Source organism: Triticum aestivum, chromosome 5A, assembly GCF_018294505.1.
Source record: "Triticum aestivum cultivar Chinese Spring chromosome 5A, IWGSC CS RefSeq v2.1, whole genome shotgun sequence".
NCBI classification, from domain to species: Eukaryota; Viridiplantae; Streptophyta; class Magnoliopsida; order Poales; family Poaceae; genus Triticum; species Triticum aestivum.
In genome coordinates this window covers 606,862,582-606,934,670 of record NC_057806.1, presented here as the reverse complement: position 1 = coordinate 606,934,670, position 72,089 = coordinate 606,862,582, and the positions used below count along the sequence as shown (strand labels likewise).

General features: G+C 45.2%; 3 protein-coding genes across 3 annotated transcripts; 2 read left to right on the top strand and 1 right to left on the bottom strand.

The window, feature by feature from the left end:
* The first annotated feature begins 33,605 nt into the window (after positions 1-33,605).
* LOC123105253 (actin-depolymerizing factor 2) lies at positions 33,606-36,898 on the top strand. The gene is made up of 3 exons (XM_044527290.1): positions 33,606-33,849; positions 35,442-35,707; positions 36,470-36,898. Exons 1-3 carry the CDS (start codon positions 33,829-33,831, stop codon positions 36,618-36,620), a joined length of 438 nt encoding a protein of 145 aa, XP_044383225.1. The 5' UTR covers positions 33,606-33,828; the 3' UTR covers positions 36,621-36,898.
* Positions 36,899-37,228: 330 nt separating this feature from the next.
* Positions 37,229-38,971, top strand: LOC123101623 (uncharacterized). The gene is made up of 2 exons (XM_044522988.1): positions 37,229-37,237; positions 38,416-38,971. The coding sequence occupies exons 1-2, from the start codon at positions 37,229-37,231 to the stop codon at positions 38,740-38,742; spliced, it is 336 nt and encodes a 111-aa protein (XP_044378923.1). The 3' UTR covers positions 38,743-38,971.
* Positions 38,972-39,982: 1,011 nt separating this feature from the next.
* LOC123105252 (uncharacterized) lies at positions 39,983-41,037 on the bottom strand. Its single transcript, XM_044527289.1, has one exon. The coding sequence runs from the start codon at positions 40,892-40,894 to the stop codon at positions 40,253-40,255; it is 642 nt and encodes a 213-aa protein (XP_044383224.1). The 5' UTR covers positions 40,895-41,037; the 3' UTR covers positions 39,983-40,252.
* Between the last annotated feature and the right edge of the window lie 31,052 nt (positions 41,038-72,089).

Genomic DNA, 72,089 nt, shown 5'->3' with positions numbered 1-72,089 from the left:
CATGTCAAACTGTAGCATACGGAGACAGCTCCGTTGAAGGAAATATGCCCTAGAGGCAATAATAAAGTTATTATTTATTTCCTTATTTCATGATAAATGTTTATTATTCATGCTAGAATTGTATTAACCGGAAACATAATACATGTGTGAATACATAGACAAACAGAGTGTCACTAGTATGCCTCTACTTGACTAGCTCGTTAATCAAAGATGGTTATGTTTCCTAACCATGAACAAAGAGTTGTTATTTGATTAACGGGATCACATCATTAGTTGAATGATCTGATTGACATGACCCATTCCATTAGCTTAGCACCCGATCGTTTAGTATGTTGCTATTGCTTTCTTCATGACTTATACATGTTCCTATGACTATGAGATTATGCAACCCCCGTTTGCCGGAGGAACACTTTGTGTGCTACCAAACGTCACAACGTAACTGGGTGATTATAAAGGAGCTCTACAGGTGTCTCCAAAGGTACATGTTGGGTTGGCGTATTTCGAGATTAGGATTTGTCACTCCGAATGTCGGAGAGGTATCTCTGGGCCCTCTCGGTAATGCACATCACTTAAGCCTTGCAAGCATTGCAACTAATGAGTTAGTTGCGGGATGATGTATTACGGAACAAGTAAAGAGACTTGCCGGTGACGAGATTGAACTAGGTATTGGATACCGACGATCGAATCTCGGGCAAGTAACATACCGATGACAAAGGGAACAACGTATGTTGTTATGCGGTCTGACCGATAAAGATCTCCGTAGAATATGTAGGAGCCAATATGGGCATCCAGGTCCCGCTATTGGTTATTGACCGGAGACGTGTCTCGGTCATGTCTACATTGTTCTCGAACCCGTAGGGTCCGCACGCTTAAGGTTTCGATGGCAGTTATATTATGAGTTTATACGTTTTGATGTACCGAAGGTTGTTCGGAGTCCCGGATGTGATCACGGACATGACGAGGAGTCTCGAAATGGTCGAGACATAAAGATTGATATATTGGAAGCCTATGTTTGGATATCGGAAGTGTTCCGGGTGAAATCGGGATTTTTCCGGAGTACCGGGAGGTTACCGGAACTGTTGGGTTTCGTAGTAATTTCAAAGAAATTTTCCTATGCACACGCAAGATCATGGTGATTCATAGCAACGATAGGGGAGAGTGTGATCTACGTACCCTTGTAGATCGACTGTGGAAGCGTTAGCACAACGCGGTTGATGTAGTCGTACGTCTTCACGATCCGACCGATCCAAGCACCGTTACTCCGGCACCTCCGAGTTCTTGGCACACGTTCAGCTCGATGACGCTCCCCGGGCTCCGATCCAGCAAAGCTTCGGGGAGGAGTTCCGTCAGCACGACGGCGTGGTGACGATCTTGATGTTCTACCGTCGCAGGGCTTCGCCTAAGCACCGCTACAATATGACCGAGGTGGAATATGGTGGAGGGGGGCACCGCACACGGCTAAGGAACGATCACGAAGATCAACTTGTGTTCATGGGGTGCCTCTTGCCTCAGTATATAAAGGATGGAGGAGGAGGAGGCCGGCCAAGGCAATTGGTGCGGCCATGATGTGGAGTCCTACTAGGACTCCAAGTCCTAGTATGAGTCCACCAAGAGGGGAGGAAAGGAGAAGGAAGTGGAGGAGAAGGAAAGATGGCCGGCCCCCTTTTCCCTAGTCCAATTCGGACCAGAGGGGAGGGGGGTGCAGCAGCACCTTGGCCCTTTCTCCTCTTCCCACTAAAGCCCATCAAGGCCCATTGCTTCTCCCGTAACTACCCGGTACTCCGAAAAATACCCGAATAACTCGGAACCTTTTCGATGTCCGGATATAGTCGTCCAATATATCGATCTTTACGTCTCGACCATTTCGAGACTCCTCGTCATGTCCCCGATCTCATCCGGGACTCCAAACTCCTTCGGTACATCAAAACTCATAAACTCATAATATAACTGTCATCGAAACCTTAAGCGTGCGGACCCTACGGTTCGAGAACAATGTAGACATGACCGAGACACGTCTCCGGTCAATAACCAATAGCGGGACCTGGATGCCCATATTGGCTCCTACATATTCTACGAAGATCTTTATCGGTCAGACCGCAAACAACATACGTTGTTACCTTTGTCATCGGTATGTTACTTGCCCGGGATTCGATCGTCGGTATCCAATACGTAGTTCAATCTCGTTACCGGCAAGTCTCTTTACTCGTTCCGTAATCCATCATCTCGCAACTAACTCATTAGTTGCAATGCTTGCAAGGCTTAAGTGATGTGCATTACCGAGAGGGCCCAGAGATACCTCTCCGACAATCGGAGTGACAAATCCTAATCTCGAAATACGCCAACCCAACATGTACCTTTGGAGACACCTGTAGAGCACCTTTATAATCACCCAGTTACGTTGTGACGTTTGGTAGCACACAAAGTGTTCCTCCGGCAAACGGGAGTTGCATAATCTCATAGTCATAGGAACATGTATAAGTCATGAAGAAAGCAATAGCAACATACTAAACGATCGGGTGCTAAGCTAATGGAATGTGTCATGTCAATCAGATCATTCACTTAATGATGTGATCCCATTAATCAAATAACAACTCTTTGTTCATGGTTAGGAAACATAACCATCTTTGATTAACGAGCTAGTCAAGTAGAGGCATACTAGTGACACTCTGTTTGTCTATGTATTCACACATGTATTATGTTTCCGGTTAATATAATTCTAGCATGAATAATAAACATTTATCATGACATAAGGAAATAAATAATAACTTTATTATTGCCTCTAGGGCATATTTCCTTCAGTCTCCCACTTGCACTAGAGTCAATAATCTAGTTCACATCGCCATGTGATTTAACAACAATAGTTCACATCAATATGTGACCAACACCCAAAGGGTTTACTAAGGTGTGATCATGTTTTGCTTGTGAGATAATATTAGTCAACGGGTCTGTCACATACAGATCCGTAAGTATTTTGCGAGTTCTATGTCTACAATGCTCTGCATGGAGCTACTCTAGCTAATTGCTCCAACTTTCAATATGTATCTAGATCGAGACTTAGAGTCATCCAGATCTGTGTCAAAACTTGCATCGACGTAACTTTTTACGACGAACCTTTTTGTCACCTCCAAAATTGAGAAATATTTCCTTATTCCACTAAGGATAATTTTGACCGCTGTCCAGTAATCTACTCTTAGATCACTATTGTACTCCCTTGCTTAACACAGTGTAGGGTATACAATAGATCTGGTACACAGCATGGCATACTTTATAGAACCTATGTCTGAGGCATAGGGAATGACTTTCATTCTCTTTCTATCTTCTGCCGTGGTCGGGCTTTGAGTCTTACTCAATTTCATACCTTGTAACACAGCCTAGAACTATTTCTTTGACTCTTCCATTTTTGAACTACTTCAAAATATTGTCAAGGTATGTACTCATTGAAAAAACTTATCAAGCGTCTTGATCTATCTCTATAGATTTTGATGCTTAATATGTAAGCAGCTTCACCGAGGTTTTCTTTGAAAAAAAATCATTTTAAACACTCCTTTATGCTTTGCAGAGTAATTCTACATTATTTCCGATCAAGAATATGTCATACACATATACTTATCAGAAATGTTGTAGTGCTCCCACTCACTTTCTTGTAAATACAGGCTTCACCGCAAGTCTGTATAAAACTATATGCTTTGATCAACTTATCAAAGCGTATATTCAAACTCTGAGATGCTTGCACCAGTCCATAGATGGATCGCTGGAGCTTGCATATTTTGTTAGCACCTTTAGGATTGACAAAAACCTTCTGGTTGCATCATATACAACTCTTCTTTAAATCCATTGAGGAATGTAGTTTTGTTTATCCATTTGCCAGATTTCATAAAAATGCGGCAATTGCTAACATGATTTGGACAGACTTAAGCATCGCTACGAGTGAGAAAATTTCATCGTAGTCAACACCTTGAACTTTGTCAAAACCTTTTTCGACAAGTCTAGCTTTGTAGATAGTAATGTTGGGGAACGCAGTAATTTCAAAAAAATTCCTACGCACACGCAAGATCATGGTGATGCATAGCAACGAGAGGGGAGAGTATGATCTACGTACCCTTGTAGATCGCAACGGAAGCGTTGACACAACGTAGAGGAAGTAGTCGTACGTCTTCTTCCCGATCCGACCGATCCAAGCACTGTTACTCCGGCACCTCCGAGTTCTTGGCACTCGTACAGCTCGATGACGATCCCCGGGCTCCGATCCAGCAAAGCTTCGGGGATAAGTTCCATCAGCACAACGGCGTGGTGACGATGATGATGTTCTACCGACGCAGGGCTTCACCTAAGCACTACAACGATATGACCGAGGTGGAATTTGGTGGCAGGGGGCACCGCACACGGCTAAGGAACGATCACGAGGATCAACTTGTGTGTTCTAGAGTGCCCCTTGCCTCAGTATATAAAGGAGCCAAGGGGAGGGGCAGCCGGCCAAGGTGGGGCGCGCCATGAGGGAGTCCTACTCCCACCGGGAGTAGGACTCCTAGTTGGACAAGGAGAGAGAGGGGGGAAAGAGGAGGAAGAGAGGAAGGAAAGGAATGGGGGGGGGCTCCCCCTTCCCTTGTCCTATTCGGACTAGGAAGGGGAGGGGCGCGCGGCCACCTCCTGCCTCCTTCTCTCTTCTCCCTCAAGGCCCATGTAGGCCCAATAAACCCCCGGGGGGGGTTCCGGTAACCCCCCGGTACTCCGGTAAAATGCCGATTTCACCCGGAACGATTCCGATGTCCAAATATAGGCTTCCAATATATCAATCTTTATGTCTCGACCATTTCGAGACTCCTCGTCATGTCCGTGATCACATCCGGTACTCCGAACAACCTTCGGTACATCAAAACGTATAAACTCATAATATAACTGCCATCGAAACCTTAAGCGTGTGGACCCTACGGGTTCGAGAACAATGTAGACATGACCGAGACACGTCTCCGGTCAATAACCAATAGCGGGACCTGGATGCCCATATTGGCTCCTACATATTCTACGGAGATCTTTATCGGTCAGACCGCATAACAACATACGTTGTTCCCTTTGTCATCGGTATGTTACTTGCCCGAGATTCGATCGTCGGTATCCAATACCTAGTTCAATCTCGTCACCGGCAAGTCTCTTTACTTGTTACGTAATACATCATCCCGCAACTAACTCATTAGTTGCAATGCTTGCAAGGCTTATGTGATGTGCATTATCGATAGGGCCCAGAGATACCTCTCCGACAATCGGAGTGACAAATCCTAATCTCGAAATACGCCAACCCAACATCTACCTTTGGAGACACCTGTAATGCTCCTTTATAATCACCCAGTTACGTTGTGACGTTTGGTAGCACCCAAAGTGTTCCTTCGGCAAACGGGAGTTGCATAATCTCATAGTCATAGGAACATGTATAAGTCATGAAGAAAGCAATAGCAACATACTAAACGACCGAGTGCTAAGCTAATGGAATGGTCATGTCAATCAGATCATTCACCTAATGATGTGACCTCGTTAATCAAATAACAACTCTTTGTTCATGGTTAGGAAACATAACCATCTTTGATTAACGAGCTAGTCACGTAGAGGCATACTAGTGACACTTTGTTTTTCTATGTATTCACACATGTATTATGTTTCCGGTTAATACAATTCTAGCATGAATAATAAACATTTATCATGATATATAAGGAAATAAATAATAACTTTATTATTGCCTCTAGGGCATATTTCCTTCAGTCTCCCACTTGCACTAGAGTCAATAATATAGATTACACAGTAATGATTCTAACACCCATGGAGTCTTGGTGCTGATCATGTTTTGCTCGTGGAAGAGGCTTAGTCAACGGGTCTGCAATATTCAGATCCGTATGTATCTTGCAAATCTCTATGTCTCCCACCTGGACTAGATCCCGGATGGAATTGAAGCGTCTCTTGATGTGCTTGGCTCTTTTGTGAAACCTGGATTCCTTTGCCAAGGCAATTGCACCAGTATTGTCACAAAAGATTTTCATTGGACCCGATGCACTAGGTATGACACCTAGATCGGATATGAACTCCTTCATCCAAACTCCTTCATTTGCTGCTTCCGAAGCAGCTATGTACTCCGCTTCACATGTAGATCCTGCTACGACGCTTTGTTTAGAACTGCACCAACTGACAGCTCCACCGTTTAATGTAAACACGTATCCGGTTTGCGATTTAGAATTGTCCGGATCAGTGTCAAAGCTTGCGTCAACGTAACCATTTACGACGAGCTCTTTGTCACCTCCATATACGAGAAGCATATCCTTAGTACTTTTCAGGTATTTCAGGATGTTCTTGACCGCTGTCCAGTGATCCACTCTTGGATTACTTTGGTACCTCCCTGCTAGACTTATAGCAAGGCACACATCAGGTCTGGTACACAGCATTGCATACATGATAGATCCTATCGTTGATGCATAGGGAACATCTTTCATATTCTCTCTATCTTCTGTAGTGGTCGGGCATTGAGTCTTACTCAATTTCACACTTTGTAACACAGGCAAGAATCCTTTCTTTGCTTGATTCATTTTGAACTTCTTCCAAATTTTGTCAAGGTATGTTGTTTGTGAAAGTCCAATTAAGCGTTTTGATCTATCTCTATAGATCTTAATGCCCAATATGTAAGCAGCTTCACCGAGGTCTTTCATTGAAAAACTCTTATTCAAGTATCCCTTTATGCTATCCAGAAATTCTATATCATTTCCAATCAGCAATATGTCATCCACATATAATATCAGAAATGCTACAGAGCTCCCACTCACTTTCTTGTAAATACAGGCTTCTCCAAAAGTCTGTATAAAACCAAATGCTTTGATCACACTATCAAAACGTTTATTCCAACTCCGAGAGGCTTGCACCAGTCCATAAATGGATCGCTGGAGCTTGCACACTTTGTTAGCTCCCTTTGGATCGACAAAACCTTTTGGTTGCATCATATACAACTCTTCTTCCAGAAATCCATTCAGGAATGCAGTTTTGACATCCATCTGCCAAATTTCCTAATCATAAAATGCGGCAATTGCTAACATGATTCGGACAGACTTAAGCATCGCTACGGGTGAGAAGGTCTCATCGTAGTCAATCCCTTGAACTTGTCGAAAACCTTTTGCGACAAGTCGAGCTTTGTAGATAGTAACATTACCATCAGCGTCAGTCTTCTTCTTGAAGATCCATTTATTCTCAATTGCTTGCCGATCATCGGGCAAGTCAACCAAAGTCCATACTTTGTTCTCATACATGGATCCCATCTCAGATTTCATGGCTTCAAGCCACTTTGCGGAATCTGGGCTCACCATTGCTTCTTCATAGTTCGTAGGTTCATCATGATCTAGCATCATGACTTCCAGAACGGGATTACCGTACCACTCTGGAGCGGATCTTACTCTGGTTGATCTACGAGGTTCAGTAGTATCTTGATCTGAAGTTTCATGATCATTATCATTGACTTCCTCACTAACTGGTGTAGGTGTCACAGAAACCGTTTTCTGTGATGTACTATTTTCCAATAAGGGAGCAGGTACAGTTACCTCGTCAAGTTCTACTTTCCTCCCACTCACTTCTTTCGAGAGAAACTCCTTCTCCAGAAAGTTTCCGAATTTAGCAACAAAAGTCTTGCCTTCGGATCTGTGATAGAAGGTGTATCCAATAGTTTCTTTTGGATATCCTATGAAGACACATTTCTCTGATTTGGGTTCGAGCTTATTAGGTTGAAGCTTTTTCACATAAGCATCACAGCCCAAAACTTTCAAAAATGACAACTTTGGTTTCTTGCCAAACCACAGTTCATAAGGCGTCGTCTCAACGGATTTTGATGGTGCCCTATTTAACGTGAATGCGGCCGTCTCTAGAGCGTATCCCCAAAACGATAGCGGTAAATCAGTAAGAGACATCATAGATCGCACCATATCTAGTAAAGTACGATTACGACGTTCGGACACACCATTACGCTGTGGTGTTCCGGGTGGCGTGAGTTGCGAAACTATTCCACAATTTTTCAAATGTACACCAAACTCGTAACTCAAATATTCTCCTCCACGATCAGATCGTAGAAACTTTATTTTCTTGTTACGATGATTTTCAACTTCACTCTGAAATTCTTTGAACTTTTCAAATGTTTCAGACTTATGTTTCATTAAGTAGATATACCCATATCTGCTTAAATCATCTGTGAAGGTGAGAAAATAACGATATCCGCCACGAGCCTCAATATTCATCGGACCACATACATCTGTATGTATGATTTCCAACAAATCTGTTGCTCTCTCCATAGTACCGGAGAACGGTGTTTTGGTCATCTTGCCCATGAGGCACGGTTCGCAAGTACCAAGTGATTCATAATCAAGTGGTTCCAAAAGTCCATCAGTATGGAGTTTCTTCATGCGCTTTACACCGATATGACCTAAACGGCAGTGCCACAAATAAGTTGCACTCTCATTATCAACTCTGCATCTTTTGGCTTCAACATTATGAATATGTGTGTTACTACTATCGAGATTGAACAAGAATAGACCACTCTTCAAGGGTGCATGACCATAAAAGATATTACTCATATAAATAGAACAACCATTATTCTCTAATTTAAATGAATAACCGTCTCGCATTAAACAAGATCCAGATATAATGTTCATGCTCAACGCTGGCACCAAATAACAATTATTTAGGTCTAATATTAATCCCGAAGGTAGATGTAGAGGTAACGTGCCGACCGCGATCACATCGACTTTGGAACCGTTTCCCACGCGCATCGTCACCTCGTCCTTAGCCAATCTTCACTTAATTCGTAGCCCCTGTTTCGAGTTGCAAATATTAGCAACAGAACCAGTATCAAATACCCAGGTGCTACTGCGAGCATTAGTAAGGTACACATCAATAACATGTATATCACATATACCTTTGTTCACCTTGCCATCCTTCTTATCCGCCAAATACTTGGGGCAGTTCCGCTTCCAGTGACCAGTCTGCTTGCAGTAGAAGCACTCAGTTTCAGGCTTAGGTCCAGACTTGGGTTTCTTCTCTTGAGCAGCAACTGGCTTGCCGTTCTTCTTGAAGTTCCCCTTCTTCTTTCCTTTGCCCTTTTTCTTGAAACTAGTGGTCTTGTTGACCATCAACACTTGATGCTCCTTCTTGATTTCTACCTCCGCAGCTTTCAGCATTGCGAAGAGCTCGGGAATAGTCTTGTTCATCCCTTGCATATTATAGTTCATCACGAAGCTCTTGTAGCTTGGTGGCAGTGATTGAAGAATTCTGTCAATGACGCAATCATCTGGAAGATTAACTCCCAATTGAATCAAGTGATTATTATACCCAGACATTTTGAGTATATGCTCACTGACAGAACTGTTCTCCTCCATTTTGCAGCTATAGAACTTATTGGAGACTTCATATCTCTCAATCCAGGCATTTGCTTGAAATATTAACTTCAACTCCTGGAACATCTCATATGCTCCACGACGTTCAAAACGTCGTTGAAGTCCCGATTCTAAGCCGTAAAGCATGGCACACTGAACTATCGAGTAGTCATCAGCTTTGCTCTGCCAGACGTTCATAACATCCGGCGTTGCTCCTGCAGCAGGCCTGGCACCCAGCGGTGCTTCTAGGACGTAATTCTTTTGTGCAGCAATGAGGATAATCCTCAAGTTACGGACCCAGTCCGTGTAATTGCTACCATCATCTTTCAACTTTGCTTTCTCAAGGAACACATTAAAATTCAACGGAACAACAACACGAGCCATCTATCTACAATCAACATAAACAAGCAAGATACTATCAGGTACTAAGTTCATGATAAATTTAAGTTCAATTAATCATATTACTTAAGAACTCCCACTTAGATAGACATCCCTCTAATCCTCTAAGTGATCACGTGATCCAAATCAACTAAACCATGTCCGATCATCACGTGAGATGGAGTAGTTTCATCGGTGAACATAATTATGTTGATCATATCTACTATATGATTCACGCTCGACCTTTCGGTCTCCGTGTTCCGAGGCCATATCTGTATATGCTTGGCTCGTCAAGTATAACCTGAGTATTCCGCGTGTGCAACTGTTTTGCACCCGTTGTATTTGAATGTAGAACCTATCACACCCGATCATCACGTGGTGTCTCTGCACGAAGAACTTTCGCAACGGTGCATACTCAGGGAGAACACTTCTTGATAATTTAGTGAGAGATCATCTTATAATGCTACCGTCAATCAAAGCAAGATAAGATGCATAAAAGGATAAACATCACATGCAATCAATATAAGTGATATGATATGGCCATCATCATCTTGTGCTTGTGATCTCCATCTCCGAAGCACCGTCGTGATCACCATCGTCACTGGCGCGACACCTTGATCTCCATCGTAGCATCGTTGTCGTCTCGCCAATCTTATGCTTCCACGACTATCACTACCATTTAGTAATAAAGTAAAGCATTACATCGCGATTGCATTGCATACAATAAAACGACAACCATAAGGCTCCTGCCAGTTGCCGATAACTCGGTTACAAAACATGATCATCTCATACAATAAAATTTATCATCATGCCTTAACCATATCACATCACAACATGCCCTGCAAAAACAAGTTAGACGTCCTCTACTTTGTTGTTGCAAGTTTTACGTGGTTGCTACGGGCTTAAGCAAGAACCAATCTCACCTACGCATCAAAACCACAACGATAGTTTGTCAAATAGACTCCGTTTTAACCTTCGCAAGGACCGGGCGTAGCCATACTCGGTTCAACTAAAGTTGGAGAGACAGTCGCCCGCAAGCCACCTATGTGCAAAGCACGTCGGGGGAACCGGTCTCGCGTAAGCGTACGCGTAATGTTGGTCCGGGTCGTCTCGTCCAACAATGCCGCCGAACCAAAGTATGACATGCTGGTAGGCAGTATGACTTATATCGCCCACAACTCACTTGTGTTCTACTTGTGCATATAACATCAACATAAATAACCTAGGCTCTGATACCACTGTTGGGTTTCATAGTAATTTCAAAAAATTTCCTACGCACATGCAAGATCATGTGATGCATAGCAACGAGAGGGGAGAGTGTTGTCTACGTACCCACGCAGACCGACTACGGAAGCGATGACGCAACGTAGAGGAAGTAGTCGTATGTCTTCATGATCCAACTGATCAAGTACCGAAACTACGGCACCTCCGAGTTCGAGCACACGTTCAGCTCGATGATGATCCCCGGACTCCGATCCAGCAAAGTGTTGGGGAAGAGTTTCGTCAGCACGACGGTGTGGTGACGATCTTGATGCACTATAGCAGCAGGGCTTCGCCTAAACTCCGCTACAGTATTATCGAGGAATATGGTGGCTGGGGGCACCGCACACGGCTAAGGAATAGATCACGTGGATCAACTTGTGTGTTCTAGGGTGCCTCTACCTCAGTATATAAAGGACCAAAGGGGGAGGCTGGCCGGCCACAAGGGGCGCGCCAGGAGAGTCCTACTCCCTCCGGGAGTAGGATTCCCCCCCCCCCCAATCCTAGTTGGAATAGGATTCCTCGGGGGGGGGGGAAGAGAGAGAGGGGGCCGGCCACCTCTCCTAGTCCTAATAGGACTAGGGGAAGGGGGAGGCGCGCAGCCCACCTTGGGCTGCCTCTTTCTCCTTTCCACTAAAGCCCACTAAGGCCCATATGGTTCCCGGGGGGTTCCGGTAACCTCCCGGTACTCCGGTAAAATCCCGATTTCACCCGGAACACTTCCGATATCCAAACATAGGCTTCCAATATATCAATCTTTATGTCTCGACCATTTCGAGACTCCTCGTCATGTCCGTGATCATATCCGGGACTCCGAACAACCTTCGGTACATCAAAATGCATAAACTCATAATATAACTGTCATTGTAACCTTAAGCGTGCGGACCCTACGGGTTCGAGAACAATGTAGACATGACCGAGACACGTCTCCGATCAATAACCAATAGCGGGACCTGGATGCCCATATTGGCTCCTACATATTCTACGAAGATCTTTATCAGTCAGACCATATAACAACATACGTTGTTCCCTTTGTCATCGGTATGTTACTTGCCCGAGATTCGATCGTCGGTATTCCAATACCTAGTTCAATCTCGTTACCGGCAAGTCTCTTTACTCGTTCTGTAATACAACATCTCGCAACTAACTCATTAGTTGCAATGCTTGCAAGGCTTATGTGATGTGCATTACCGAGAGGGCCCAGAGATACCTCTCCGACAATCGGAGTGACAAATCCTAATCTCGAAATACGCCAACCCAACATCTACCTTTGGAGACACCTGTAATGCTCCTTTATAATCACCCAGTAATGTTGTGATGTTTGGTAGCACCCAAAGTGTTCCTCCGGCAAACGGGAGTTGCATAATCTCATAGTCATAGGAACATGTACATGTCATGAAGAAAGCAATAGCAACATACTAAACAATCGGGTGCTAAGCTAATGGAATGGGTCATGTCAATCAGATCATTCAACTAATGATGTGACCTCGTTAATCAAATAACAACACTTTGTTCATGGTTAGGAAACATAACTGTCTTTGATTAACGAGCTAGTCAAGTAGAGGCATACTAGTGACACTCTGTTTGTCTATGTATTCACACACGTATTATGTTTCCGGTTAATACAATTCTAGCATGAATAATAAACATTTATCATGATATAAGGAAATAAATAATAACTATATTATTGCCTCTAGGGCATATTTCCTTTAGGAACCCCCCGAGAGCTATATGGGCCTTAATGGGCCTTAGTGGAAAAGAGAAGTGACAGCCTGAGATGGGCCGCGCGCCCCTCCCCTCCCTTGGTCCGAATAGGACAAGGAGAGGGGCCCCCCCTTCTCTTTTCCCCCCTCCGCGAATCCTATTCCAACTAGGATTGGGGGGGGGGAATCCTACTCCCGGCCGCACCCCCCCTTGAGCCTTTATATACGGAGGCAGGGGCACCCCAGAGAAACAACAAGTTGATCCACGTGATCATATTCTTTGCCGTGTGCGGCGCCCCCTGCCACCATAGTCCTCGATAATATTGTAGCGGTGCTTAGGCGAAGCCCTGCGACAGTAGTACATCAAGATCGTCACCACGCCGTCGTGCTGACGGAACTCTTCCCCAACACTTTGCTGGATCGGAGTCCGGGTGTAGGATCTAGAAGAAGGTGTGTCTAGAGGGGGTGATTAGACACTTAATACTAAAGTTGCAATTTTTAAGCTTTTTCGGTTTAAGTGGAGTTTTAGGCACAATTCAACAATACATATCAAGCAAGTATGCAAAGAGTGTATATGCAGCGGAAAGTAAAGCATGCAACTTGCAAGAATGTAAAGGGAAGGGTTTGGAGAAATCAAACACAATTGGAGACACGGATGTTTTTCCCGTGGTTCAGATAGGTGGTGCTATCCTACATCCACGTTGATGGAGACTTCAACCCACGAAGGGTAACGGTCGCGCGAGTCCACGGAGGGCTCAACCCACGAAGAGTCCACGAAGAAGCAACCTTGTCTATCCCACCATGGCCATCGCCCACGAAGGACTTGCCTCACTAGCGGTAGATCTTCACGAAGTAGGCGATCTCCTTGCCCTTACAAACTCCTTGGTTCAACTCCACAATCTTGTCGGAGGCTCCCAAGTGACACCTAGCCAATCTAGGAGACACCACTCTCCAAGAAGTAACAAATGGTGTGTAGGTAATGAACTCCTTGCTCTTGTGCTTCAAATGATAGTCTCCCCAACACTCAACTCTCTCTCATAGGATTTGGATCTGGTGGAAAGAAGGTTTGAGTGGAAAGCAACTTGGGAAAGGCTAGAGATCAAGATTCATATGGTAGGAATGGAATATCTTGGTCTCAACACATGAGTAGGTGGTTCTCTCTCAGAAATAGGATGCTGGAAGTGTAGTTAATCTGATGGCTCTCTCCTTGAATGAAGAGGAGGTGGAGGGGTATATATAGCCTCCACACAAAATCCAACCGTTACACACAGTTTTCCAATCTCGGTGGGACCGAATCAACAAACTCGGTCGGACCGAAAAGGTAAACCTAGTGACCGTTAGAGATTTTCGGTGGGACCGACTGGAACAACTCGGTGGGACCGATGTGCTAGGGTTAGGGTAAATCCAAAACTCGGTTTGACCGATTACTCAAACTCAGTGGGACCGATTTGGGTAATAAGCAAAACAGAGAGTTGGCCAAGCAAACTCGGTGGGACCGATTACATATCTTGGTGGGACCGAAGATATTGCAACAGGTAACAGAGAGTTTGCAAGCCCATCTCGGTGAGACCGAGATCCCATCGGTGAGACCAAATTGATTAGGGTTTGGCAGTGGCTTATGACAAGTGAAACTCGGTGGCGCCGGATAGAAAGAATCGGTAGGTCCGAGTTTGGCTTTGGGTTTAGGTCATATGTGGAAGTGGGAAAGTAGCTAAGGATTTTGGAGCATATCATTAAGCACTTGAGCAAGAGGCTCATTATCAACACCTCATCCCTCCTTGATAGTATTGGCTTTTCCTATGGACTCAATGTGATCTTGGATCACTAAAATGTAAAATTTAGAGTCTTGAACTTTAAGCTTTAGCCAATCCTTTGTCCTTAGCATCTTGGAGAACTTCCCACAACCCTTAGTCCATGCCACTCCCTTGTTGAACTTATCTGAAACATACTAGATAAAAACATTAGTCCAACAAGAGATATGTTGTCATCAATTATCAAAACCACCTAGGGAGCACTTGTGCTTTCAATCTCCCCATTTTTGGTAATTGATGGCAACATACATCAAAGCTTTAGATAAAGATATAAAGAGCAGCAAGTAAAGCTTTGGAAGGACATGTAACGAGCATAGGCTCCCCCTACATGTATGCACTCATGTAAATATGAAATATAGAGGTATGTGAGAGCATAATCATGACAGAGTGGGCAATGTGTTACATGTATCTTGGCCATATGCATCAGAGCAAAAGATTATCAAGGAAAATACCTCCATGCTCATGAGTCCTTCTTGCAAACAGTATGTACATACGCAAGAATTCCTCATACTCATGATCTTGATGCATACACTTACCTTGTAGTCTTTGAGTTGGCTTAGGATAGAATGAACCTGCACAAACAAAGTTAGATAACAGAGGTACATCCACTAGCCAGAGCAAACAAAAGAAACCGCAAGAATACCAAGACTGGGATGACATGTAGAGAGTAAGTACTAGGTACTACATTGAATTCAACATGTCCCCAAGAGTAAAGATATGCAATGAATTTGACTGATTTCTTTCCCTTAGGTGTCTTGCTCCCCCTGAATCTTACATGGGATATTAGGAGAAGATAGGGAATAAAAAATCAGAGCTGAAAGATACATATGAGCATGTCTTTCCCCCTAAAAAGACATGTGACATCTCTCCTCTTGAACATCAAGCATCTGAGATCCTTGAGTATTTTCTCTCCCCCTGGAAATCTCTTTCTCCCCCTTAATACTTTATCTGGGACATCTGGGATCCTTGAGACTTTCTTTCCCCCTTTAGCTTTGATGTGTTCTCTTTCTCCCCCTTTGACATCAATTTCCAAGAAGGGCTTTCTGGAATCCGTCGTATAGGTTTGGTCCTTGAGACTCAGCACAAAGCAATGGATAAAATTGTGATGCTTGTAGAGGGCAAGATTCATTGAGTAGAGCTAGAATAGAAGAAATACAGAACAAGTGGCAAACTGTTTTTCCTGTTGCAAAGTCGGTGACACCGAGTGGCATGTTTCGGTGGTACCGAAAAGATTCGGTTGGACCGAAAATTACAAGTCGGTGAAACCGAGTTCACACAAAAAAACACTTGTCACCTCAGCTCACTAGTCGTGTAGGATCTCACAAAGATTTGCAATGAATTGAATGCAGAAAATGCAGAACAAAAACAAAAAGAAAAGAGAAGAAACTGAAAGATCTAGATGAAGTTTTTTTTTTGAAAAAGAGGAGGAAACAAATAAACAAGCATGAGACAAATGCAATAACACAGAAAAGAACACAAGAGAACTTCATCTAGAGTTGGGCGGTGACATAGTCACCTATGTTAGAGTATATTGACTTAGGAGTCAAGTGAGAACACTTGATCATAGGTCATACTCATCGTTTAAGCTCAAAATGGGGTTACCATTTTTCGTTTAAGCATCTTGATGTATTCACATCTTGTTGAGTTGCTTTGACTCATGTATTGGAGTAAAGCTTCTCTAAGATGGAATAACATACCTTGGGTGGTGGTGTGGTTCTTGCTCATGTAGTTGAACTTGTGTGGGTGCTCAAGGTTGATGTAGCTCATCAAGAGTTGGGAGCACTACTTGGAGTTTGAGTTCATATACCTACATGGGTTAGTTCTTGCAAGGAAGAGCACTTGTGTATCCAAAAAAATGACAATCATGAAGCTCAACATAGAATTTGTCAAAGGATATGCTTGAGTGGTTTTGTGCTTCCTTGTCTTCAACCACCATTGTGTAGAGACTTGGTGATGTAGAGATTGCTCAGGATGTGAGTGAGTTGCAATCTCATGGAATTAGATTCAACCAAGCACCTACATGGGTTAGACAACATGCAAGGTACAAATATATCCAAGACATAAGATAGTCATCATAAGAGATATATCATGGATTAGTCATAAGCTCATGTCTTGCATGCATCCAATGGAGTTCCTACTCCAAGTTTGAAGCATCAATGATGTTCAATTCTCCTCTCAACCTGCAAAACACTTTCTCATCAAGTGGTTTAGTGAATATATCTGCTAATTGCTTATCGGTGCGAACATGCTTAACATTAATGTCACCCTTAGCAACATGATCTCGAATGAAATGATGACGAACTTCAATATGCTTAGTTCAAGAATGTTGTACAGGATTATGACCAATTTTGATAGCACTTTCATTGTCACAAAGCAGTGGAGCATGTTTCACATAGATCCCATAATCTTTAAGAGTTTGGGTCATCCAAAGTAATTGAGCACAACATGAACCAGCGGCAATGTATTCCGCTTCGGCGGTGGATAAGGATACCGAGTTTTGTTTCTTGGAAGACCAAGACACAAGAGATCTACCAAGAAATTGACAAGTACCCGAAGTGGAATTTCTATCAACCTTGTCTCCGGCATAATCCAAGTCGGAATAGCCAACAAGATCAAAAGAAGACCTCTTAGGATACCAAATGCCAAAGTTTGGTGTATGGATTAAGTATCTCACTATCCTTTTCACGGCCTTAAGATGACATTCTTTAGGAGCAGCTTGATATCGTGCACACATGCACACACTTAGCATAATATCGGGACGTGAAGCACATAGGTATAGCAATGAACCAATCATAGAGCGATAAACCTTTTGATCAACCGGTTCACCATCTTTGGTCAAATCATTATGTCCACTAGTAGGCATGGGTGTAGACATACCTTTGCACTCTTGCATATTGAACTTCTTGAATAAGTCCTTGGTGTACTTTGTTTGAGAGACAAATGTACCTTCCTTTGTTTGCTTGATTTGCAAACCGAGAAAGAATTTGAGTTCACTCATCATAGACATCTCAAACTTCTCTGACATTAGCTTTCCAAACTTTTCACTAAAGAGAGGGTTAGTTGAACCAAATATGATATCATCAACATAAATTTGGCATACAAATAGTTCTCCATTAACCCTTTTAGTAAAAAGAGTAGAATCAATTTTACCAATTTCAAAACCACTTGTAATAAGGAACTTGGTCAAACATTTATACCATGCTCTAGGAGCTTGTTTAAGACCATAAAGAGCTTTGTGAAGTTTGTAAACATGATTTGGTTTCTTAGGGTTGATAAAGCCGGGAGGTTGTTTGACATAAACTTCCTCCTCTATTTCACCATTTAGAAAAGCACTTTTAATGTCCATTTGGTACAAGGTGATGTTATGGTGATTAGCATAGGCAAGTAAGATGCGAATGGACTCAAGTCTAGCAACGGGAGCATATGTCTCACCATAGTCCATACCTTCGACTTGTGTGTACCCTTGGGCGACGAGACGTGCTTTGTTGCGAACCACTTGTCCATCTTCATCTTGCTTGTTGCGAAACACCCATTTGGTACCAATGATGTTGTGGTTGTTGTCGGGCTTCTCAACCAATGTCCAAACCTGGTTTCTCTCAAAGTTGTGTAGCTCTTCATGCATAGCGTTTATCCAATCCGGATCTTCCAATGCTTCTTCAACCTTCATAGGTTCAATGCTAGAGATGAATGAATAATTTTCACAAAAGTTAGCTAAACGAGTCTTTGAGCGAGTGATTCTCCCGGTTTGTATATCATTTAAGATTTGCTCGACGGGATGATCTTTGGCGATTCTTGCTCAAACTCGTGAGAGCTTTTGCTTGGGTCTTCGTTGAACATCTTCTTCATCTTGTTCTTCTTCTTGGCCTTCTTCATTGTTGATGTTGTCATTCTCTTGTCGTGGTGGAGAAGGAGGTTGTTGATGTTCGTCTTGATGTACTTCCTCGTCTTCTTCATCTTGGCGTGTCCCACTTGTGGATGCTTCCGTATCAATTCTTGGTTCACCTTGTCGTGAAGTAGAGGCTTCCACTTGGACGGACGAGGTACTCTCCTTCACCTCTGTTGGACGGATTTTGCCAATGGACAAGTCTTGGATTGCTTCTGAAGGGTCTTTGTCTCCTACATCAATTGGCAATTGCTCTACTTGCGAGCCATTAGATTCATCAAACTTCACATCTACCATCTCTTCAACCTTTCGGGTGAAATTGTTGTAGACACGGTAAGTGTGAGAGTTTGAGCCATAACCAAGTAGAAAACCTTCATGAGATTTAGGAGCAAATTTTGAACGACGATGCTTATCAAGAATGTAGCACTTTGAGCCGAATACTCGAAAGTATCCAACTTGGGGTTTGTTACCGGTGAGGAGCTCGTATGCCGTCTTGCCGAGCAGCTTGTGAAGATACAAGCGATTTGTTGCGTGACAGGCTGTCTCAACCGCTTCTGCCTAAAAGTGCTTCGGCGTCTTATATTCATCAAGCATCGTTCTTGCCATTTCGATGAGCGTCCGGTTCTTCCTCTCAACAACTCCATTTTGTCGAGGTGTGTACGTAGCTGAGAACTCGTGTGAAATCCCTTCTTCGTCAAGAAAGGTGTCCACATTTGCGTTCTTGAACTCCGTTCTGTTGTCACTCCGAACCTTCTTGATCTTCATATCAAACTGATTTTGCGCCTTTCTAGCGAAGTTTTTGAAGATCTTCTGGACCTGCGACTTGTCATTAAGAAAGAACACCCACGTAAATCTTGAAAAATCATCAACTATAACTAGACCAAAAGAATTTCCACCGAGACTCTTGTAGGCGTTGGGACCAAAAAGATCCATATGAAGTAGCTCGAGTGGCCTCCTTGTGGTCATGATGTTCTTCACGGGATGCCTTCCTCCAACCTGTTTACCTGCTTGACAAGCACTGCAAAGTCTATCCTTATCAAATATGACATCATTTCAGGCTCGTGCCCACGTCAAGAGGTATAAGACCTCCGACGATTTTCTTATCCTGCAAACTAAGGGAGAAAAGCTCAATTGTTGAGCTTGTGCTCAGATTGTCTGAGTACAACAATCATTTGAATCGAGTGGGAGTTGATCTTCCAGATAAGATAGTGATGTTTCTCCGAAGTCATTACCACCAAGCTTCTAGAGCTTCGTGATGAACTATAATATATCAGGGACATATATGATGATCCTTGAGATATTCGCGATGTTTGACACCAAAGTAGAAATCAAGAAGGAGCATCAATTGTTGATGGTTGGTGAAACCACTAGTTTCAAGAAGGGCAAGGGCAAGAAGGGATACTTCATGAAACGGCAATTCAGCTGCTGCTCTAGTGAAGAAACCCAAGGTTGAACCCAAACCCGAGACTAAGTGCTTCTGTAATAAGGGGAACAATCACTGGAGCAGAATTACCCTAGATACTTGGTAGATAAGAAGGCTGGCAAGGTCGATAGAAGTATATTGGATATACATTGTGTTGATGTGTACTTTACTAGTACTCCTAGTAGCACCAGGGTATTAGATACCGGTTTGGTTGCTAAGTGTTGGTAACTCGAAATAAAAGCTATGGAATAAAAAGAGACTAGCTAAAGGTGAGCTGACGATATGTGTTGGAAGTGTTTCCAATGTTGATATGATCAAGCATCGCACGCTCCCTCTACCATCGAGATTGGTGTTAAACCTAAATAATTGTTATTTGGTGTTTGCGTTGAGCATAGACGTGATTGGATTATGTCTATCGCAATACGGTTATTCATTTAAGGAGAATAATGGTTACTCTGTTTATTTGAATAATACCTTCAATGGTCTTACGCCTAAAATGAATGGTTCATTGAATCTCGATCGTAGTGATACACATGTTCATGCCAAAAGATAGTAATGATAGTACCACCTACTTGTGGCACTGCCACGTAAGTCATATCGGTATAAAACGCATGAAGAAGCTCCATGTTGATGGATCTTTGCGCTCACTCGTTTTTGAAAGGTTTGAGACATGCGAACCATGTCTATTGGTGTATATGCATGAAGAAACTCCATGCAAATGGACCATTTGGACTCACTTGATTTTGAATCACTTGAGACATGCAAATCATACCACATGGGCAAGATGACTGAAAGCCTCGTTTTCAGTAAAATGGAACTAGAAAGCAACTTGTTGGAAGTAATACATTTTGATGTGTGCAATCCAATGAGTGCTGAGGCATGTAGTGGATATCGTTATGTTCTTACTTCACAGATGATTTGAGTAGATGTTGAGTATATTTACTTGATGAATCACGAGTCTGAATTATTGAAAGGTTCAAGTAATTTCAGGGTGAAGTTGAAAGATCGTCGTGACAAGAGGATAAAATATCTATGATATGATCATAGAGATGAATATCTGAATTACGAGTTTGGCACAGAATTAAGACATTGTGGAAATTGTTTCACAACTAATACAGCCTGGAACACCATAGTGTGATGGTGTGTCCGAACATCATAACTGCACCCTATTGGATATGATGCATACCATGGTGTCTCTTATCGAATTACCACGATAGTTTATGGGTTAGGCATTAGAGACAACCACATTCACTTTAAATAGGGCACCACGTAATTCCGATGAGATGACACCGTATGAACTATGGTTTAGAGAAATCTAAGCTGTCATTTCTTAAAAGTTTGGGGCTGCGACGCTTATGTGAAAAAGTTTCAGGCTGATAAGCTCGAACCCAAAGCGGATAAATGCATCTTCATAGGACACCCAAAACAGTTGGGTATACCTCCTGTCTCAGATCCGAAAGCAATAAGGGATTGTTTCTAGAATCGGGTCCTTTCTCGAGGAAAAATTTCTCTCGAAAGAATTGAGTGGGAGGATGGTGGAGACTTGATGAGGTTATTGAACCGTCACTTCAACTAGTGTATAGCAGGGCACAAAGAGTTGTTCCTGTGGCACCTACACCAATTGAAGTGGAAGCTTATGATAGTGATCATGAAACTTCAGATCAAGTCACTACCAAACCTCGTGGGATGACAAGGATGCGTACTACTTCAGAGTGGTATGTAATGCTGTCTTGGAAGTAATGTTGCTAGACAACAATGAACCTACGAGCTATGGAGAAGCGATGGTGGGCCCGGATTCCGATAATTGGCTCAAGGCCATAAAATTCGAGAGAGGATCCATGTATGAAAACAAAGTGTAGACTTTGGCAGAACGGCTCGATGGTCGTAAGGCTGTTGAGTACAGATGGATTTTAAAAGGAAGACGGACAATGATGGTAAGTATCACCATCAAGAAAGCTCGACTTGTCGTTAAAATGTTTTCCGACAAGTTCAAGGAGTTGACTACGATGAGACTTTCTCACTCGTAGCGATGTTAAGAGTCTGTTGGAATTATATTAGCGATTACTGCATTATTTATGAAATCTTGCAGATAGGATGTCAAAACATTGTTTCCTCGACGATTTTCTTGAGGAAAGGTTGTATGTGATACAACCGGAAGGTTTTGTCAATCCTGAAAGATGCTAATAAGTATGCAAAGCTCCAGCAATCCTTCTAAGGACTGGAGTAAGCATCTCGGAGTTGGAGTGTATGCTTTGATAAGATGATCAAAGTTTTGGGTGTATACAAAGTTTATGAGAAACTTGTATTTCCAAAGAAGTGAGTGGGAGCACTATAGAATTTCTGATGAATATATGTTGTTGACATATTGTTGATCAGAAATGACGTAGAATTTCTGGAAAGCATATAGGGTTATTTGAAAAGTGTTTTTCAATGGAAAGCCTGGATTAAGCTACTTGAACATTGAGCATCAAGATCTATAAGGATAGATCAAAACGCTTAATAGTACTTTCAAATGAGCATATACCTTGACATGATCTTGAAGGTGTTCAAGATGGATCCGTCAAAGAAGGAGTTCTTGCCTGAGTTGTAAGGTATGAAGTTAAGACTTAAAGCTCGACCATGGCAGAATAGAGAGAAAGGACGAAGGTCGTCCCCTATGCTTAAGACGTAGGCTCTACAATATGCTATGCTGTGTGCCGCACCTGAAGTGTGCCTTGCCATGAGTCAGTCAAGGGGTACAAGAGTGATCCAAGAATGGATCACAGGACAGCGGTCAAAGTTATCCTTAGTAACTAGTGGACTAAGGAATTTTCTCGATTATGGAGGTGGTAAAAGAGTTCGTCGTAAAGGGTTACGCCGATGCAAACTTTGACACTATTCCAGATTATTCTGAGTAGTAAACTGGATTCGTATAGTAGAACAGTTATTTGGAATAGCTCCAAATAGAACGTGGTAGCTGCATCTAGGAGATGACATAGAGATTTGTAAAGCGCACACGGATCTGAAAGGTTCAGACCCATTGACTATAACCTCTCTCACAAGCATAACATGATCAAACCCAGAACTCATCGAGTGTTAATCACATGGTAAATGTGAACTAGATTATTGACTCTAGTAAACTCTTTGGGTGTTAGTCACATGGGGATGTGACCTTGAGTGTTAATCACATATCGATGTGAACTAGATTATTGACTCTAGTGCAAGTGGGAGACTGTTGGAAATATGCCCTAAGGGCAATAATAAATTGATTATTATTATATTTCCTTGTTCATGATAATCGTTTATTATCCATGCTAGAATTGTATTGATAGGAAACTCAGATACATGTGTGGATACATAGACAACACCATGTCCCTACTAAGCCTCTAGTTGACTAGCTCGTTGATCAATAGATGGTTACGGTTTCCTAACCATGGACATTGGATGTCATTGATAACGGGATCACATCATTAGGAGAATGATGTGATGGACAAGACCCAATCCTAAGCCTAGCACAAAGATCGTGTAGTTCGTATGCTGAAGCTTTTCTAATGTCAAGTATCATTTACTTAGACCATGAGATTGTGCAACTCCTGGATACCGTAGGAGTGCTTTGGGTGTGCCAAACGTCACAACATAACTGGGTGGCTATAAAGGTACACTACGGGTATCTCCGAAAGTGTCTGTTGGGTTGGCACGAATCGAGACTGGGATTTGTCACTCCGTGTGACGGAGAGGTGTCTCTGGGCCCACTCGGTAGGACATCATCATAATGTGCACAATGTGATCAAGGAGTTGATCACGGGATGATGTGTTATGGAACGAGTAAAGAGACTTGCCGGTAACGAGATTGAACAAGGTATCGGGATACCGACGATCGAATCTCGGGCAAGTATCGCACCGATAGACAAAGGGAATTGTATACAGGATTGATTAAGTCCTTCACATCGTGGTTCATCCGATGAGATCATCGTGGAACATGTGGGAGCCAACATGGGTATCCAGATCCCGCTGTTGGTTATTGACCGGAGAGTCGTCTCGGTCATGTCTGCATGTCTCCCGAACCCGTAGGGTCTACACACTTAAGGTTCGGTGACGCTAGGGTTATAGAGATATTAGTATGCGGTAACCCGAAAGTTGTTCGGAGTCCCGGATGAGATCCCGGACATCACGAGGAGTTCCGGAATGGTCCGGAGGTAAAGAATTATATATAGGAAGTGCTATTTCGGGCATCGGGACAAGTTTCGGGGTCATCGGTATTGTACCGGGACCACCGGAAGGGTCCCGGGGGTCCACCGGGTGGGGCCACCTGCCCCGGGGGCCACATGGGCTGTAGGGGGTGCGCCTTGGCCTACATGGGCCAAGGGCACCAGCCCCTAGAGGCCCATGCGCCAAAGGGACAAGAGGAGGGGAGAGTCCTAAAGGGGGAAGGCACCTCCGAGGTGCCTTGGGGAGGATGGACTCCTCCCCCCCTTGGCCGCACCCTTCCTTGGAGGAAGGGGCAAGGCTGCGCCCCCCCCCTCTCCCTTGGCCCTATATATAGTGGGGGGAAGGGAGGGCAACCATACCTAAGCCCTGGCGCCTCCCTCTCCCTCCCATGACACACCTTCCTCCTCCCGCAGCGCTTGGCGAAGCCCTGTTGGAATCCCGCTACTTCCACCACCACACCGTCGTGCTGCTGGATCTCCATCAACCTCTCCTCCCCCCTTGCTGGATCAAGAAGGAGGAGACATCGTTGCTCCGTACGTGTGTTGAACGCGGAGGTGCCGTCCATTCGGCGCTAGGATCATCAGTGATTTGGATCATGACGAGTACGACTCCATCAACCCCGTTCTCTTGAACGCTTTCGCGCGCGATCTACAAGGGTATGTAGATCCACTCCTCCCTCGTTGCTAGATGACTCCATAGATTGATCTTGGTGACACGTAGGAAAAATTTGAATTATTGCTGCGTTCCCCAACACTAGGATCACTAGAGTTCATTTTACTCAAGGCAATAGATTTATGGAGAATTTCATCCAAATTTTTCAAGGAATGATCGGGAAATCGTTCCTCAAGAAATTTCCATATAGTATAGGCACAATTAAGAGTAGGCAAACTAGCAATCAAATTTTTGGCCAATCCTCTAATGATGAGCTCAATAGTTCTAAGATTGCGAATCATGTCAATATCTTCATCTAGGGTAGGGTGCAAAGGATCAATATGAGGTGCACAAGGGCCAGCAATATACTTGTTCAAATGATATTGATTGAAGATTGCAAGCATCTCATTTTTCCACTCATGAAAATACTCTCCATCAAGAATAGGCACTCTATGTCTAAGACTCCCTAAGGTAGACACATCCATCTTCCTCCAATGGTGATTAAACCAAGGCAATGGAGACCAAAGCTCTGATACCACATGTAGGATCTAGAAGAAGGTGTGTCTAGAGGGGGGTGATTAGACACTTAATGCTAAAGTTGCAATTTTTAAGCTTTTTCGGTTTAAGTGGAGTTTTAGGCACAATTCAACAATACATATCAAGCAAGTATGCAAAGAGTGTATATGCAGCGGAAAGTAAAGCATGCAACTTGCAAGAATGTAAAGGGAAGGGTTTGGAGAAATCAAACGCAATTGGAGACACAGATGTTTTTCCCGTGGTTCGGATAGGTGGTGCTATCCTACATCCACGTTGATGGAGACTTCAACCCACGAAGGGTAACGGTCGCGCGAGTCCACGGAGGGCTCAACCCACGAAGAAACAACCTTGTCTATCCCACCATGGCCATCGCCCACGAAGGGCTTACCTCACTAGCGATAGATCTTCACGAAGTAGGCGATCTCCTTGCCCTTACAAACTCCTTGGTTCAACTCCACAATCTTGTCGGAGGCTCCCAAGTGACACCTAGCCAATCTAGGAGACACCACTCTCCAAGAAGTAACAAATGGTGTGTAGGTAATGAACTCCTTGCTCTTTTGCTTCAAATGATAGTCTCCCCAACACTCAACTCTCTCTCATAGGATTTGGATCTGGTGGAAAGAAGGTTTGAGTGGAAAGCAACTTGGGAAAGGCTAGAGATCAAGATTCATATGGTAGGAATGGAATATCTTGGTCTCAACACATGAGTAGGTGGTTCTCTCTCAGAAATAGGATGCTGGAAGTGTAGGCTTAATCTGATGGCTCTCTCCTTGAATGAAGAGGAGATGGAGGGGTATATATAGCCTCCACACAAAATCCAACCGTTACACACAGTTTTTCAATCTCGGTGGGACCGAATCAACAAACTCGGTCGGACCGAAAAGGTAAACCTAGTGACCGTTAGAGATTTTCGGTGGGACCGACTGGAACAACTCGGTGGGACCGATGTGCTAGGGTTAGGGTTAATCCAAAACTCGGTTTGACCGATTACTCAAACTCGGTGGGACCGATTTGGGTAATAAGCGAAACAGAGAGTTGGTCAAGCAAACTCGGTGGGACCGATTACATATCTCGGTGGGACCGAAGATATTGCAACAGGTAACAGAGAGTTTGCAAGCCCATCTCGGTGAGACCGAGATCCCATCGGTGAGACCGAATTGATTAGGGTTTGGCAGTGGCTTATGACAAGTGAAACTCGGTGGCGCCGGATAGAAAGAATCGGTAGGTCCGAGTTTGGCTTTGGGTTTAGGTCATATGTGGAAGTGGGAAAGTAGCTGAGGATTTTGGAGCATATCATTAAGCACTTGAGCAAGAGGCTCATTATCAACACCTCATCCCTCCTTGATAGTATTGGCTTTTCCTATGGACTCAATGTGATCTTGGATCACTAAAATGTAAAATGAAGAGTCTTGAACTTTAAGCTTTAGCCAATCCTTTATCCTTAGCATCTTGGAGAACTTCCCACAACCCTTAGTCCATGTCACTCCCTTGTTGAACTTATCTGAAACATACTAGATAAAAACATTAGTCCAACAAGAGATATGTTGTCATCAATTATCAAAACCACCTAGGGAGCACTTGTGCTTTCACCGGGGATAGTCATCGAGCTGAACGTGTGCTAAAACTCGGAGGTGCCGTAGTTTCGGTGCTTGATCGGTCGGGCCGTGAAGACGTACGACTACATCAACCGCGTTGTGCTAACGCTTCCGCTGTCGGTCTACAAGGGTACGTAGATCATACTCCCCCTCTCGTTGCTATGCATCACCATGATCTTGCGTGTGCGTAGGAAATTTTTTAAAATTACTACGTTTCCCAGCATCCGTGTCACATAACAGTGGGTGGACGGTCAACCGTCAGCTGTTCTGTTGGCACAGGACGAGGTAAGTCAGCGTGTAAATTGGTATGACTGTGCATGGGTAAATTCCGAGCGGGCGTTTACTGTTCCCTCGATTGAAACGTCGCACTCATAAACTTTGATATGTGACGATGACGACTCGTTCGTCGGATCTGATTACTGCGTTTGCCGCGTCTTGGCCAGGATGTGCCCGATGGAACTGCAGCTCCGGCAGCCAGGTTACGAGCTCCTGGCATAACCGGCGCATGACCATTGATGGTGTTAACGAATCATGCCCCTATGGCACCTCGTGCTCTTGCTCTTGTTTTCTACAGGGCCATGTGCCCCGCTACACCAGCCGTTGCAGGTCGGTAGGCGTCTGATGAAGTTACCCGAGTGTTGTCGTGTGTGCAGCCAGCTAAGAAATGCAATCAGGAAATACTCCTCGAATTTTTCTTGTTCATCTGAAATATCCCGGCTAAGACATGTTTCGGCAGCCTTGAGGCTTTGAGCAGCAGACGTGTTCATCCCCATTCTCGACTTGATGATGTCAATTGCTCAAGGACTGATTTTGGCGTCCCTGCCCCAAATATCTCAATTGCTGCATGGCACTCCAAAAATCTTGTGCAAGTCATCTGGGGTAAACACTATTTCCTGGTTGGCGGTTGCGGTCGATGACGATTGTAAGCATGCCGTCAGTGTATCTCGTTTGACCATACAAGGCCGACGAGCGCAAGGATGTCCACACACTCATCTTGACAACCATCCATGTAATCGGCATGCACAGGGCGCCTGAAAGTCCACTTGCTTTGACCATGGCTGCACAACCCAAAAAATTTGGTCTGCACCAGTGGCAGTAGCAGCAGAGAAAACATGATTTAGTGCAACGGAAGTTCATTTTTCATAATGATCCGTCCAAATTACATCAGCCAAACTCTTACGACTTAATCAACGGACGCGCGCACATAACACGTGATCGTCCCTCGTCAGGTGGAGAGCCGACTAGAGCAACGATTCATTTGCTAGGGTAGGTTCGATCGAGCACACCTAAAGTCCCATCCCTCAATCATTCGCTACAACGGTGTTTCATAGTTTATTTTGTTTAGTTGTTGCTTTATATATAAAGCGGGACGAAAAACTATTTCGAGGGCGCGACTCAAGCTGGCTACATTTTCCCATGGTATATACAATAAATTTGCCGTGCTACAACACATAAAAAAACATATGCAAGATAAAATTGTCGTCGTAGTTGTACGAGAAAGCATCCATAGTTAAATCTTGTCATGGTCCATGGCAAGTTATTTTTTGCGGGTGGTCCATGGCAAATTTGAAAGAAAATGTTCTAAAGATCATGGGGAACTTAGCTAAAAAAGTAGTTTGTCACCAGATCAATCATTCTTAGCAAAAAGTTCGGAAAATGCCATGCCACTAGATCAACCAATTATAAAATTGCCATGTTGCAAAACACAAATGTACCTACATTTTTCTTAGATGCAACAAAATTGCAGCGGTACATATGTTAACAAATTTGCCATGGTCCATGGCAAAAACTATATAAAAAAAGTGAACATAAGCACATAACAAAGTTGGCATGATTAAAAATAAATAAATGAACACAAACAAGTACTCCCGCTGATCCAAAATAAGTGTCACAATTTTAGTTTAAATTTTGAACTAAAACCACGACACATATTTTGGATTGGTTCGATGGCAAAAACTATATAAATGCCTCTACAAAAGTCATGTCAAACATTAGAAAAGATGTTCTCTAATTCATGGCAAAAAAAAAAGCATGTATGAGTGACATGGCAAATTAACAGATTTTAGATGTCTATATGTAGGCAAAATGTAGAACATTTTGTACTGTGAAATGCCGAAAAACATTAAAATTTCGGACTAGTAACATGGCAAATTCAGACTGGAAAATATGAATGGAACATGAAAGAAATTATGTACTAGATGGCCATTTTTTTTTCCAAAATTGCCATCTCACTAAATAATCATTTTCCTAAATTTCTTATGTCCTAAAAACAAATATAGCTATATTTTTCTTAGATGAACAAAAAAATCATGTGTTATATACAAGAAACCTAGACAAATTGCAGCCATGAGGGTTTCGTTGTCATCTGACCGTTTTTTCATGTATTGTAGGGGCTCGGGTAGCCATGGCTAGAACTGAATTATGAATTGTTTGAGTAATAATTGTGCAAACGAGCTTGTAATGTAACGACCATCTGTGGCTCTGTTACATGGTGCGGCAAGATTATTGATGTATTTTCCAATCATGACTACTTGTACCGTACGATAATCTCCAACCAGCGCTCAACCCCATCCACTAGGGGGTGCCGCCGTCCGGGAGGCGCACGTGACATAACGTGCCGTCTTTCCCTGCGTGATACGGTACAGGCTGGTTACGGCGTCTCTGTTCGGTTCTAAATGGCACGGCGCTACGCGGTTGCCTGATGGGCCCAACCCGGTTTAATTGTACCTAATATACGCGATGCATACCTGACCAATACACCTCCTGCTCTTATCCCGAAAGAAACGAGTGAACACAGATACCAGGAGCATGCGAGGACGAGCACTCCAATGAATTTTCGTACTGCTGTGCCCCTACTATCAATGTGATTAGGGTGGTTAAAGCCGCTTTGAGACGAGTGTTAAGAGTGAGGTGTCAAAATCTAGAAAGGGTCCAGGCGAGAGACTATGAGACCTTGTACCATAGAATTTTGTTTTTCGGGTGGGTGGGGTACAGGCAAATCCAGGTGTTGTAAAAAAATCCAGATAAATTTATCATACATATCCAAACAAATCAATAGAATATATCCAACATCATGAATGCATAGGAGAATATATCTGATTTGCTCAACCATACCTCGCGTGAACCTTTATAGATTTTTTTGGATGCAGGTCAGATGGAGCAATACATCTTTAATAGAATTTATAGATGCAAAAATAACTAATTTACATCTCCCAAGCATAAAAACACACCTTCAACAGAAGAATATAGAAAAAATTACATCACCTGCTCCAAGCGATGTAAGACACAACACTTGGATGCAATCCTTGGTGATGTAAAAGTGTAGTCACGCGTCAACCGCACAACCGCCACTTTTCCTCCTTTCCTCCCACCACGCGTCCACCTCCACGTCGCCCGCCGCACACCCGCCGTCACGCCGCCCGCCGACTGAAGCCCGAAGCACCCCGCCGCCCCGCCACCACCATTCGCCTGAAAATCGACCGCATCGACCACTTTTTCGCAGCCCCGCCACTGCCATTCGTCTGAAAATCGACCACATCGACCACTTTTTCACCGCCCCGCCGCCGCCCGATTCAAGTTCCCCCCACCGCCCTACCGCTGTCGGATCCCCCCCTCCCCGCGCCCGCACAACCGCTGCCACGCTGCCGCCATCCCCCGCCGCCCCCATGGTTCCTGCTTCCTCTCGACCTCCATCACCGCCGCCCCAACCAGCAACCCCGTTATCGGTTCCCCTCCTCTTGTGCTTCCAATCCCGCCAGCTCCACCACGACAAACATGAGGAGGTAGACGACACCCCAACAGTAGCAGCGGTCTACCTCCATCCCTCGCGCACGCCCCGGTCGTAGAAGGGGAAGGGAACCAAGAAGGCTCCCGGACTGTGGCGGCGGCTCTGCATCTCGTTGCCGCTCTGCGTCTCTGTGTCTCCGCCGTTCGTTGCCGCTAGTGAATTTCTCCGCCGTTCGTTGCCGCTAGTGAATTTCGACAGTAGGTTTAGTTTCGATTAGTAGATTCAGTTTCAACAATAGGTTCAGTGCACTAATTTTACATTTTCAAATACATCATCTGTTGGAGTTGGGACTTTTTTAAAGATGTGAAAAACATTTTTTGATGATGTAAATTATACTCAAACATACATCCTCTGTTGAAGATGCTATTAAGCCCAACTACGTGCATAGTAACCGGCTGAGAGACGTAGTACATGTAGAACTGTAGATGATCTCGTTTGATGATCATGGCCAGGGACCAGGGTGCAAAACGAACCATGGTTAGAGCACAATCATCGACCACCCCACAGTCACTTTCAGGACACAGCGAAGATTGGCGCCCACATCAAGCGCTTAACTACAGGAGATATAAAAGGTGACATGACACTCGGACCGAACCAGGCGCAACGAAGAGCGTCCGTCTGCCAGCAATCAACATATGTCCACGAGGCGGAATTGAAAGCTGGCGCGACCAACGCTATCCGGTTGGCGATGGCTGTCGGTCGGTCCATGAAGGCTCATCGGGGCCGCCCGGCGTCTCTCGATCGCGGTCAGCAGTGGCGGAGGCAGGAATGCGTATAATCTGATGTTGGGGAGGGCCGGCTACAGGCAATAGTAAAAAAATGTCACTGTTCATATGCATAATACAAAGGAAATTAGGATGTTGGGGAGGGCCCGGGCCCTGGCTGGCCACCCCCTGCCTCCGCCACTGGCGGTCAGTCGGTTGCACAAGCACAGTCACCAGCGAGGCACTGTTCCTCCCCTGTCTTCTTCTTCTCTTTCAGTATCATGTCTGTTGACTTTTTCTAAGAATACAATACCGACGTAGCTAGACGCGTACATCTCTATGAATACACGCGCTCTACCTCTATGAGCATTTTCAAGTGACCGAGCTAACGGATCCTGAGATCGAAGACATCACAAGCACCCCGTTATCAATGGAAATGTTGCCTCGCATTAAAAAATATATTCCGCGCACACTCTATCCCTTTGAGCATCTCTGAGGGATTGAGATGACATATCCTGAGATTAATGAAGACACATAAAGCACCTCCCTATTGATAGGAACATTGCCTCACACTAAAAAAATATTTCACTTTAATGAGACATGCATGTGTTAAGTGTGAAGTTTCATCCCAGGTGGGGTACAACTATCATCTTAACCATCTAGTCACATGTTGATTTCCCCATGTTTGTTAACTAAGCACAAGGTAGTAGTATGTAATAGGGGTCATAATAGTCCATGTAGACACATGCAACCCTGGCTAAAAGAAAACAAATACATAACAATCTATAAAGACACATGCACCCCCTCCCTACCGATCGATGATGGGCATTCCATTGTGTTGGTATTTAGCACATGTGTTGATTCAGGCTCCCGAAATGCTTCCATGTTGCCATGATAAGACCTGGCCTTCACAAGCCTACACTCTAGCTGCCGCTAGTAAGATGGCAACACCGACAAAGGTCGCGACACACACCAATTGACCCCTCTTAACGTCCACAAGCTCCATAACAATCACGATGGCACCGATAAAGCCTAGGGAAGAGAAACCACCAACGCGACAATACCATGGATGTTGAACATGTACATGCGTCTGTATTCAACACGTACCATCCATTGACAGACGATCTCCCATCTAAGGATCCAACAAAGCATACAAGCTCGGTGCACACCATTTCCTCTTGAAATCCCGAGGCGCGCTTCTAGTACTGAGGTTGAGAGGGAAGACAAAGGCAATAGAACAAGATCGAAGGCCAAGAGCGGTCTCCCACCAGCGCAAGAAATGGATTTCGTTGGCGGAAACAGAGGTCGTCACCCGAAAGTTAGAAGAGAGAGCATCGACCGATCTCGAGACGATCGGCAAAATCCTCAAGAAGATGACAGAACATATTAAAGTGGAGGTCGTTGGAGTAGAGAGTACTGCGGACCGATGTTCAATGACCAAAGCAAATACCAAAGAGAAAGCAGGCACGTGATCTCACTGAAAATGAAAAATACCACAATCCACATGCGCGATTCTATAACTGAAGGGAAGGGGAAGACAACTGGCAAGCATAATAACAAGGTGGTTATTAATTAAGGGGATATGAGCCGGATTCGAGAAACCCACCCACAAGGAAGACGACGGACCCAACTCCAATTCAAGCAACCCATCTGACTCGTCCGATCTTCCACATCAATGAGACAAAAGCCCCAAATGGCAAATACGGACACAATAGAGCCCGGGGGTGGGTTGGGGCCCCTACCGGCCCCTACCCTACTCACTGCTGGCAGATACAGGAAGGACAAGAAGGGAAGGGGCCTCCGAAGGAGGACGGTAGGGGTCTATGAAGGAAAGCGACGTCGATAACAAGCCTCACGAGAGACGAAAGGAGAGGGGAACCCCATCTTGGTGAATCGGCGTTTCTTCCTAAAAATCCATTAATTCTCCAAGTCAATCATCGATGAAGGATACCTAAATACCTTGCCTCGCCGAGAAGAAGGCGACCGTTTCATTCACCCACTCTATCTTCTACTACCAACGCCAACGCGTGCAGCAAGACTCTGCAAAAATGTCCTTTCTTCTTACATGAAATTGCCCTCGTGTTTATTCCCACGATTGCTGCCCTCGTTTTTATTCCTGCATATCGCAAAAGAGCCCGAACGCATCACGGCTCTGCGGGCGGGCCCGCCCGCAGGATCCGTGATATCCAGCCCGCCGCACGCATCGCAGCCGCTGGATCCACCGCCGCGCAGCCCCCCCCATGCCCGCACCCGCAGTCCACCCCCTTCCACCCCACTGACACCCCTCCCCCACAGACCCCAGACCCCACCCGCCAGCGACCCGCCCAAGCCCTCACGCGCCGCCCCGCATCAGCGCGTGCGCGTATATGAACACCAAAAGACGCAACCGACAGCGCTCCCTCTGAAAAAAGAGAACAGCAACGGGAATAATCTCGCCTCCTTTCCTCCTCCCCCTCCCCGTCCGCGTGCGATCGACGCGGAGGCGCCGCCCGTCCCCCTCCGCTCCGCCCCGACCCGACCCCATGGCCTTCATGCGCACCTCCGTGAGTCGCCGCCCCCTTCCTCTCCCTGCTCGCTTCGATCTGCGCCGGCAGTTCGCTTCGTCTCGGTTCGATTCGCTCGTGCGCGTGTTCGTGCGGAGGTTTAGATCTGCGGGCGGTTGTACTGTAGGGGTTCGTCGTGGCCCGCTGGGTCAGATCTGATCGAGACTGCCGAAGGCCGTGGGATCCGACGGCGTGCGAGCGGTTTGTTCCGTTTGTTGCGACGGGTTTTCTGTTTTTTTTTTCAGCAACCGCTTTGGGTTTCGAGTAGCGCGAGGTGGTGTGGATTGCGGAGGGTAGGCGGAAGGTGGCGGTAGAGCGAGGATGGGCTGGGGATGTTTCGGTGGGTACCTAGTTCGGCGTGGGTTTGACTGATTACCTGATTTTTTTTGGTTCTGGTAGTTTATCTGTTTTTCTGTAGTTATCTGTACTGCATGCCATCAGCACCAGGTGTCGATATCTATGTCGCCATGGAAATTAAGGAGAGCAATGGACCACTTGGCGTGTCAGTTGCCCCTTGGATACATGGCCATTATTCTTTCATATATCTTGCATTATCATTGAAAATCGAGTCCCCATCGGTGGTCGAGGGACAGCCATGTTTGAACCGGTCTTTTCCTTTTCGGAGTGAAATAGCCGAGTTTCCTATTTTTAGAGTGGAAGCACTCATATTCATGCTTTAGTTTGGTGTAGGTAAATATTGGAGACTGTTCTGGTTATGCTTCCTGACGGTCTTATCAAATCGGTTAATACATCTTGAACAATTCATCTTCTGTAAGATTGGGGTCGTAATTTATGACGAATCGGTGTAGTTGAGCTTGTTACGTGGTATTTGAACTTTTTGTCTATGGTCGGATTTTGTAGCCGTGCAACTGACATTACATGGTTCATGAATTTTACTATGGTAGTTTTTATCCAGGATTGGGTTGAATAGTTAAAAGAGAGACAGAGATAGTTGATTACCTGGTTGTGTTTTGGCATGCTAGTGGAATCAGCTCCATTTGTTGACCAGGATGATTGATTTAAGAGCCTCCTTTCCTGTTTACTGCATATTTCTGTGTCAAAGAATGGAATCTTAGTTAGGAGAACATGACTGGGGGCGAAAGCCTTCCAACAGAAGTTGTTAGAACCTTTTTCGAAATGACCATGAACAACAAAGCATGGCTTATCATCCCAGGGCACTACCCTGGTCTCTGATCAGGCCGATCATCCTTTACAGAAACAAATAATTTCCTTAATCTGATCCCTTGTGAATTTAAACCCAATCTTGCAAGTAGAAATGCAGACCTTCTGAACTTTACATTGAACACTACGATTGTATCAAAGGTTGTTTACACTGTTACAATTACTGAGGTGTTGCTGTTGATTCGTTTGACCTCTTGAACAATTGAAAGGCTATTTACTTGTTTTTACAGTCACACGTATCCAGTTGAAATGCAATGGCAATATTATCAGCCAAGAATGAAGTCTTTTTTTTAATATATGTTTGTTTGGAATTATGGGATAATCTGGAACAGAGACTCATTCTCAAAACATTTTGGCTTGTTGTCAACTTTTTGGTCTCCATCATTCTCTTATGTGTGTTCTTTTTGCAGTCCAATGCATCCTCTGGCATGGGAGTTGCTCCTGATATCAGGGAGACATTCCTGGAGCTTCAGATGAAGAAGGCATTTCGCTATGTCATCTTCAAAATAGAAGAAAAGCAAAAGCAGGTTGTTGTGGAGAAGACGGGGGCTACAACTGAGAGTTATGATGATTTCCTGGCTTGTCTCCCAGAAAACGACTGCAGATATGCCCTTTATGATTTTGACTTTGTTACTGGGGAGAATGTGCAGAAAAGCAAGATTTTCTTCATTGCCTGGTGAGCTTCATAGTCACATATCCATATGTTAATGCTTTTCTTCATCTGCCAGTTAGTCTTAATAGCTTCTTTGGAAAAATGGACCCTAACATAGTCATGGAAGTTCCTGGTAGGGTAAGCAGTAGAGTGCTTCTCACGAATCTACGCTAGATGTGTCCACACTAGATATATTGTTTGTTCATATTTTTCTATATGAAGTACTGAATTATTAACCTGGATGGGTATTCCTAGAGGAATCTATAGCCATGATAGCCTTTTCTTGTTTTGTATCTATGCTTGTAGCTGTCCAGAAAAGATAAGTAGTGCATGTCCACTTGTCTTCAGAATATGCTTTGCCAATAGTGTAATTTGTTCTCCATTATGAAAGTTGACTTCTCTGAAAATCACCATTTGCACTAACTTACAGTCGATGCACTCCCTCTTTCCTTTCCCATGTTTCCATTTCAGCTTATTTATAATAACCATGACGGACATTGCTAGAGGAATCTATAGCAATGATAGCCTTTTCTTATTTTGTTTGTGCCTGGTATCTATGCTTGTAGCTGTCGAGAAAGAACAACAGTGCATGTTCACATGTCTTCAGAATATGCTTTGCCAATTTGTTCTTTATTGCGAAAGTTGACTTCTCTGATAGCGGTGCTAGTATGCATAGATGAAAAATCACCATCTGCACATGCCTGATGGCTGATGCATCTTCTCTTCCCTTACCATTGATCTCACTTTCACCTTATTTCTATATAACTAATGCACATGCTGCCCCAGGTCCCCTGACACATCGCGCATCTGCGCCAAGATGCTGTACTCCACCTCCAAGGACCGCATCAAGCAAGAGCTCGACGGGTTCCACTACGAGATCCAGGCAACTGACCCGACCGAGGTGAAGCTCGATGTCCTCCGCGACCGGGCGCACTAGGGCGGATCGATGATCACCTGTGGGCTTCAGCCGGATGCAAATCCATGCTGTCCGTGGTAATGCTGTTGCCGCAGTGCTGTTAATAAGACAGATATATCCAGGTTTCCTGTAAAACGTAAGAGTATCATTCAGCTGTTATGCATGGCTCTAGCTGATGAAGTGTTGTCCGAGGTCTCTCTACTCGTATGATGTCGGAGCCTGTAAACGCAAGAAACACCCCTGAAAAACGCATGTGTTGTGGTATTAATACTGGTTTGCTAGGCTTGGATTCTCCTGAATGCTCTCCTTGTCTCTCTTGTGCACTTGTATTTCCCTGAAACTCATGGTTGTTTTTGGCAGTATTTTTTTGCTAACTTTTACCCTTTGTACTTACGGTCCAAGAACTTCCAGAATGTACAAATGGTGAAACCCAGGCGGGAAGTCTAGAACCATTGAGCGATCATCATGAAAGAATCGCCTTTGGCTTCGATGGATTAAAACAAAGAAGGACGAATCACTTCTAATGTCCTTATCTCTTATACCAAAAAAAAAGAGAGAGAGAGAGGATCCTATAAAACAAAGAAGGACGAATTTCTTTTCCCAAATACTCGTACTTCCTTCGACTAAAGATGGAGGAGGTTAGTTTTTCTTCTTGAGGGCTAGAAAGACCACCCTCAGCTTAATTTACTGAAAAACCGTCGTGTTAAGTTGGATCCTACGGCGGAGTACTCTGTTCTCACGAATTTGGAGGGAGCAGACTGTACACATGAACTTCCATTCCCAGATGCTGGTGGAGTTGCGACCGTCGGTGCTATCAGGAACGCTACCCCACCATCTTCTCTTGCCACTGTCGTCCGTGGACGACCCTCGACCCACATTGGCTGGTACGCTTCTCTACCCACTGCCACGACCTCCACCACCATTGGTTCGTCGTCACCTCGACCATCCCTCTGAATCTCGCTATCCTGCTTATTTTCCAACGCCGAGATCTTCCATCATCCTAACCCTAAGCCGGGCTAGGCTCGTTTTTAAAAAAAAAGCCAGGCCAGGGGTTCTCATCAGGTGCTGAAAATTTTTTATATGAGATCAGGTCTCACGGGCTAGCAGGTGAGGCCCATGCTGATAGATGATATGTGACATTCACAAATCATAAAGCATCTAATCTTCCCCTCCCCCTGATTTTCTAACTAGCCCGTGAGACCTAGTCTCATATAATTCTTTTCCTCAGATACTCGTTACCGCCTTGTCTTGCCTCCGCTATTTCCGGTCTTTGGCTTGGTCTCAACTCTCGACGAGCCCGTTGTCTTCGACTTCAGCTCGCCGTGCGGTTTTGCCTTGGAGGATCGACGGTGGGGTCCACGCTCAGGCCGACCGCACGGCACAGTCGACCACGAGAGAGTTATCCCTATCACCAGCAAAAAAAAAATCCAACAAAAATGATACTAAAATCACCTGTACTGCAAAGTCATGTATTTTATTCCCATCCTGATTTTGCAAGAGAAGATTCAAAACACCATAGAAGATGATGTACTTCTACAGGACGAGTAAATCGGAACGGAGGGAGTACCGGCGACGTGGCCAAACACACGCTCCACGGAACAGAAGGCCCCAAGGCATTCGACCGTTGCCCCCAAATTAAGCACCAAGCCAACGGTCACCCGTACGTACGCCGTCACGCGCTCACGGCAGCACACTCAACAAGCTTCCAGCTCCCTCCAGCCGCCTTCTTCCACACCATCCTTCGCCTCTGCAGCCCCTGTGCATATAAACCCCCCAATCCCCACGCGGCTTCCCCTCCCAACGCAGAGTACCGCAGCAATTCCCCCCCCCCCCCCCCCCCCCCCCATCCTCGTATAATCAGTCAAGCTCAAGCATCCAAGCCAGCCTTGGATTGAAGGCGTCCATCCGGGAGGGAGGGAGGGCAATGGGGTTCGTGCTGGTGATCTCGCTGCCCTTCATATTCTTCACCATCCTGCTCGGCTTCGGCTGCTACTTCCTCGGCAAGCACAAGGGCCGCGAGGAGATGCGCGCCGGCGTCGGGGCCCAGATCTACGGCACGCCCCTGCCGCCGCCCGGCGTCGCCGGGCAGTCCCCGGGGCCGTACCCGGCACCGCTGAAGAAGGAAGGCCCCGACGCCGTCTGATCGGTCGAGCTCCCTCCTCCTCCTTAGCTGGAGCGTTGGTGTTGTTTGTTTACTGGGTTTGGTTATACCGTGTACATGGAGTAATTTGTTGCTCGTTTCTTGTGTGATGCTTACTGTGAAGGGTGGTTGATCCGGTGTGATGATTTGTGATCACAGTTGCGTCTCTATGAGATGCGCAAATCGATGTAATGAATTACTATATGAATATTAGTTTGTGATAATCAATCAACCGTTGCTTGGTTTGTATGCAAATCTTGCTTTCTCAGGCTTGCGTCTGAAGGTGAGTGGAATTGGGTTTCTGATGTGATGGAGGAGTTTCGGGTGTCAAAAGTCAAGCAAAAGGAGGAGTACAGATTCAGGAACTAGATAGAGTTGAGATGGCACTGCCCCCGAAAGTTCCTTGAATAATGGTTTTCGATGCAAGGCGAATTGGGCACCAAATCTGGCACTTGCAACTCACTGATTTTGCACATTTCTTCCCCAAATGTTCCAGAAATAGCACCAGGTGATGGAAAGCTGACAGTATCTTTTTGGTTTCCAGAAACGGGGCTGAATTCTTCAGATGTTTTTGCTGCTAGCAGTAATACTCATAAGGAAGAAGATAGTAACGTGCAGAACTATATCAATGTATGAGGATCAAATGGAGGCAAACATATCTTTATGGTAATTGTATGGAGAGGGGATGGTGATTGCACATATTTTGATTTTGCCCTCTGGTTCTGGTACAAGCACAAACAAAAATCAACACATCATCATGGGCACAGTTCATCTTTTTAATTACAGCAAGTGCAAATCTATGGTGGAATGGTTTCCGATTGCAATCAGCTAACCACTCTGTCTTGGTTTGCAATTTCCTTTTGCCAGGCTTGCATCTGAAGCTGCATGGAATCGGGCTTGTCAAGAGTTTTCAGGTGTAAAGGGCAAGCAAAAGGAGGAGAATAGATTCAGGAACTAGAGAGTTGAGCTGGCACTGTCTCTTCTACTAAATACACCTGGTTCCCTGAAGACTCATTCATCTTAGCTCCTGTGTTAAACTTTACCGTACCCCTTCCTTGATGTTCCAGAATGTATCCCGACGCTCCGAGACTTGGTAATTTATTCTGAACATTTCCCATAACTCGATATCATGGCAAATTGTGGTGCCAATGTCTCGTCGATTTTCAGGAACTCGGAAACTAACTGATATTAAGAGAAGCATGACAGAACAATCACAATCCTTCACACAAGGACAATGTAAAGAGGATCAAATTTAGGGGATTAACTTATATCTTAATGTTCATAAACACTTGAGGTTTGGGAGTGTAATTTTGCCCCTCTGGTATAACAGCAAACACCAACACGGACGAAACTAAACGCATCGGCAACAGATCTTATCCTTATTACAGACATCAAAATTCGCAGAACAAACAGTTCTGCAGGAACGAACAGAAACAGTAGTACGCTTCATCAATCGATCCAGCGATCGGAGTCCTGATGAACACGGAACGGACCATGATTCGCGAGATTCGGCCTAGTTGCAGAGCAGGAACCTGGTGAGCACGAGTACGCCGCAGGCGGCGCCGAAGAGGGCGAAGACGGGGAGGTCCCTGGCGGGCCAGCGCCTGGGCCCGTCGGTGCCGGCCTTGGCCTCGACGCGGAGGGCCTTGGCCCTGCGCAGCGCGTCCACCTCCTTGAGCAGGTCGAACTCGAGCCCCTTGCGCTTGAGCTCGGCGACGCAGCGGCCGAGCAGCGCGGCGTCCTCCTGCTCCCGCGCCAGCACCCGCTCCAGCACGGCCTCCGTGTCGGCCTTGTACCGCAGCGCCCAGAGCATGGCCAGGGAGGCGAGCAGGGAGACGAGGCAGGGGATCCAGGAGCGGCGGCAGGCGGAGGACGGGGAGGTGGTCAGGGGGGCGACGGAGGCGGAGAGGAAGAGGAGGAGGACGGAGGCGGCGTGGAAGGCGAAGAAGGCGCAGTAGAGGAAGGCGATCTCCTTGCGCGCGCCGTCGAGGCGGGCCTCCCGCAGCGCGACGCGCCGCGCCAGCAGGTCCTCCTCCTTGAGCCACTGCTTGAGCAGCAGCCGGTGCGTCCCGCTCGCCGCGATCTGGCTCAGCGGGTGCCTCTGCTGTGGCTGCGCCTGCGGCGGCACGGCGACGAGCGCGGCGGCGTCGGCCATGGCCCGGATTGGTATGCAGATGGATGGGATGGGATGGATCCTTCTTCTCCGGCGAGGGTGGCGTGTGTGGCGGTGGATTTGATGGGTGGGGATGGCGAGTCTCGTGTGGGGAGGTTTTGAAGGGGAATTTTCGGCAACGGTCGGGGAGATGAGTGCGCGTGGCTTTGCCGAAAGCGAGCGAGAGAGCGCACCCGAGGCGACCCAACGGTCGGAATCAGTGTGCACGCTGCCCGGGCCACATGGGCTAAAGATTTGTTCACGGGCTCTGTCTGTTCCCGGCCCGCCACTCGGAAGTTGGAAGCCCAACCCTCCGGCTCTCATCCCCAGTCTATATACACACACACACACCCGTCACGTCGCTCAGCCTACCAACGACTACTGCTTGATACTGAAACTGCAAAGCTCGGTTTAGACCATAGGCAGTTAATCACATAACTCTGTGTAGGTATGAGACGTTGCGTGCGTGTATGGTACCGTGCATGCATGCTTCTTCAAAGTTCGGAATGAGTGGCATTGGAAAAACACCTTCGACATTTTGGGCAAAAGACCCCGAGAGGTCGTGCCCACCGGTGGTTGTGCCGCGTAGCTTCCTTTGAACCATGCCATCTAAAACTTACACCGGCAAAGGCAGACCCACGAGACCGTGAAGCAAGTCACAGTGTCTCATGGTCGGTTGAAGTCCCAACGAGGTTGGATGTGGTCAACTTATCACACCCGTCGGATCAAACAGTTGCCGCACCTACCAACCTACACAGCGGAAAAGTAGGATCGCACAGGCGATCAGGAAGGCGACGAGGGTTCCCTTGCGCGCCGCCGGTGACGCCGCCGGTTCCCTCTCTCTCCGTCGGCCGCTCCGGTGGCGGGAGGGAGGGGGAACCTCGGGTATGTTCGCTAGGTGGGTGTGTGGTAGGGTTAGGGTTGAGGGAGACGGTGCCGAGGCCGTTGCGGTGGTGTCGTGTCGGAATAAGTTTCTCCGGGCTCCGTTCGCGGTCAGGCGAGGCTTTTGCCTTCGTCTAGGAGCCAGCGGAGTTGGGGATCCCCGGGTCTCGTCGAGGTCGCGGGCTTTGGTGGCTGAAGGTCCATCGGCACTGGCCGTTTGGGTCCTCAGATGGGCGATGGATGCAGGGAGACGAAGACCCTTCTTCTTCCTTGTTGGTATGATTTTCCGTTGCTGTTCTTCTCCTTCTTCTGCGCTGATACTGGTGGGAGATCCTGCTTTGCCCGGGCGGATGGCCCGGCCGCGGTGCTGGACCGGTCGGATGACTCGAGTTCTCTTCCTTCCGGAAGGGACACTTTTCACGGTACTCAAAGCCAAAGATGGCGACGGCTGTTGCAGGTGTGTTGTATTGATGTCCATGCCCTCTCAGCGCTGGTGTCAAGAAAGGAGGAAGCAGCGTGGTGGCAATTGTACCGTGGTCGAAGATGATGACCTGCTTGCGACTGGTTGCAGATCCTTCTGCTGCAGGGGTCTTTTTTGAAGATTCAGGGATGATGACATAGGGCTCCGGAGATTTTCTTATGTTATGGTTGTACTAGGATACTCTACGTGTTCATGGTCCTTTGTGTTTGCGTTTCAGTGTACTTGTAAGGGTCAACTTCTTTGTACTGATTTGTGATATGAATGAAAAAAATTCTCAAAAAAAACTTATCACACCCGTGCACTCATGTCCTAATGTAGTTTGGAGTATGGCAGATGCATTTCATTTGTTGCATCACATTACGGGGTCGGCACACTTTGTTTCCGTGAGTTTACACACGTGTGTTCGGTGGGCTATGCCCAAAAGGGGTGAATTGGAACGGAAAATTACGGAATTGTAAATTGAAACTTGCATGACCAAACTGAAAAGGAATGATGACTTGTAGTAGAAAAACATAAGGAACCATGAATCTGTATCTACACAATACAAAATCTTACTTTTTTCTTATGCATGTAGCCCGACCACATAGATTCGTTATCTATATACCCACAATTGCGAACATCTAAAATATAGTAAACATGATAACATGGGTTGCTAGCCTCGTAAATTGGCTCAAAATACCCACAATCCATGTACCTGAGTCTCGAAGTACAAATGCCTTAGCCCACCTTTCTCCATAAGCTTGAGCGTTCGGGTGAACTGACTGGTGCGTACAATTCTACATGGTATCATGGCCAAAAAAGACACGAGTTGAGTGGTTACCGCCAAACTGATTAACCCCACCACTACGAAGATCTCGCGGGCTAAACATGACCCACGAGAAGACCACAACTCTTCACTCTGTCACCGACCACTGGAGAAACCGTTTTTGAAGGAAACATCAATTATCTCTCCCGTTGTTTCTTGTAAAAAAAATATCTCACCGGTTGCAACGCACAACATATGTGCTAGTATCCTATTATTCGATTATCATCCAGCCATGATGAAGAATCCCCGTGCAAACATCTCTAGTTGAGTGCACCCAAAGTGTGTGAATCCATTATCCTCCACATGAAGTACGGTAAACCATGGACGTATGAAGCATGCGACTCTGTAGATGACCTGCAAGAAATTAGAAAGTTTGAAATTGTATAGAACAAGATCATTACGACAATTCTGTAACGCCTAAAGTAAAGCATAAACATTGACACATATGTGCCTTGAGCAGGAAGGGAACACCCCACATCCAATTACCGACCATATTCACCATGCCAGCTGGGGGTGGAAAATCAAAAGCTGCATGTATCTTTTGCCACACCAATATTGCAAACGGGCAAATGATGAATAATCACACATCAACAATCTTTCTTTGCATCTCTGGCAATGACATTTGGCCAGGTTACCCTTTGGTCAAAATGAGACCTTTATTTATGAAACCGCATGAAGATCTTTATTTTCGAGGGGGATTAACTTCCAAATGTATTTATTTTGAAAGAGTGGTGTTGATAATGTTATCATACACCTACAACATCAAAGTTACCATGATGTGCCCGATAGTGAGGCCACCGCTGCCGCCATGTTTGCCGAGCTAGTATCATGTCCCACCACCATGACCATATGACGTGGCGTTGGCAGCGGGATACTGCGCCGCTAGAGCTTGGATCCAGCCGCGCCTCGAAGATGAGAATCCGCGAGTACAAGTCGTGAGGACGTTTGACTCCATTTTGGCGGACATGGACGAGACCAACCGATTGTAGTGTGTGTCTAGTCCGGCAAGGAGCATCGAGATTAGGCCGTCGTCATCGATCTTCTTTCCAGTTACAGCAAGTTCACCGATGAGGCCTCTCATCTCAGTGAAGTGGGCATTGGCCGACATCTCGTTCTTCTTCGTGTTCGACAACTGCATTCTTTATTGAATAATGCAAGCACGAGATTAGGAGGAACAATGCGAGGACTTCATTACTTTCCTCTCAGAGGAAAATTCTAAACATTTTTGTTTTCTCGAAACACGGTTTTTTATTTCTTCTTTTCACATTTCCTGTTAGAACATTCTTGATTTACCGGTCTCCACAACACTTGACAGCGTGCGCAGCATAATGTCTTGGTGGAACAACTCAACATTCAATCTTACATTTAGAAAGGCTAAAATTGGTGAACCGAAGGCACACAATTAACGGTAGGGATAAGTCTAGCACCCGCTATTAAATTGGTAACCAGGAGTCTAATTTATGGCATATTAAAAGCTGATATTTCAGTCTCCTTATGCATAGCCATCAACTTTTTGTTTACTCTATCTTATATGAATCAACTAACCGTTTTGATCGATCAGCCATAGATACAGCTAGTGCTCTGGTCCGGATGGCCACAACATAAGCTTTTCAAAATTAGCTACCCATTCTACAACGTGGAGAACGAATCCCAAGCACTTCGATCGTGTCCACGCAGTGTGCACGATGACGTGCATGCATTTTTTTTTAGGAATAAGAGGCATAGGAAAAACTTTGACTATAGGACTTGGAGCTGATGCAGCCACCAGCCTGTTTTTAGCGAAGGAGCGCTCCCAGACAAGAAGAAAATATAATCCACTAGTCTCCTCTCTCGACTTTGTTGCTTCTTGACAGACGAACTGGCCATGTGTGTCAGTCAGAAGCACGGCTGGGTCAGATGATTGGCGAGGGCCTCGAAGATGGCGCTGACGAGTGAGACGACAAAATTAGTCAGGATGACGAGGTTGACTCGCTGCATCGGGCTAACCAGCGGTGCCACTGCCGATGAGGAGGACGTCGTGCTGCCGTCTCGTAGGAGCTCGTTGTGGCACTTGGAAGAGATCTCTGCGCCCGGGCAGCTCCAGGGAGTATCGTAGCGTTGCTCCGCCGGAGGAGGAACTAGTCGCTCACTCGGCATCTAAATCATATGATGCACACAATTATATTTCTTAAATTTAGAGCATCAAACATCCAATACACCATACAAAGAACAGGGAGAAAAACAAAGCTAGAAACAACCAGACACTAACAAGATATAATGACAGAAACACGTCTATACCTACTAACAAAGTAAGGTGCCTATCTTCGATTTTTTTTCATCCGTTCACTATCGAAAATATTTTTTTATTCAAGGTGGTACTAAATATTTTTGCGTCCGCATATGCTAGAAAAGGAAAACCGGTTTCTCCAAAATTTTGTCATGGGCCGCCGCGCTGCTACCCAGCGAAGTCAACCCCCTTATTTTCCTGCCTACGCAACTCAGAAAACCCTACTTGCCCCGGAGTGCGGAAAATAGTCGGAGATTGGCACATGGCGCCCAAGACTGGGTCGATCCATTTTTTGTGTTCTTTTCTTCCCAGATAATTTATCTTTTTCTTCGTTGTTTCATTTTTCTATTTCAAATTTATTTTTATTTTCCCTTTTTTGTCAATTCAAAAAAAATAATACTCAGAATTTCATTTTGTGTTCAATTTTTTAACAATGTTCAGAATTTCACACTTGTGTTCCCATTTTTGAAAATTTTCGGAACTTTTAAATTTGGTCTCATTCCGAAATTTGTTCCAAATTAAAAATTTTCCATTTTTTTTGAGATTTTCAGAAAATATGCATTTTAAAACGTTCCAAGTTCTAAAATTATTATTGTTTGACTGAAGTTTCAAAAATTCAAAATAATTTTTGCATTTAAAAAAGCTCATTTTCTAAAATTGTTTTGAATGTTTAAAACATATTCATGTTTTAAAAAATTGTTGACAAATTCATAAGAAAACACGTTTTATAAAAAAGATTCATATTTTAAAAAATGTTTGTGAAACTTAAAAAAATAATCCCGTTTTAAATTGGATATCTCCCCAGTTGCAACGCACGGGCATATATGCTACTATCCTATTATTGGATCATCATCCAGCCACGGTGAAGAATCCCCGTGCAAACATCTCCAGTTGAGTGCACCTAAAGTGCGTGAATCCACTGTCGTCCACATGAAGTAGGGTAAAGCATGAACATATGAAGCATGTGACTCTGTAGATGACCGGCAAGAAATTAGGAAATTTGAAATTGTATAAAATAAGATCATTATGAAAATTTCATAATGCCTAAAGTAAAGCATAAACATTGACACATATGTGCCTTAAGCAGGGAGGAACACGCCACATCCAATTACCGACCATATTCACCATGCTAGTTGGGGGTGGAAAATCAAAAGCTACATGTATCTTTTGCCACACCAATATTGCAAACGGGCAAACGATGAATAATCACACATAAACAATATTTCTTTGCATCAATGGCAATGACGTTTGGCCAGGTTACCCATTTGTCAAAATGAGACCTTTGTTTATGAACCACATAAATATCTTTATTTTTGAGGGGGGCATTAACTTCCAAATGAATTTATTTTGAAAGAGTGGTGTTGATAACGTTATCATACACCTACAGCATGAAAGTTATCACGATGTGCCCACTAGAGAGGCCACCGCCACCACCGCATTTGCCGAGGTAGTATATTGTGCCACCACCATGACCATGTGATGTGCCATTGGCAAACGGATAATTCGTCGCTAGAGCTTGGCTCTAGCCGTGCCTCAAAGGCGAGAAGCTGCGAGTACAAGTTGTGAGGATGATTGACTCCATTTTGGCGGACATGGACAAGACCAACAGATTGTAGTGTGTGTCTAGTCTGGAAGGAGCACTGAGATTAGATCGTCGTCATCGATCTTCTTTTCCAGCTGCAGCAAGTTCATTGATGAGGCCTCTCATCTCAGTGAAGTAGGCATTGCTTACATCACTTTCTTCTTCGTGTTTGACAGTTGCATTCTTTAATGAATAATGCAAGCACAAGATTAGGAGGAACATTGCGAGGACTTCCTTACTTTCCTCTCAGAGGAAAAATTTAAACGCTTTTGTTTTCTTGAAACACGGTTTTTTTATATATCTTGTTTTCACATTTCCCGTATAGAACATTCTTGATTTACCGGTCTCCACAACGCTTGACAGCGTGCACAGCATAATGTCTTGGTGGAACAACTCAACATACAATCTTGCACTTAGAAAGGCTAAAATTGGTGAACCGAAGGCACACAATTATAGCCTCAAATCCTACGATTGTTGAGTCAAGAACTTGAGACACTGGCCAGCAACATATGGTGAACGGTAGGCATAAGTCTAGCACTTGCTATTAAACTGCTAACCATAAGTCTAATTTATGGCATATTAAAAGCTGATATTTCAGTCGATCCGTATGCATCGCCATCAACTTTTTGTTTACTCCATCTTATATGAATCAACCAACCATTTTGATTGATCAGCCATATATACAGCTAGCGCTCGGGTCCGGATGGCCACAACATAAGCTTTTCATAATCAGCTACCCATTCTACAGTGTGGAGAACGAAGCACAAGCACTTCAACCGTACACTTAGAAAGGCATAATTTCTCGATGGAACAACTCAACATACAGTCATACATTTAGAAATGTTAAGTTTGGTGAACCGAGAGCACACGGTTACAACTTCAAATCCTACTGTTGTTGAGTCAAGAACACGAGACACTGGCCAGCAACATATGCTGGACGGAAGGCATAAGCCTAGCACATGCTATTAAACTGCTGTCCATAAGTCTAATTTATATGAACCAACCAACTGTTTTGATCGATGAGCCATATCCTATCGTATATACCTAAGAGACTCACCCCCACAATTCTATTTATCTAAACATGCAAGATATCCACATCAGCAGAGGGACCCACCATAGATTGACAAGAAATTGTGTGATTAAATGTTTATTTACATGTAGCCATTCCCTGGTCACCGAAGAGACCATAGTTTCCTCTTCAACCTCATGCGTTCTGTTACCAGCGGGAGCCCAAGGGACCAAAACGAAGTCGAATAGAACGGAGTTGAACTAACATATAGAACGATCTATCTTTTTTTTCGAGAGTACGCCAAAGACGTACCATATTTTTATAGAAGGAAGAGAGTAAATGTACAAGAATGACGCGAGCTAGATGAGAGCATCCAAGCTAGGCCAACACCCTTTACACCCGACACAACACTCTAGGCTACTCTCTCACAAAATGTGTTAAACTACCAACTCCAACACTACCTAGGCTCCATTGCTTAACTTCTCGGAAGATATCATCCGCCAACTCCATCGGGGTCCTCTGTTGCTGCACCCTGTTGAACACACACGCATTCCTTTGCTTCCAGAGCTCCCAGGCTACTAAGATGATGAAAGTATCGTAGCCTCGCTTCAAACCCCTGGGCACACCACTACTAGGAAAAGGCCTACTAGTGGCGCACCACATAGAAGTGCGCTTGTTTTTCAATTTTTTCTTAATCTCAGGTCACTATGGCTTAACCTCAGGCCAATATGCTTAATCTCAAGTCAAATCGCACTCTGTGGTCAAACTTCCCGAAAGGTCACCCATCTTCACACTACTCCAACCTGAGCACGCTTAACTTCGCAGTTCTATCCAACCCCAGCACCAGCTCACTTCACACGCACTTGTTGATATATCTATCATATCAATCATATTAAACTTTGTTGATGTCTAGGGCTTTGTTCATGTTCATGAGTATGATGAAATTTTGAAAAAATATTTCAAATTTCCCAGTCATATTACGTATCATATTTTGAAAAAAAAATTCCAAAATTTTTTGAAACCAATTTTTTTTCCTGTTACTAGTGGCGCACCTAGCAAATGGTGCGCCACTAGTAAGTTTGATTTTTTTTTTCATTTTCCCCCTCTAGATCTTAAAAGCCCCGTATCTTTCGTTCTGTTAGGTTTTTGGGGATTTTGAAGATATTGAACGATGTTCCCCCAGTTCAATTCGGGTGTAACTTTTCGAGTAAATGATTTTTCATATAAAAAACTTTTTAATCCGAGTTCGTATGCAAAAGTTATGCCCATTTTACAAATTCTAGAGAGATTTTGCAAATAAAGTCGAAATTCATATTTGTAAATTTTCCCAACAAGTAGACCACATATCACATGTGAAACTTATTTTATTTTATTTTTTGATATTTCCATCATTTTCTTTCTTTTTAAACTGAAAAGGCGGTCCACGGGACGGGAGGGGGGGTGTGTGCATTCGGTGGAATTTTTGGGCCAAGTTAATAATGGCGCACCACACCCACGGTGCGCCATTACTAGTTTTGAGAAAAAAATGATTTTTTTGAAAAAAACTTAGTAATGGCGCACCTGTTGGGGAACGTAGCAGAAATTCAAAATTTTCTTACGTGTCACCAAGATCCATCTATGGAGAAACCATCAACGAGGGGAAGGAGAGTGCATCTACATACCCTTGTAGATCACTACGCAGAAGCATTCAAGTGAACGGGGTTGATGGAGTCGTACTCGTCGTGATTCAAATCACCGATGATCCCAATGCCGAACGGACGGCACCTCCGTGTTCAACACACGTACAGCCCGATGACGTCTCCCATGCCTTGATCCAGCAAGGAGAGAGGGAGAGGTTGAGGAAGACTCCATCCAGCAGCAGCACAACGACGTGGTGGTGGTGGAGGAGCGTGGTACTCCAGCAGGGCTTCGCCAAGCACCGCAAGAGACGAGGAGGGAGAGGGGTAGGGCTGCACCAACAGGGAGAGGAACTCATGTGTTATGGGCAGCCCATACCACAACTATATATAGGGGAAGGGGAGGGGCTGCGCCCCCACCTAGGGTTCCCTCCCTAGGGGTGGCGGCAGCCCCCTAGATCCCATCTAGGGGCGGCCAAGGGGAGGGGAGAGGGGGAGGCGCACCAGGGTGGGCCTTAGGGCCCATCTGCCCTAGGGTTTGCCCCCTTCTCCTCTCCCTTGCGCCTTGGGCCCTTGTGGGGGGGGGGGGCGCACCAGCCCACCTGGGGCTTGTCCCCTCCCACACTTGGCCCATGCAGCCCTCCGGGGCTGGTGGCCCCACTTGGTGGACCCCTGGACCCCTCCGGTGGTCCCGGTACACTACCGGTGATGCCCGGAACACTTCGGGTGGCGAAAACCATACTTCCTATATATCAATCTTTACCTCCGGTCTGCCTATAGACTACCATTCCGGAACTCCTCGTGACGTCCGGGATCTCATACGGGACTCCGAACAACATTCGGTAACCACGTATATCTATTCCTTATAACCCTAGCGTCATCGAACCTTAAGTGTGTAGACCCTACGGGTTCGGGAACCATGCAGACATGACCGAGACGTTCTCCAGTCAATAACCAACAGCGGGATCTAGATACCATGTTGGCTCCCACATGTTCCACGATGATCTCATCGGATGAACCACGATGTCAAGGACTTAATCAATCCCGTATACAATTCCCTTTGTCTAGCGGTACGATACTTGCCCGAGATTCGATCGTCGGTATCCCGATACCTTGTTCAATCTCGTTACCGGCAAGTCTCTTTACTCGTCCCGTAAAACATCATCCCGTGATCAACTCCTTGATCACATTGTGCACATTATGATGATGTCCTACCGAGTGGGCCCAGAGATACCTCTCCGTTTACACGGAGTGACAAATCCCAATCTCGATTCGTGCCAACCCAACAGACACTTTTGGAGATACCTGTAGTGTACCTTTATAGCCACCCAGTTACGTTGTGACGTTTGGCACACCCAAAGCATTCCTACGATATCCGGGAGTTGCACAATCTCATGGTCTAAGGAAATGATACTTGACATTAGAAAAGCTTTAACATACGAACTACATGATCTTGTGCTAGGCTTAGGATTGGGTCTTGTCCATCACATCATTCTCCTAATGATGTGACCCCGTTATCAATGACATCCAATGTCCATGGTCAGGAAACCATAACCATCTATTGATCAACGAGCTAGTCAACTAGAGGCTTACTAGGGACATGGTGTTGCCTATGTATCCACACATGTATCTGAGTTTCCTATCAATACAACTCTAGCATGGATAATAAATGATTATCATGAACAAGGAAATATAATAATAATCAATTTATTATTGCCTCTAGGGCATATTTCCAACAGTCTCCCACTTGCACTAGAGTCAATAATCCAGTTCACATCGATATGTGATTAACACTCAAGGTCACATCCCCATGTGACTAACACCCAAAGAGTTCTGGATTTGATCATGTTATGCTTGTGAGAGAGGTTTCAGTCAACGGGTCTGCAACATTCAGATCCGTATGTACTTCGCAAATTTCTATGTCATCTTGTAGATGCAACTACTACGCTACATTTGGAGCCATTTCAAATAACTGTTCTACTTGGAGCTATTCTAAATTGTTGCTCCATTATACGTATCCGGTATCTCTACTCAGAGCTATCCGGATAGGTGTTAAGCTTGCATCGACGTAACTCTTTACGTCGAACTCTTTATCACCTCCATAACCGAGAAACATATCCTTATTCCTCTAAGGATAATTTAGACCGCTATCTGGTGATCTACTCCTAGATTACCTTTGTACCCTCTTGCCAGATATGTGGCAAGGCACACATCAGGTGCGGTACTCAGCATGGCATACCGTATAGAGCCTATGACAAAAGCATAGGGGACGACCTTCGTCCTTCCTCTTTCCTCTGCAGTGGTCGAGCTTTAAGTCTTAACTTCATACCTTACAACTCAGGCAAGAACTCCTTCTTTGACTGATCCATCTTGAACACCTTCAAGATCATGTCAAGGTATGTGCTCATTTGAAAGTACCATTAAGCGTTTTGATCTATCCTTATAGATCTTGATGCTCAATGCTCAAGTAGCTTAATCCAGGCTTTCATTGAAAAACACTTTCCAAATAACCCTATATGCATTCTAGAAATTCTATGTCATTTCTGATCAACAATATGTCAACAACATATATTCATCAGAAATTCTATAGTGCTCCCACTCACTTCTTTGGAAATACAAGTTTCTCATAAACTTTGTATACACCCAAAATCTTTGATCATCTCATCGAAGCATACATTCCAACTCCGAGATGCTTACTCCAGTCCTGAGAAGGATTGCTGGAGCTTTGCATACTTGTTAGCATCTTTCAGGATTGACAAAACCTTCCGGTTGTATCACATACAACCTTTCCTCAAGGAAATCGTCGAGGAAACAATGTTTTGACATCCTATCTGCAAGATTTCATAAATAATGCAGTAATCGCTAATATAATTCCAACAGACTCTTAGCATCGCTACGAGTGAGAAAGTCTCATCGTAGTCAACTCCTTGAACTTGTCGAAAAAACATCTTAACGACAAGTCGAGCTTTCTTAATGGTGATACATACCATCATTGTCCGTCTTCCTTTAAAATCCATATGTACCTAACAGCCTTACGACCATCAAGTAGTTCTTCCAAAGTTTACACTTTGTTTTCATATATGGATCCTCTCTCGGGTTATATGGCCTCGAGCCATTTTGGAATCCAGGCCCACCATCGCTTCTCCATAGCTCGTAGGTTCATTGTTGTCTAGCAACATGACTTCCAAGACAGGATTATGTACCACTCTGAAGTAGTACGCATCCTTGTCGTCCTACGAGGTTTGGGAGTGACTTGATCCGAAATCTCATGATCAATATCATAAACTTCCACTTCAATTGGTGTAGGTGCCACAGGAACAACTCTTTGTGCCCTGCTATACACCAGTTGAAGTGACGGTTCAATAACCTCATCAAGTCTCCACCATCCTCCCACTCAATTCTTTCGAGAGAAACTTTTCCTCGAGAAAGGACCTGATTCCAGAAACAATCCCTTATTGCTTTCGGATCTGAGACAGGAGGTATATCCAACTGTTTTGGGTGTCCTATGAAGATGCATTTATCCGCTTTGGGTTTGAGCTTATTAGCCTGAAACTTTTCACATAAGCGTCGCAGCCCCAAACTTTTAAGAAATGACAGCTTAGGTTTCCCTAAACCATAGTTCATACGGTGTCATCTCATCAGAATTACGTGGTGCCCCTTTTAAAGTGAATGTGGTTGTCTCTAATGCCTAACCCATAAACTATTGTGGTAATTCGATAAGAGACATCATGGTATGCATCATATCCAATAGGGTGCAGTTATGATGTTCGGGCACACCATTACACTATGGTGTTCCAGGCTGTATTAGTTGTGAAACAATTTCCACAATGTCTTAATTCTATGCCAAACTCGTAATTCAGGTATTCATCTCTATGATCATATCATAGACATTTTATCCTCTTGTCACGACGATCTGTCAACTTCACCCTGAAATTACTTGAACCTTTCAATAATTCAGACTCGTGATTCATCAAGTAAATATACTCAACATCTACTCAAATCATCTGTGAAGTAAGAACATAACGATATCCACTACACGCCTCAACACTCATCGGACTGCACACATCAAAATGTATTACTTCCAACAAGTTGCTTTCTAGTTCCATTTTACTGAAACCGAGGCTTTCAGTCATCTTGCCCATGTGGTATGATTTGCATGTCTCAAGTGATTCAAAATCAAGTGAGTCCAACCAGTCCATTTGCATGGAGTTTCTTCATGCATATACACCAATAGACATGGTTCGCATGTCTCAAACTTTTCAAAAATGAGTGAGCCCAAAGATCCATCAACATGGAGCTTCTTCATGCGTTTTATACCGATATGACTTATGTGGCAGTGCCACAAGTAGGTGGTACTATCATTACTATCTTATATATTTTGCCATGAACATGTGTATCACTACGATCGAGATCCAACAAACCATTCATTTTAGGCGCAAGACCATTGAAGGGATTATTCAAATAAACAGAGTAACCATTATTCTCCTTAAATGAATAACCGTATTGCGATAGACATAATCCAATCATGTCTATGCTCAACGCAAACACCAATCTCGATGGTAGAGGGAGCGTGCGATGCTTGATCACATCAAGCTTGGAAAAACTTCCAACACATATTGCCTGCTCACCTTTAGCTAGTCTCCGTTTACTCCACAGCCTTTTATTTCGAGTTTACTAACACTTAGCAACCGAACCGGTATCTAATACCATGGTGCTACTAGGAGTACTAGTAAAGTACACATTAACACAATGTATATCCAATATACTTCTATCGACCTTGCCAGCCTTCTTATCTACCAAGTATCTAGGGTAATTCTGCTCCAGTGGCTGTTCCCCTTATTACAGAAGCACTTAGTCTCGGGTTTGGGTTCAACCTTGGGTTTCTTCACTAAAGCAGCAGCTGATTTGCCGTTTCATGAAGTATCCCTTCTTGCCCTTTCCCTTCTTGAAACTAGTGGTTTCACCAACCATCAACAATTGATGCTCCTTGATTTCTACTTTTGTGGTGTCAGACATTGCGAATATCTCAAGGATCATCATATATGTCCCTGATATATCATAGTTCATCACGAAGCTCTAGCAGCTTGGCGGCAATGACTTCGGAGAAACATCACTATCTCATCTGGAAGATCAACTCCCACTCGATTCAAATGATTGTTGTACTCAGACAATCTGAGCACAAGCTCAACAATTGAGCTTTTCTCCCTTAGTTTGTAGGCTAAGAAAATCGTCGGAGGTCTTATACCTCTTGATGTGGGCACGAGCCTGAAATCCCAATTTCAGCCCTCGAAACATCTGTTGGTTAACGTAGTAATTTCAAAAAATTTCCTACGCACACGCAAGATCATGGTGATGCATAGCAACGAGAGGGGAGAGTATGATCTACGTACCCTTGTAGATCGCAATGGAAGCGTTGACACAACATAGAGGAAGTAGTCGTACGTATTCCCGATCCGACCGATCCAAGCACCGTTACTCCGGCACCTCCGAGTTCTTAGCACACGTTCAGCTGGATGACGCTCCCCGGGCTCCGATCCAGCAAAGCTTCGGGGATGAGTTCCGTCAGCACGACGGCGTGGTGATGATGATGATGTTCCACCGACGCAGGGCTTCGCCTAAGCACTACAACGATATGATCGAGGTGGAATATGGTGGCAGGGGGCACCGCACACGGCTAAGTAACGATCACGAGGATCAACTTGTGTGTTCTAGGGTGCCCCCTGCCTCCATATATAAAGGAGCCAAGGGGGAGGGGGCGTCCGGCCAAGGTGGGCGCGCCAAGGGGAGTCCTACTCCCACCGGGAGTAGGACTCCTAGTTGGACAAGGAGAGAGGGGAAAGAGGAGGAAGAGAGGAAGGAAAGGGGGGGGGGCGCCGCCCCCCTTCCCTTGTCCTATTCAGACTAGGAAGGGGAGGGGCGCGCGGCCACCTCCTGCCTCCTTCTCTCTTCTCCCTCAAGGCCCATGTAGGCCCAATAAACCCCCCGGTACTCCGGTAAAATGCCGATTTCGCTCGGAACGATTCCTATGTCCAAATATAGGCTTCCAATATATCAATCTTTATGTCTCGACCATTTCGAGACTCCTCGTCATGCCGTGATCACATCTGGGACTCCGAACTAACTTCGGTACATCAAAATGCATAAACTCATAATAACTGTCATCGTAACGTTAAGCGTGCGGACCCTACGGTTCGAGAACAATGTAGACATGACTGAGACAAATCTCTGGTCAATAACCAATAGCGGGACCTGGATGCCCATATTGGCTCCTACATATTCTACGAAGATCTTTATCGGTCAGACCGCATAACAACATACGTTGTTCCCTTTGTCATCGGTATGTTACTTGCCCGAGATTCGATCGTCGGTATCCAATACCTAGTTCAATCTCGTTACCGGCAAGTCTCTTTACTCATTCTGTAATACATCATCTCACAACTAACTTATTAGTTGCAATGCTTGCAAGGCTTTATGTGATGTGCATTACCGAGAGGGCCCAGAGATACCTCTCCGACAATCGGAGTGACAAATCCTAATATCGAAATACGCCAACCCAACATCTACCTTTGGAGACACCTGTAGTGCTCCTTTATAATCACCCAGTTACATTGTGACGTTTGGTAGCACCCAAAGTGTTCCTCCGGCAAACGGGAGTTGCATAATCTCATAGTCATAGGAACATGTATAAGTCATGAAGAAAGCAATAGCAACATACTAAACGATCGGGTGCTAAGCTAATGGAATGGGTCATGTCAATCAGATCATTCAACTAATGATGTGGTCTCGTTAATCAAATAACAACTCTTTTGTCCATGGTTAGGAAACATAACCATCTTTGATTAACGAGCTAGTCAAGTAGAGGCATACTAGTGACACTTTGTTTGTCTATGTATTCACACATGTATTATGTTTCCGGTTAATACAATTCTAGCATGAATAATAAAAATTTATCATGATATAAGGAAATAAATAATAACTTTATTATTGCCTCTAGGGCATATTTCCTTCAGTCTCCCACTTGAACTAGAGTCAATAATCTATATTACACAGTAATGATTCTAACACCCATGGAGCCTTGGTGCTGATCATGTTTTGCTCGTGGAAGAGGCTTAGTCAACGGGTCTGCAACATTCAGATCCGTATGTATCTTGCAAATCTCTATGTCTCCCACCTGGACTAGATCCCGGATGGAATTGAAGCGTCTCTTGATGTGCTTGGTTCTCTTGTGAAATCTGGATTCCTTTGCCAAGGCAATTGCACCAGTATTGTCACAAAAGATTTTCATTGGACCCGATGCACTAGGTATGACACCTAGATCGGATATGAACTCCTTCATCCAGACTCCTTCATTTGCTGCTTCCGAAGCAGCTATGTACTCCGCTTCACATGTAGATCCCGCTACGACGCTTTGTTTAGAACTGCACCAACTGATAGCTCCACCGTTTAATGTAAACACGTATCCGGTTTGCGATTTAGAATCGTCCAGATCAGTGTCAAAGCTTGCATCAACGTAACCTTTTACGATGAGCTCTTTGTCACCTCCATATACGAGAAACATATCCTTAGTCCTTTTCAGGTACTTCAGGATGTTTTTGACCGCTGTCCAGTGACCCACTCCTGGATTACTTTGGTACCTCCCTGCCAAACTTATAGCAAGGCACACATCAGGTCTGGTACACAGCATTGCATACATGATAGAGCCTATGGCTGAAGCATAGGGAACATCTTTCATATTCTCTCTATCTTCTGCAGTGGTCGGGCATTGAGTCTTACTCAATTTCACACCTTGTAACACAGGCAAGAATCCTTTCTTTGCTTGATCCATTTTGAACTTCTTCAAAACTTTGTCAAGGTATGTGCTTTGTGAAAGTCCAATTAAGCGTCTTGATCTATCTCTATAGATCTTAATGCCTAATATGTAAGCAGCTTCACCGAGGTCTTTCATTGAAAAACTTTTATTCAAGTATCCCTTTATGCTATTCAGAAATTCTATATCATTTCCAAGTAGTAATATGTCATCCACATATAATATCAGAAATGCTACAGAGCTCCCACTCACTTTCTTGTAAATACATGCTTCTCCAAAAGTCTGTATAAAACCAAATGCTTTGATCACACTATCAAAGCGTTTATTCCAACTCCGAGAGGCTTGCACCAGTCCATAAATGGATCGCTGGAGCTTGCACACTTTGTTAGCTCCCTTTGGATCGACAAAACCTTCTGGTTGCATCATATACAACTCTTCTTCCAGAAATCCATTCAGGAATGCAGTTTTGACATCCATCTGCCAAATTTCATAATCATAAAAAGTGGCAATTGCTAACATGATTTGGACAGACTTAAGCATCGCTACGGGTGAGAAGGTCTCATCGTAGTCAATCCCTTGAACTTGCCAAAAACCTTTTGCGACAAGTCGAGCTTTGTAGACAGTAATATTACCGTCAACGTCAGTCTTCTTCTTAAAGATCCATTTATTCTCAATTGCTTGCCGATCATCTGGCAAGTCAACCAAAGTCCATACTTTGTTCTCATACATGGATCCCATCTTAGATTTCATGGCTTCAAGCCATTTTGCGGAATCTGGGCTCACCATCGCTTCTTCATAGTTCGTAGGTTCATCATGATCTAGTAGCATGACTTCCTGAACAGGATTACCGTACCACTCTGGCGCGGATCTCACTCTGGTTGATCTACGAGGTTCAGTAGTATCTTGATCTAAAGTTTCATGATCATCATCATTAGCTTCTTCATAGTTCATAGGTTCATCATGATCTAGTAGCATGACTTCCAGAACAGGATTACCGTACCACTCTGGCGCGGATCTCACTCTGGTTGATCTACGAGGTTCAGTAGTATCTTGATCTAAAGTTTCATGATCATCATCATTAGCTTCCTCACTAACTGGTGTAGGTGTCACTGAAATAGTTTTCTGTGATGTACTACTTTCCAATAAGGGAGCAGGTACAGTTACCACGTCAAGTTCTACTTTCCTCCCACCCACTTCTTTCGAGAGAAACTCCTTCTCTAGAAAGGATCCATTCTTAGCAATGAATGTCTTGCCTTCGGATCTGTGATAGAAGGTGTACCCAACAATCTCCTTTGGGTATCCTATGAAGACACATTTCTCCGATTTGGGTTCGAGCTTATCAGGTTGAAGCTTTTTCACAAAAGCATCGCAGCCCCAAAACGACAACTTTGGTTTCTTGCCAAACCATAGTTCATAAGGCGTCGTCTCAACGGATTTTGATGGTGCCCTATTTAACGTGAATGCGGCCGTCTCTAGAGCGTATCCCCAAAACGATAGCGATAAATCAGTAAGAGACATCATAGATCGCACCATATCCAGTAAAGTACGATTACGACGTTCGGACACACCATTATGCTGTGGTGTTCCGGGTGGCGTGAGTTGCGAAACTATTCCACAATTTTTCAAATGTACACCAAACTCGTAACTCAAATATTCTCCTCCACGATCAGATCATAGAAACTTTATTTTCTTGTTACGATGATTTTCAACTTCACTCTGAAATTCTTTGAACTTTTCAAATGTTTCAGACTTATGTTTCATTAAGTAAATATACCCATATCTGCTTAAATCATCTGTGAAGGTGAGAAAATAACGATATCCGCCACGAGCCTCAATATTCATCGGACCATATACATCTGTATGTATGATTTCCAACAAATCTGTTGCTCTCTCCATAGTACCGGAGAACGGTGTTTTTTGTCATCTTGCCCATGATGCACGGTTCGCAAGTACCAAGTGATTCATAATCAAGTGGTTCCAAAAGTCCATCAGTATGGAGTTTCTTCATGCGCTTTACACCGATATGACCTAAACGGCAATGCCACAAATAAGTTGCACTATCATTATCAACTCTGCATCTTTTGGCTTCAACACTATGAATATGTGTATTACTACTATCGAGATTCAATAAAAAAAGACCACTCTGCAAGGGTGCATGACCATAAAAGATATTACTCATATAAATAGAACAACAATTATTCTCTGATTTAAATGAATAACCGCCTCACATTAAACAAGATCCAGATATAATGTTCATGCTCAACGCTGGCACCAAATAACAATTATTTAGGTCTAATACTAATCCCGAAGGTAGATGTAGAGGTAGCGTGCCGACCGCCATCACATCGACTTTGGAACCGTTTCCCACACGCATCGTCACCTCATCCTTAGCCAATCTTCGCTTAATCCGTAATCCCTGTTTCGAGTTGCAAATATTAGCAACAGAACCAGTATCAAATACCCAGGTGCTACTGCGAGCATTAGTAAGGTACACATCAATAACATATATATCACATATACCTTTGTTCACCTTGCCATCCTTCTTATCCGCCAAATACTTGGGGTAGTTCCGCTTCCAGTGACCAGTCTGCTTACAGTAGAAGCACTCAGTTTCAGGCTTAGGTCCAGATTTGGGTTTCTTCTCTTGAGCAACAACTTGCTTGCTGTTCTTCTTGAAGTTCCCCTTCTTCTTCCCTTTGCCCTTTTTCTTGAAACTAGTGGTCTTGTTGACCATCATCACTTGATGCTCCTTTTTGATTTCTACCTCCGCAGCTTTCAGCATTGCGAAGAGCTCGGGAATAGTCTTATTCATCCCTTGCATATTATAGTTCATCACGAAGCTCTTGTAGCTTGGTGGCAGTGATTGGAGAATTCTGTCAATGACGCAATCATCTGGAAGATTAACTCCCAATTGAATCAAGTGATTATTATACCCAGACATTTTGAGTATATGCTCACTGACAGAACTGTTCTCCTCCATCTTACAGCTATAGAACTTATTGGAGACTTCATATCTCTCAATCCGGGCATTTGCTTGAAATATTAACTTCAACTCCTGGAACATCTCATATGCTCCATGACGTTCAAAATGTCGTTGAAGTCTCGATTCTAAGCCGTAAAGCATGGCACACTGAACTATCGAGTAGTCATCAACTTTGCTCTGCCAGACGTTCATAACATCTGGTGTTGCTCCAGCAGCAGGCCTGGCACCCAGCGGTGCTTCCAGTATGTAATTCTTCTATGCAGCAATGAGGATAATCCTCAAGTTACGGACCCGGTCCGTGTAATTGCTACCATCATCTTTCAACTTTGCTTTCTCAGGGAACACATTAAAATTCAACGGAACAACAGCACGAGCCATCTATCTACAATCAACATAAACAAGCAAGATACTATCAGGGACTAAGTTCATGATAAATTTAAGTTTAATTAATCATATTACTTAAGAACTCCCACTTAGATAGACATCCCTCTAATCTTCTAAGTGATCACGTGATCCAAATCAACTAAACCATGTCCGATCATCACGTGAGATGGAGTATTTTCATTGGTGAACATTACTATGTTGATCATATCTACTATATGATTCACGCTCGACCTTTCGGTCTCCGTGTTCCGAGGCCATATCTGCATATGCTAGGCTCGCCAAGTATAACCTGAGTATTCTGCGTGTGCAACTGTTTTGCACCCATTGTATTTGAACGTAGAACCTATCACACCCGATCATCACGTGGTGTCTCAGCACGAAGAACTTTCGCAATGGTGCATACTCAGGGAGAACACTTCTTGATAATTTAGTGAGAGATCATCTTATAATGCTACCGTCGATCAAAGCAAGATAAGATGCATAAAAGATAAACATCACATGCAATCAATATAAGTGATATGATATGGCCATCATCATCTTGTGCTCGTGATCTCCATCTTCGAAGCACCGTCGTGATCACCATCGTCACCGGCGTGACACCTTGATCTCCATCGTAGCATCGTTGTCGTCTCGTCAATCTTATGCTTCCACGACAATCGCTACCGTTTAGTGATAAAGTTAAAGCATTACATCGCGATTGCATTGCATACAATAAAGCGACAACCATATGGCTCCTGCCAGTTGCCGATAACTCGGTTACAAAACATGATCATCTCATACAATAAAATTTAGCATCATGTCTTGACCATATCACATCACAACATGCCCTGCAAAAACAAGTTAGACGTCCTCTACTTTGTTGTTGCAAGTTTTACGTGGCTGCTACGGGCTTAAGCAAGAACCAATCTTACCTACGCATCAAAACCACAACGATAGTTTGTCAAGTTGGTGCTGTTTTAATCTTCGCAAGGACCGGGCGTAGCCACACTTGGTTCAACTAAAGTTGGAGAGACAGTTGCCCGCAAGCCACCTATGTGCAAAGCACGTCGGGAGAACCGGTCTCGCGTAAGCGTACGCGTAATGTCGGTCCGGGTCGTCTCGTCCAACAATACCGCCGAACCAAAGTATGACATGCTGGTAAGCAGTATGACTTATATCGCCCACAACTCACTTGTGTTCTACTCGTGCATATAACATCAACATATAAAACCTAGGCTCGGATGCCACTGTTGGTTAACGTAGTAATTTCAAAAAATTTCCTATGCACACGCAAGATCATGGTGATGCATAGCAACGAGAGGGGAGAGTATGATCTACGTACCCTTGTAGATCGCAACGGAAGCGTTGACACAACGTAGAGGAAGTAGTCGTACGTATTCCCGATCCGACCGATCCAAGCACCGTTACTCCGGCACCTCCGAGTTCTTAGCACACGTTCAGCTCGATGACACTCCCCGGGCTCCGATCCAGCAAAGCTTCGGGGATGAGTTCCGTCAGCACGACGGCGTGGTGATGATGATGATGTTCCACCAATGCAGGGCTTCGCCTAAGCACTACAACGATATGATCGAGGTGGAATATGGTGGCAGGGGGCATCGCACACGGCTAAGGAACGATCACGAGGATCAACTTGTGTGTTCTAGGGTGCCCCCTGCCTCCGTATATAAAGGAGCCAAGGGGGAGGGGCGGCCGGCCAAGGTGGGCGTGCCAAGGGGAGTCCTACTCCCACCGGGAGTCGTCCTACTCCCACCGGGAGTAGGACTCCTAGTTGGACAAGGAGAGAGGGGAAAGAGGAGGAAGAGAGGAAGGAAAGGGGGGGGGGGGCGCCGCCCCCCTTCCCTTGTCCTATTCGGACTAGGAAGGGGAGGGGCATGCGGCCACCTCCTGCCTCCTTCTCTCTTCTCCCTCAAGGCCCATGTAGGCCCAATAAACCCCCCGGTACTCCGGTAAAATGCCGATTTCGCCCGGAACGATTCAGATGTCCAAATATAGGCTTCCAATATATCAATCTTTATGTCTCGACCATTTCGAGACTCCTCGTCATGTCCGTGATCACATCCGGGACTCTGAACTAACTTCGGTACATCAAAATGCATAAACTCATAATAACTGTCATCGTAACATTAAGCGTGCGGACCCTACGGTTCGAGAACAATGTAGACATGACTGAGACAAATCTCCAGTCAATAACCAATAGCGGGACCTGGATGCCCATATTGGCTCCTACATATTCTACGAAGATCTTTATCGGTCAGACCGCATAACAACATACGTTGTTCCCTTTGTCATCGGTATGTTACTTGCCCGAGATTCGATCGTCGGTATCCAATACCTTGTTCAATCTCGTTACCGGCAAGTCTCTTTACTCGTTCTGTAATACATCATCTCACAACTAACTTATTAGTTGCAATGCTTGCAAGGCTTTATGTGATGTGCATTACCGAGAGGGCCCAGAGATACCTCTCCGACAATCGGAGTGACAAATCCTAATCTCGAAATACGCCAACCCAACATCTACCTTTGGAGACACCTGTAGTGCTCCTTTATAATCACCCAGTTACGTTGTGACGTTTGGTAGCACCCAAAGTGTTCCTCCGGCAAACGGGAGTTGCATAATCTCATAGTCATAGGAACATGTATAAGTCATGAAGAAAGCAATAGCAACATACTAAACGATCGGGTGCTAAGCTAATGGAATGGGTCATGTCAATCAGATCATTCAACTAATGATGTGGTCTCGTTAATCAAATAACAACTCTTTTGTCCATGGTTAGGAAACATAACCATCTTTGATTAACGAGCTAGTCAAGTAGAGGCATACTAGTGACACTTTGTTTGTCTATGTATTCACACATGTATTATGTTTCCGGTTAATACAATTCTAGCATGAATAATAAAAATTTATCATGATATAAGGAAATAAATAATAACTTTATTATTGCCTCTAGGGCATATTTCCTTCAACATCTCATATGTTTCGTGACGTTTCAAAACGTCTTTGGTGCCTCAATTCTAAACCGTTTAACTGAACTATCACATAGTTATCAAAATGTGTATGTCAGATGTTCGCAACATCCACAGACAACGTTCGAGGTTCAGCACACTGAGCGGTGCATTAAGGACATAAGCCTTCTATGAAGCAATGAGGACAATCCTCAGTTTACGGACCTAGTCCGCATAATTGCTACTATCAACTTTCTACTAAATTTTCTCTAGGAACATATCTAAAACGCAGAACTGAAGCGCGAGCTATGACATAATTTGCGAAGACCTTTTGACTATGTTCAGGATAATTAAGTTCATCTTATGAACTCCCACTCAGATAGACATCCCTCCAGTCATCTAAGTGATTACATAATCCGAGTCAACTAGGCCGTGTCCGATCATCACGTGAGACGGACTAGTCAACATCGGTGAACATCTTCATGTTGATCGTATCTACCATATGACTCATGCTCGACCTTTCGGTCTCTTGTGTTCCGAGGCCATGTCTGTACATGCTAGGCTCGTCAAGTCAACCTAAGTGTTTTGCATGTGTTCTGAGGCCGTGTCTATACATGCTAGGCTCGTCAACACCCGTTGTATTTGAACGTAAGAATCTATCACACCCGATCATCACGTGGTGCTTCGAAACGACGAACTTGCGCAACGGTGCATAGTTAGGGGGAACACTTTCTTGAAATTTTAATGAGGGATCATCTTATTTACTACCGTCGTTCTAAGAAAATAAGATGTATAAACATGATAAACATCACATGCAATCAAATAGTGACATGATATGGCCAATATCATATTGCTCCTTTTGATCTCCATCTTCGGGGCTCCATGATCATCATCGTCATCGGCATGACACCACGATCTCCATCATCATGATCTCCATCATCGTGTCTTCATGAAGTTGTCTCGCCAACTATTACTTCTACTACTACAGCTAACGGTTAGCAATAAAGTAAAGTAGTTACATGACGTTTATGTTGACACGCAGGTCATAAATAAATTAAGACAACTCCTATGGCTCCTGCCGGTTGTCATACTCATCGACATGCAAGTTGTGATTCCTATTACAAGAACATGATCATCTCATACATCACATATATCATTCATCACATCGTTTGGCCATATCACATCACATAGCATACCCTGCAAAAAAAAGTTAGACGTCCTCTAATTGTTGTTTGCATGTTTTACGTGGCTGCTATGGGTTTCTAGCAAGAAAGTTTCTTACCTACGCAAAGACCACAACGTGATATGCCAATTGCTATTTACCCTTCATAAGGACCCTTTTCATCGAATCCGATCCGACTAAAGTGGGAGAGACAGACACCCGCCAGCCACCTTATGCAACTAGTGCATGTCAGTCGATGGAATCGGTCTCACGTAAGCGTACGTGTAAGGTTGGTCCGGGCCGCTTCATCCCACAATGCCGCCGAATCAAGATTGGACTAGTAACAGTAAGCATATTGAACAAAATCAATGCCCACAACTATTTTGTGTTCTACTTGTGCATAGTAACTACGCATAGACCTAGCTCTGATACCACTGCTGGGGAACGTAGCAGAAATTCAAAATTTTCCTATGTGTCACCAAGATCCATCTATGGAGAAACCAGCAACGAGGGGAAGGAGAGTGCATCTACATACCCTTGTAGATTGCTACGCGGAAGCGTTCAAGTGAACGGGGTTGATGGAGTCGTACTCGTCGTGATTCAAATCACCGATGATCCCAATGCCGAACGGACAGCACCTCCGTGTTCAACACACGTACAGTCGGTGACGTCTCCCATGCCTTGATCCAGCAAGGAGAGAGGGAGAGGTTGAGGAAGACTCCATCCAGCAGTAGCACAACGGCGTGGTGGTGGTGGAGGAGCGTGGTACTCCAGCAGGGCTTCGCCAAGCACCGCAAGAGACGAGGAGGGAGAGGGCTAGGGCTGCAACAACAGGGAGAGGAACTCATGTGTTATGGGCAGCCCATACCTCAACTATATATAGGAGAAGGGGAGGGGCTGCGCCCCCACCTAGGGTTCCCTCCCTAGGGGTGGCGGCAGCCCCCTAGATCCCATCTAGGGGCGGCCAAGGGGAGGGGAGAGGGGGAGGCGCACCAGGGTGGGCCTTAGGGCCCATCTGCCCTAGGGTTTGCCCCCTTCTCCTCTCCCTTGCGCCTTGGGCCCTTGTGGGGGGGCGCACCAGCCCACCTGGGGCTGGTCCCCTCCCACACTTGGCCCATGCAGCCCTCCGGGGCTGGTGGCCCCACTTGGTGGACCCCCGGACCCCTCCGGTGGTCCCGGTACACTACCGGTGATGCCCGGAACACTTCCGGTGGCCAAAACCATACTTCCTATATATCAATCTTTACCTTCGGACCATTCCGGAACTCCTCGTGACGTCCGGGATCTCATCCGGGATTCCGAACAACATTCGGTAACCACGTATATCTATTCCTTATAACCCTAGCGTCATCGAACCTTAAGTGTGTAGACCCTACGGGTTCGGGAACCATGCAGACATGACCGAGACGTTCTCCGGTCAATAACCAACAGCGGGATCTGGATACCCATGTTGGCTCCCACATGTTCCACGATGGTCTCATCGGATGAACCACGATGTCAAGGACTTAATCAATCCCGTATACAATTCCCTTTGTCTAGCGGTACGATACTTGCCCGAGATTCGATCGTCGGTATCCCGATACCTTGTTCAATCTCGTTACCGGCAAGTCTCTTTACTCGTTCCGTAACACATCATCCCGTGATCAACTCCTTGATCACATTGTGCACATTATGATGATGTCCTACCGAGTGGGCCCAGAGATACCTCTCCGTTTACACGGAGTGACAAATCCCAGTCTCGATTCGTGCCAACCCAACACACACTTTCGGAGATACCTGTAGTGTACCTTTATAGCCACCCAGTTACGTTGTGACGTTTGGCACACCCAAACCATTCCTACAGTATCCGGGAGTTGCACAATCTCATGGTCTAAGGAAATGATACTTGACATTAGAAAAGCTTTAGCATATGAACTACATGATCTTGTGCTAGGCTTAGGATTGGGTCTTGTCCATCACATCATTCTCCTAATGATGTGATCCCGTTATCAATGACATCCAATGTCCATGGTCAGGAAACCGTAACCATCTATTGATCAACGAGCTAGTCAACTAGAGGCTTACTAGGGACATGGTGTTGCCTATGTATCCACACATGTATCTGAGTTTCCTATCAATACAATTCTAGCATGGATAATAAACGATTATCATGAACAAGGAAATATAATAATAATCAATTTATTATTGCCTCTAGGGCATATTTCCAACAGCACCAGTGGACAGTGCGCCATTACTAGTTAACTAGTAATGGTGCACTGTCCACTAGTGCGCCATTACTAACATTTTTATTCAAAACTACTAATGACGCACGGTGGGTGTGGTGCACCATTACTATGTCAACTAGTAATGGCGCACTATCCCACGGTGCGCCATTAGTAACAATTTTTTTTCAAAACTACTAATGGCGCATCACACACCAGGTGCGCCATTAGTAATATATTACTACTAATGGCGCACCTGTATGTGGTGCGCCATTAGTGTCCATATCATCTATAGTCCTTTTCCTAGTAGTGCACCCCTCCTAGTTGTTGGGGAACGTAGTAATTTCAAAAAATTTCCTACGCACATGCAAGATCATGGTGATGCATAGCAATGAGAGGGGAGAGTGTGATCTACGCACCCTTGTAGATCGACAACGGAAGCGTTAACTTAGTTTATGTAGTCGTACGTCTTCACGGCCCGACTGATCAAGCACCGAAACTACGGCACCTCCGAGTTCTAGCACACGTTCAGCTCGATGACGATCCCCGGACTCCGATCCAGCAAAGTGTCGGGGAAGAGTTCCGTCAGCACGACGGCGTGGTGACGATCTTGATGTACTAATGTCGCAGGGCTTTGCCTAAGCACCGCTACAATATTATCGAGGACTATGGTGGAAGGGGGCACCGCACACGGCTAAGAATATGATCACGTGGATCAACTTATGTCTCTAGGGGGTGCCCCTTCCTCCGTATATAAAGGCTCAAAGGGGGGGGGGTGCGGCCGGCCAGGAGAGGCGTGCCAGGAGGAGTCCTACTCCCTCTGGGAGTAGGACTCCCCCCTTTCCTAGTTGGAATAGGATTCGCGGAGGAGAGAGAGGAGGAAGGGGGGCCGGCCCCCTCTCCTTGTCCTATTCGGACCAAGGGAGGGGAGGGGCGCGCGGCCCATCTCTGGCTACCTCTCCTCTCTTCCACTAAGGCCCACTAAGGCCCATATATCTCCCGGGGGGTTCCGGTAACCTCCCGGTACTCCGGTAAAATCCCGATTTCACCCGGAACACTTCCGATATCCAAACATAGGCTTCTAATATATCAATCTTTATGTCTCGACCATTTCGAGACTCCTCGTCATGTCCGTGATCACATCCGGGACTCCGAACAACCTTCGGTACATCAAAACGTATAAACTCATAATATAACTGTCATCGAAACCTTAAGCGCGCGGACCCTACGGGTTCGAGAACAATGTAGACATGACCGAGACATGTTTCCGGTCAATAACCAATAGCGGGACCTGGATGCCCATATTGGTTCCTACATATTGTACGAAGATCTTTTATCGGTCAGACCGCATAACAACATACGTTGTTCCCTTTGTCATCGGTATGTTACTTGCCCGAGATTCGATCGTCGGTATCCAATACCTAGTTCAATCTCGTTACCGGCAAGTCTCTTTACTCGTTCCGTAATACATCATCCCGCAACTAACTCATTAGTTGCAATGCTTGCAAGGCTTAAGTGATGTGCATTACCGAGAGGGCCCAGAGATACCTCTCCGACGATCGGAGTGACAAATCCTAATCTCGAAATACGTCAACCCAACATGTACCTTTGAAGACACCTGTAGAGCACCTTTATAATCACCCAGTTACGTTGTGATGTTTGGTAGCACACAAAGTGTTCCTCCGGTACACGGGAGTTACATAATCTCATAGTCATAGGAACATGTATAAGTCATGAAGAAAGCAATAGCAACATACTAAACGATCGGGTGCTAAGCTAATGGAATGGGTCATGTCAATCAGATCATTCAACTAATGATGTGATCCCGTTAATCAAATGACAACTCTTTGTCCATTGTTAGGAAACATAACCATCTTTGATTAACGAGCTAGTCTAGTAGAGGCATACTAGTGACACTCTGTTTGTCTATGTATTCACACATGTATTATGTTTCCGGTTAATACAATTCTAGCATGAATAATAAACATTTATCATGAAATAAGGAAATAAATAATAACTTTATTATTGCCTCTAGGGCATATTTCCTTCACTAGTCTCGATCCACAACTCAAGGAAAGTATCGTCAACAATCAGGGCCCTAATGGCCAAGTGAAGGGTGTCAAAAACAGATGTGCCACACATGTTGAGCATACCCACACTTGACCAGGATGTGTTCGGCGTTGTCTTCGTCCTGCAGGCACGTGTAACAAGCTAAGGGATGATCTTGGAGGCCATGCTTTGCCCTACGATCATATGTCCAAATACGATGCTGGACAACCAACCAAATGAAGATTTTGCACTTCAAGAGTGCCCAACTCTTCCAGATACACGATGCATAAGGGGCTCGTTCGTCACCAAGGCATAGCCGCTGGTAGGTCGACCTAGCCGTGTACAGACTGGATGGGTCAGCGTGCCAGGAGGAGTAGTCTGGGGCGTTAGGATCTCTTTGCACCGTGCTCAAGGCCATATTAAGATGCACCAATTGTAGATGGCCTACAAAAGTTAGTTCCCCATCCACATCATGCAGCCATCTCCCGTTGTCCAATCCTTCCCTGACTGTGTGCATGTTCCTTGTGCGCGGATCAACCATGCCGTGTATCATGGGTGCAATGTCAACAATGGCAAAACCATGGATCCAACGATCCCTCCAGAATAGGACCTTGGAGCCCTCCCCAACCTCGATTTTGACCATATTGTCAAAACCTGCTCGTGCATCATCATCCTTGATCATGCTCAGGCCCTGCCATGGGCACTCCGGGTCCGTACGTTTCAGCCACTCCCACCTGACCCTTAATGCAAGGCCCTGCAATTTTAGGTTTCTGATTCCCAGCCCTCCAAAACACGTCGGCTTGCACACCGTGTTCCATGCAACCATGCACTGGCCACCGGAAGCCTTCTCTTTGCCAGCCCAGAAGAAGGCTCTCATCCACTTATCCAGCTCCTCAAAACCCCATGGTGGCGCATCCGTGAACATGAAGTGGTGTATGGGCTTCGCGGCAACAACAGACTTAACCAACACTAGCCATCCTGATCTTTGCAACAGGCCTCGTTGCCAACCCGGGGCACACTTCTTTGCACTATCCAACATAGGCTGCCAATCCGCCCTCTTTAGCTGATGAATGGCAAGTTGTAGGCCTAGATATTTGCAGGGGAACTTCGCAAGATCGCAGTGCAGCAGGTTGGTAACTCTATTTCGATCCTCCTCGTCGCCATGTATTAGGATAGCAGAAGATTTTGCGTAGTTAACTCTCAAGCCAGATGCATCTCCAAAAGCTTTGAGGGCCAAGGTGACAAACCGAAGTTCCACCTCATTAGGCCTGACAAATAAGGCCACGTCATCTGCATAGATTGAAACACTTTGATTTGGCTTGACCCCGGTGAACGGACGTAGCACTCCCAGTTCAGCTGCCTTGGCCATGATGCATGACAGCGCGTCCATAGCGATGATGAACAGCAGGGGGACACATGATCTCCTTGTCTTAGCCCTTGCGCGAGCATGAAGCTTCTGCCTGGGACTCCATTGACCACCACCTTAATGGATGCCGTCCTAAGCAGGATTGCAATCCTCGCCAACCATTTTTGACCAAAACCTTTGGTCCTCATCACCTCGAATAGGAAAGGCCAAGTGATGGAATCAAAAGCCCTCGAAATTTCAAGTTTTAGAAACACCCCAGCCTCCTTGCAAGCATGTATCTTTCTAGCCACTTGCCTAACCAAAAGAAAATTCTCATGTACATGTCTGCCACAAATGAAAGCGGATTGGTTTGCCGTGACAATCTCCTTCATCCTTCTCCTCGCACGGTTGGTGAGCATTTTGGCAAACAACTTGGCGGCGCTGTGAGTGAGACTGATAGGACGAAAGTCTCCCACAACCTCGGCATTCGGCTTCTTCGGGATGAGCACAATGTGTGCTTTGTTCAGCTTTCCAAAACCCCTTCTGTCCTCCACATAGAGCTTCATCACCATGGCCATAACGTCGTTTTTGATGATCTGCCATGCCTTTTGGTAAAAAGCAGCCACAAACCCGTCCGACCCAGGGGCGTGACCCGGCGGCAATTTCTTTATGGTGTTCCAGATTTCCTCCACGGTGAAAAAGGTCTCGAGGTCTGCCAGATCGTGCGTCTCCATACCCACAAAATTTAGATCGAGAACAACCTCCCTAGACACGACGTGTCCCAACAAATTTTCATAGGCCTCGGTAAAAATCTCTTCCTTCCTCTCTTGTTCTGTAATAAGCTCATCGTTATGCCTGATGTGGGGGATGAAGTTTTTGGAGCGTCTCCCATTCGCCACAGCTTGAAAAATCTTGGTATTGGCATCCCCTTCACGGATCCAGTGCAGCCGCGAGCGCTGGCGGTCGATGGTGCGTTGCAGTGAGGAGAGCCCCAACAACGCGTGTTTTACCGTTCTTCTAAGCCACTGCTCCGCGCGGGTTAGAGCCCTAGCTTCCATGGCACGATCAAACCTGCGAATGACGTAGTTTGCTATGGCGATTTGAAGTTTAATGTTGCCCCTCTTCCTTTGTCCCCAAGCTTGTAGAGCCACAACCATGTTCCTAAGCAGAGCATCCATCCTCTTAAAGGGGTCAACAATATTTTCATCACACACCCAAGCATCTCAAACGACCTGCTCAAACCCCTCCAACTTGGTCCAATACATCTAAAAGCGGAATCTACGCTTGGGGTAGAAAGGGGCTGAGGTAGTTAGATGTAAAGGAGCATGGTCCGAGATGTTGGTGGAGAGAGCTTGGAGGGGAGAGCCTGTGTTGCTTTTTTTTGAGAGCTCGGCCCCCCGCGTCGCCCTCCCCGAGCGAGGCGACCGGGGTGGCTCCCCTCCCCTCCCCCTCCCCGCGAGTCGCCGACCCCTCCCCTCACCGCTGTCGCCGACGGGCGTGGCCGGGCATTGCCCGCGCGGCGCCCCGCAGCCCGGCGGTGGCGGCCCTCCTTCTTCCCCCGTCGCTGGACCCCGGCTCGGGCGTGCGGTCCTGGCGGCGGAGCCCTTCGGCCGGCGGAGTTCCGGCGCGGATCTGGACGGTGGCAGTGCGGTGGCGTTGCCCCTTGGCGGCGGTGACGACCCA

What these genes read in the sequence shown, in the direction of transcription:
- LOC123105253 (XM_044527290.1), top strand. Translation starts at nt 33,829, where the DNA reads ATGGCCTTCATGCGCACCTCC. An exon ending in TGGCCTTCATGCGCACCTCC is followed by an intron (nt 33,850 to 35,441) that starts GTGAGTCGCCGC and finishes TTCTTTTTGCAG; the next exon opens with TCCAATGCATCCTCTGGCAT. An exon ending in AAGATTTTCTTCATTGCCTG is followed by an intron (nt 35,708 to 36,469) that starts GTGAGCTTCATA and finishes ATGCTGCCCCAG; the next exon opens with GTCCCCTGACACATCGCGCA.
- LOC123105252 (XM_044527289.1), bottom strand. Translation starts at nt 40,894, where the DNA reads ATGGCCGACGCCGCCGCGCTCGTCGCCGTGCCGCCGCAGGCGCAGCCA.